This window comes from Tamandua tetradactyla, chromosome 2 (genome assembly GCF_023851605.1).
Source record: "Tamandua tetradactyla isolate mTamTet1 chromosome 2, mTamTet1.pri, whole genome shotgun sequence".
NCBI lineage: Eukaryota > Metazoa > Chordata > Mammalia > Pilosa > Myrmecophagidae > Tamandua > Tamandua tetradactyla.
In genome coordinates this window covers 77,063,413-77,135,501 of record NC_135328.1, presented here as the reverse complement: position 1 = coordinate 77,135,501, position 72,089 = coordinate 77,063,413, and the positions used below count along the sequence as shown (strand labels likewise).

General features: G+C 39.4%; 1 long non-coding RNA gene and 1 pseudogene across 1 annotated transcript; both read right to left on the bottom strand.

Annotated features, from left to right (window-relative positions):
- Window positions 1–24,041: 24,041 nt before the first annotated feature.
- On the bottom strand, window positions 24,042–70,230 carry LOC143673497 (uncharacterized). Its single transcript, XR_013170408.1, has 3 exons — window positions 69,777–70,230; window positions 67,542–67,678; window positions 24,042–24,207 (listed from the first exon to the last, which is right to left on the bottom strand). It is a non-coding gene; the product is annotated as an uncharacterized LOC143673497 (long non-coding RNA).
- LOC143660866 (S-phase kinase-associated protein 1 pseudogene) lies at window positions 35,300–36,020 on the bottom strand (annotated as a pseudogene).
- Window positions 70,231–72,089: the final 1,859 nt, after the last annotated feature.

Below are 72,089 nucleotides of genomic sequence, written 5' to 3'. Positions count from 1 at the left end.
GCTGTTTGGACCACTGTAGCTTTGCAATATGCTTTAAAGATAGGAAGTGTGAATCCTTCATTTCATTATTTTTCAAGACGATTTTGGATATTGAAGTTATTTTGGTCCTTCATCCTCCCAAATAAACTTGATAATTGCATTTTCCATTTCTGCAAAGCAAGCTGCTGGAATTTTTATTGGGATTGCATTGAATCTGCCAATCAATTTGGGTAGAACTGACATCCTAATAATATTTAGTCTTCCAACCCATGAACGTGGCATGTCTTTCCATTCATCGAGGTCCTCTTTGATTTCTCTTAGTAATGTTTTGCAGTTTTCTGTGTACAGATCTTTTACATCCTCAGTTAAATTTATTTCTAGATATTTAATTCTTTTAGTTGCTATTGTAAATGAATTTTTTTTAATTTCCTCCTCAGATTGCTTGTTACTAGTGTATGGAAACACTAATGATACTATGTATTGTTCTTGTATCCTGCCACTTTGCTGAATTCATTTATTAGCTTTAGTAGCTTTGCTGCAGATTTTGATAGGATCGTGTCATCTGCAAACAGTAAAAGTTTTACTTCTTCCTTCCCAATGTGGATGCATTTATTTTCCTTGCTAATTGCTCTAGCTAGGATTTCTAGCACAATGTTGAATAACAGTGGTGACAATGGGTATCCTGGTCTGGTTCCTGCTTGTAGAGGGAAAGCTCTCAGTCTTTCACTACTGAGTATGATGTCAGCTGTGGGTTTTTCATATACGCCCTTTATCATGCCGAGTAAGCTTCCCTCTATTCCAATTTTTTGAAGTTTTTTTTTTTTTTGATAGAATGCTGGATTTTGTCAAATGCCTCTTCTGTGTCAATTGAGATGATCATGTAGTTTTCCCCCCTTCAGTTTGTTAATGTGGTGCATTATGTTAACTGATTTTCTTGTTTCAAATCACCCTGCATACCTGGGATAAAACCTACTTAATCATGGTGCATAATTCTTTTAATGTGCTATTGGATTTGATTCACAAGTATTTTGTTCAGGATTTTTGCCTCTCTATTCGTTAGAGAGATTGGTCTATAATTTGCTTTTCTTGTAGTATCTAATCTGGCTTTGGAATTAGCATGATTTTGGCTTCATAAAATGAGTTAGGCAGTGATCTTTCTTCAATTTTTTAGAAGAGTCTGAGTGGGTTTGGTGTTAATTCTTCTTGGAATGATTGGTGAATATTTGAAGTCATCTGGTTCTGGGCTTTTCTTTGTTGGGAGGTTTTTGATGACTGCTTCAACTCTTGCAATTGGTCTGTTGATGTCTTCTATTTCTTCTGGAGTCAGTTTAGGTTGTTCATGTGTTTCTAGGAATTTGTTCATTACATATAGATTGTCTAATTTGTTGGCATACAGTTGTTCAATGAATCCTCCTATCATCCGTTTTTATTTCTACGGGGTTAGTAGTAATGCCTCACATTCATTTCTGATTTGCCTCTTCTCTCTTTTTCTCTTTGTCAATCCAGCTAAGGGTTTATCAATTTTATTGAACTTCTCCCAAAACCAACTTTTGGTTTGGTTGATTCTCTGTTGTTTTTGTTTTATTAGTTGTTGTCAATTTCATTTACTTCTGCTCTAATCTTTGTTATTTCTTTCTTTCTGGTTAATTTTGGTTTCATTTGTTCTTTTCCTCGTTCCTCCAAGAGTACAGTTAGGTCTTTGATTTTAGCTCTTTCTTCCTTCATGATGTACACATTTAAGGATATAAATGCACTGCCTTTGCTGCATCCCATATGTTTTGATATGCTGCATTCTCGTTTTCATTCCTCTCCAGATATTTACTGACTTCTCTTGCAATTTCTTCTTTGAACCACTGGTTGTTTAAGAGTGTGTTGTTTAACCTCCATATATTTGTGAATTTTCCAGTTCTTCATCTGTTGTTGATTTCCAGCTTAATTTCATTATTGCCAGAGAAAGTGCTTTGTATATGTTCCATCTTTTAAAATTTACTAAGACCTGTTTTGTGACTCAAGTGGTCTATCTTGGAGAATGACCCATGAACAGTTGAGAAGAACATGTATCATGCTGTTTGGGGGTAGGTGGGTGCAATATCCTGTATATGTCTGTTCTAGCTCATTTATCATATTATTCGAGTTCTCTGTTTCCTTACTGATCTTATGTCTAGATTTTCTATGTGTTCACAAGAAGGTGTATTGAAGTCTCCAACTACTATTGTAGTATCTGTTTTTCCCTTTAGTTTTGCCAGTGTTTGTCTCATGAATACTGAGGCACACTGGTCAGGTGCATAAATATTTATGATTATTTCTTCTTGGTGGATTGTCCCTTTTATTACCATATAGTGTCCTTTCTCTCTTATAATAGTTTGCATTTAAAGTCTATTTTGTTCAACATGAGTACAGCTACCTCAGTTTTTTTGGTTACTGTTTATATGGAATATCTTTTTCTAGACTTTTGCTTCAACATATTTATATCCTTGGGACTAAGGTAAGCCACTTGTAGAGAGCACATAGATCATATTTCTTAATTCATTCTTCTAACCTGTGACTTTTAATTGGGAAGTTTAATACATTAACATTCAGTGTTATTACTATAAAGGCAGTAGTTATTTTAACCATTTTATCCCTTGACTTTTACACATCATAGCTTACTTCTATCTCTTTTTTTAACACCTAAGTTAGATTATTGGCTATTTTCATTTCTACACTCATCTCCAAGCCTCTCTTTCCTGTTTCCTTTCAGTCTGCAAAACTCTGTTTAGTATTTCTTATAATGCAGGTCTCTTGTTAACAAACTCAGTTTCCATTTATCTGTGAATATTTTAAACTCTCCTTCATTTTTGAAATACTGCTTTGCTGGATAAAGCATCTTGGCTGACAGTTTTCCTCTTTCAGTACCTTAAATATATCATACCACTGCTTTTCACCCCCATGGATTCTGATGAAAAATCAGCACTTAATCTTACTGCTGTGACAAATTGCTTTTCTCTAACTGCTTTCAGGATTCTCTTTTTATCTTTAGAATATGACCTTCTCATTAGTATGCATCCTGGAGTAGGTCTAGTAGGACTTATTCTGTTGGGAGTATGTCACGCTCATGGACATGTATATTTATGTCTTTCATAAGAGTTGTGAAATGTTTGCCCATTATCTCCTAAAATATTCGGTCTGCTTCCTTTCTCCTCCCTTCTTCTGGGACACCCACGATGAGTATATTTTTGCACTTCATGTTATCATTCAATTCCCTGAAACCTTGCTCAATTTTTTCCATTCTTTTCTCCATTCATTTTTTTCTGTAAAATTTCAAATGTCCTGTTTTCTAGTTCACTGTTTCTTTTTTCTGCCTATTCAAATCCGCTGTTGTATTCCCCTAGTGTATTTTTAGTCTCTTCTATTGTGCCTTTCATTCCCAGAAGTTCTGTTACATTTCTTTTCATGCTTTCAAATTCTTCTTTGTGCTCAACCAGTGTTTTCTTAATATCATTTATCTCTTTAATCATATATTTCCTTCATTTCCTTGAGTTGATTTAGGAGATTTGTTTGAACATCTTTGATTATTGTTCCAAATTCTCTCTTCTGATTTTTTAATTTGTTCCTTTGACAGGACCATATCTTCTTGTTTTTTAGTATAACTTGCAATTTTATTCAGATGTCTAGGCATCTAATTACCCTGATGAATTCTCTCTGAAGGTCAGCGTCTCTCTTGTCTAGGATATTTTTGTTGATTGGATTTGTGTTAGCACTCTTCTTTCACACTTGATTCAATTTATTCTATACCTTTAGAATTAACCATGTTTCGCTGATTAGATTTATTCAACTCTCTACATATGATTTTTGCCCTGGGTGGGCAGTACAATTTTTCAGATTGTTTTGTCTGTGCAGTTGTTTCATTTTGCAGGAGAAATTCCTTCTCTAGGAATCTTGATCTGTTTGTTTTGGTTTGTTTCTATAATTTTTATTTTACCCTCCTTCCACTGTCTCTAGTTATTTTGTCTGAAGAGAAAATTTTCTGCAGGTCACTCCAGGGAGGACTGACCCAAGTCAGTGTTTGCCAGTGAAAACAGGGCCAGGGACCCATGAAGGGGGTGCAGATTAATTTTGAAGGACCTGGGGAGAGGTCAAGAAAGATGCCCAAAGATCTTTTTTGAAGTATAAAAGTTTCTTGCTTTGATTAAATCTAATTATCTATTTTCTTTGGGTGTTTGTGCTTTTGGGGTCATACCCAAGAAACTATCACCTATTCCATGGTTATAGAAACTTCTATTTGTTTTCTTCTAGGAACTTTCTAGTTTTCATTTTTGAATAATAGTTTTGCTGTACATAGGATTCTTAGTTGATAATTCTTTTCTTTATGCTATTTCAATGTCATTTTACTGCCTTGTAACCTCCATTATTTTTGATAAAAACTTATCCATTAAACATATTTTTCCCTTAAATATGATCAGTCATATCCTCTTGCTGCTTTAAAGATTTTCTCATCATCTTTGTCTTTCATTAGTTTGAATATGAATTATCTAGGTGTTAATCTCTTTATGCTTATTCTACTTTAGTTTTATCTTCTTAGACCTACTGACAAATATTTTAAATAAAATGTGGGGACTTTTTGTCCATTATTTCTTTGAATATTTTTGAAATATTTTCTCTCCCTTCTGTCTGAGATTGCCATTACATGTGGTTTTTATGCCTGATGTTGTCCCACAGCCCTCTGAACTCTTATTTTTCTTTAATCACTTTTCATTCTTAGATTGGGTAATTTTTATTGATCTATCTTCAAGTTTACTGATCCTTTCTTACGTATTGCAAATCTGCTCTTGAATCCTATGGTGTATTTTTCACTTCAGTTAATGTACTTCAACCCCAGAATACGCATTTTATATATACTTACATACAATTATATATGTATGTAGACACATACACACACACATCCATACATTTAGTGTTTATCTCTTTCTTGAGCCATTGTCATATTTTCCTTTAGTTCATTTTTGACATGCAGAATCCATTTCTATTGACTGCATTTTGCCCTGAGTATGGATTACACATTCTTGTTTCTTTGTATTTCTCATAATACTTTGTTGAATTTTAGATAATATTTTATAAGAACTCTGAAACTGAACTTCATTCCTCCTAAGGGATGTTGTTGCTTTTGTTTGTTCGTTTATTAAGTTGCTGGGCTAAATCTGTGAAATCTGCGTCCACTGCAGCGTGTGGTCACAGAAATCTCCATTCACTTTTTTACTGTTGTGATCTTTATGTCTTGTTTCAAAGGGGCCATGCCCTTTGTCAGCATAGCTACATGATCCATCAAAGACTGGTCAGAGGTTATGCTTGAACGCTTCAGGCCAGAGGCTTCCACTGTCTGCCAAGGGGTCTCTGGTGGGCTGGGGAATGCATACAAACTTCAGGGCATTTCAGGTCTTCCCTGCCTCTTACATTCCACTAAGCCCTCTTACATCTCCAGCCATAGTCCTGCTAATTAGGACATTCTGGGGAATTCTTAGGAAGAATTCTCAATCTCATTGGGTAGGTTCCAGGACACTGAGTATTATACTTTTTTAGTGGATGAGGCCATTGTCTATTCTCTGTTTCCTGCTTCATATGGTAAGTTGACACATTGTGCTAAGTTCTCTCCTCATTTTCAACTCTTCTATGTACTATCCTTGTCTCTTCAGGCCCTGACAGCAGCTTGGTGATGGATTTTTCATTTAGGTTAACTTCCTGCTAAGACCTTGAGCTTGACCAGAATGCCCCAATCCAGCTTTTACAGACTAATGCATTCGGGAATCATGCCTTAGCACAATAATACAAAGTTAATGAGTTTTTTATTTTGCATTATTCCTTGTTTCATATGACAGCTCCATTGCTCCATTAGAACTTCGAGTGGAAGGGATGATTGGCAGGGCATGATTTTGGAAGATCTCCTGTGAAAATATCCCCTTATGCCATAGCAACCTCATACCATGTCCAACAGGAACCAGAGAGGGATCAAGCTTCTAAGGCTAGGGTAATGTCAGCTACAGAATATTGGGGATTAGCTCCATAAATCCCTCTTGTCCATATTCAAGATTGTTTAAGAGATTTGAACTAGTCTAAGATGTTAATTGGTAGATGGTCAGTTGGGGAAAGGAGGACTGCAGAAGTTTGGAATGAGTCAGGGCATTATAAGATTAAAAACAATCATTAAAACTTAAGTCGTATGTCCCTCTGTGTTTGGAAAAAAAAAAGCCTCAAAAGGCATTATGGCCTTAGCAGGAAAGGCTTGAACTCTGCATTAAGACAGCTCTGGGTTTAAATTCCATTTCTGTTATGCATTCAGTGGATGAATTTAAGTTGCATACTACAACTTTCTTAGGTTGTTCCCTGATTTACAATACTGTAACTTCTTCATTAAGAAGTGTGGATAAGAATGATTTGATCAGTGACTGGAAAAGTATTTGCAAGCCCCCTTCAGGAAATGGTGAGAATGGGGAGAAATTCAACTTCCCCAAGTTGAATTTTTGATATTCTCACAAGCAGTGTGGACAACCAAAGCTGTAGGCTGAGACCCCAGTCTTGGGGTTTGTTCACATGAAACTTAACCCCACAAAGGATAGGTCAAGTCTACTCAAAAATTAGGCCTAAGAGTCACCCCCAAGAGAGCCTCTTTTGTTGCTCAGATATGGCCTCTCTCTCCAGCCAATATGATGAGCAGTCTCACCACTCTCCTCCTCTCTGCGTGGGACATGACTCCCGGGGGTGTGGACTTTCCTGGCAACGTGGGACAAAGATCCTGGAATAAACTGAGACTCAGCATCAAAGGAATGAGAAAAACCCTAGAATGAGCTGAGAATTAACATCAAGGGATTGAGAGAACCTTCTCGACCAAAAGTGGGAAGAGTAAAATGAGACAAAGTGTCAATGGCTGAGAGATTCCAAACAGAGTTGAGAGGTTATCCTGGAGGTTATTCTTATGCATTAAGTAGATATCACCTTGTTGTTTTAAGTTGTAGTGGAGAGGCTGGAGGGAATTGCCTGAAAATGTAGTGCTGTGTTCCAGTAGCCATGTTTCTTGATGATGATTGAACAATGATATAACTTTCACAATGAGACTCTGTGAATGTGAAAACCTTATCTCTGATGCTCCTTTTAGCTACTATATCAACAGAAGAGTAGAACATATGGAATAAAAATAAATAATAGGGAGAACAAATGTTAAAATAAATTCAGTTTGAAATAGCGTAAACGAAAGCGAGGGGTAAGGGGTATGGTACGTATAGTTTTTTTTCTCTATTATCATTTTATTTCTTTTTCTGTTGTCTTGTTATCTCTTTTCCTAAATTGATGCAAATGTACTAAGAAATGATGAATATGCAACTATGTGATGATATTAAGAATTACTGATTGTATATGTAGAATGGAATGATTTCTAAATGTTTTGTTTGTTAATTTTTTTAATAAAAAAAGTTAAAAAAAAAAGAAGTGTGGATAATGAAATATACTTATAGCCCTCAGCACAAAAGAAACCATTAAATGTTAGCTCTTATTATTTTCTCACAGCCTAGTACCCGAATTTCCTTCCTTTGAACTCAACCACAGGTTTACATCCCAATGTTAAAAGCTTTCAAAATTTGCCTTTCAATATATTCAAACTCAATAGGGAACAGAGAGTTGATTTTCTCCCTGATTCCACAAAAATTGTTAGATTCTCTGTTTCAATCTCTGAAAATTTTACTAAACTAGTAAACTAGAAGGTTTACTAGATTTTTTAGGGTTAATCATTACTTTATTTTCAGGCTGAAATTACTGTATTTTATGGCATGAAACTTTGGGTCTTCAAGTAAGTATCCACTTGTCTTGGGAATAACATTAACCCAAGTTACATCGAAAAGAGAGTCTCAGCCTGATAGGAGGTGAGATGGACTTCCAGTTTTTGTAGGCAACTCAGTTCCATTTTAAGGATGATCCAGCACTAAAACTGCAAAATGGCTGGACTGGACTCCATGTACTTGCCCAGGAGTATAAACCCCAAATTTCTACTTCTCAATATCATCACAATTCTAATTTATAGAAATAATATCAAATGCCTGCTTTAAGCATAACTAGTGCAATTATTTCTCTAGATCAACAGTTATTAAACTTTTAGGAGTCATGACCTCTTTCGATTACTCACTGAAAGCTAAAGATTGCAACTCCAGGAAAAAACTCTGCAAACCTATACACACAATATTTTCCATCAGTATAATTTATTATACCATTGATTTCCTTCATATAGATAGGGCATACAGATATTGCCCAGAAAGAATATCTTTCACTTTTCATTTTTCATGTAAATATAATTGGTTACCTGTTGAAATATCAAGTCCAAAAATTCAAATGAAATTAAAAGTAAATTAATTCTAAAGAGATATTTCAGGACAAAGGAGATTGTTGTTGACCTGTATAAGAAGTTAGAAGTTGTAGTATGGTCTTGGATATGAAAATATGCACAACTTTGTGCCAAATATATTTCAATGGCTAAAGTTTTTCAGAAACGCATGTGATATCAGTAGCTCCCTTTGCTAGACAAGGACAGGTTTATTTCTGGACATTCAATTCCTTCAAGATTATTCAAGTTGAATTCATATGGCATCATTTTCTTTGAATCCATGAGATCAACTTTTCAAGGTCTACGTTATCGACTCTATGTTATCAAGGGAAGGATTCCTTTTGAACCTGTGTTTCAAAAATTTAAACAGACGATCTGAGCAGAAGTATTTTTCTGAAATGTTACTGCATCTTCAGGTTTCTGCCTATAATAAATCCCTGAGGCTTTATTCCTATCTCTTCTATTTACAGAAGTACTTCCTCTAACTTTAGAATGTTAGCTTAGTTGTCTATGTTCATTCCTATTCTCCAGAATGATTTAAAAAAATAGGTTGGCCAAAATAGTTTTTGTTTTGTTCACTTGTTTTAACAAACAGCCATAATGGTGACCGTAAAGTCTTAAATGGAAAGATTTTATTTGCCTATGGGCAAAAGTATTCCTGAGAAAACCAAACCACAAATGAATACCTCCTTGTTAAATCATACTGAGCAGGCTTTTGGCTTTTCTCTCTGAAAAGAAGTGAAATACCCCACTGATGCTTCAATCAACACTTTCAAGACTTGTTCTCAAGAAAACCAATGAACTTCTTTTTAGTAGCAATTTCTATTTTGCTTTCATTTTTTCAGGAAAATCATTATAAAACAAGGTGAATGAAAGCCCCAGTTCTGAAGAAATTGAGGACTTACTTTTAAGTAAATAATGATAAAACTTTTTCTCTCAGTGGGTGGAGTTTCTGCCTCAAATGCATGCTGATGAGGACAGCAATGAGTCATGGTGACATACGCAGTCTCTGTTCACCACAGCAGTAAACCAGATGTGTTACCAAGTTCCATCTGTGTCCAGAATATCAAGATTTCCTCATGGGGAAATTTTCTCGGCAAAGAAACTTGTCACCATTTTGAAGACAGTGAAGCCTTTGAAGTTTCAAAACAGGGTGCAGGAAAGAGGAATCATTCCTGCACCCAGTAACTGAGAATGGGTCGTGGGTTGCATTGAGAAATAGAGTAGGTTTATCCCGGGTATGCGTTGAAAGGAAAGGATGAGTAGCCACTAATTTTTCTAAGATGTGCTTAAAAATATAGGAAGATATCTGGGTGTAGATTAGGTCTCATGAATGAGACACTGCTTCTTGTTTCAAGTCACACTCCAGCTTGACCATTTCCAAGGCACATGAATTAACCAAGTATTTTCCAGTTATGTTTAGTGACATTATAAGCGACTTTATCCTTTGTTTCAAAACAAGGTTTTGCATTTGGGAAAATGTCAAGATTTTGTAGAATCCTAAGACTTTTTCTTACAAGGCAAAATTCCACCATCTGACCAATGTACTATATTCAGAATATAAAGCTTTTCTTCAGCATTGTTGGCTCTGACAAATTTCATTATGAAAGTAAAATCAATGGATATGTGAGTGTTACTGAATTTCCCTTTCTTTGATATTCTCCAACTTAAGTCAGGCCTCACAAAGCAGAGAAAGATGTTCATAATCACAAATGGCAAGGCATGATCAAGTGGAAACCAAATGAGACATCATTACAGGCTTTAATACCCTGAGCATTTGCAGTAATATCCCATGCCATCAAACGCTTGTCCATATCGAAACAATATCTCCATTTATAAACTGTAGATAGTTGTGAAACAGAAATAAAATTGAAGTAAAAACTTTGGATGGGAGGGTGGCAATTTAAGAACTCTTGGAGACCATCTGTAAAGATCAAGAACTTTGAGTCGAATTTTCGAAATCCACCGCTGGATTAAGCCAGGTCAGCAGCAAACTGTTCTTAACCCCAGTTCCATAGAACTGTTTCTACTGAATGGTGATCTCCAACTTATACTGAGGCTCAGTATGAGAAACAGCTTCATAACGCTTGTTGCTATGTTAACTCCATGGATATCATAAAAGACATTTTCATCACATTACACAGTGTTCTCCCTCACTGATAGCTATGGAGAAACCATTTATTTTTATCTAATGGACTTTCAAACACAGAGTGAATCATATTTCCCTCCACAGTGACTGCTAGAAGATTCAGAACCATATTTGTGGCCCAGCAAAAATATTGAGTCAATATTTTTGAAATCTTGATGGCTCTAAGTCATTTCAGGCTGCTATTTTAAAGCTGCCAGCTGTTTTCTGATTCATTTTTGAGGAAGATTATTTTCTACATTAGGAAAAACATTTTCATTTATCTTTTGCAAAAGTAAAGCCAAAAATCTTATTTCATAATGGAGAACTTTGAACAATATGAAAAGCTAAGCTTCTCTGAATACTAATGTGAAAATTTTCTTCAGGGTGTTCACATCTGTGCAGATTACTATGCTATTGTCTAGAAGAAGGGCCCTAGACCGAGGGTGAGGGAAAAGTGATTTTCCTCCGTCTTTAGGCCCTGGTGAAGGTTGAGGTTCCTGGACTTCTATAGGGAAATCAGAGTAAACAAATCCTGGAGCCTGCCACTAGTGGCAGGTCTGGGCCAAAGGAGAGGTGCCTGGTAAAGGAGGAAATGTATTTGGGAAATGTATCCTAAAGGTAGTGATCATTGCTCGCCAATTAAAAATATTTCCTTTTTGGTGTGGAAATGTCCTTGTGATGGTTCCCTTACTTTTAGGATTGTCTTTAATATTCTATAAACTGACCTCAGATGTGTAGTCACCCAAGGACAGAGTATGGGAAAAGTAGCAGTAGTCGGGATGAAGCTGGTCACAAGGTGGCTAGGTGAGACCTGCACAAGCCCAACAAGTTTGAGGAGGCAAGTGACCACTAAGATAGAATCGTAGTGCATGGACATTTTCCACAGAACTCTAGAAACAGAACCTGTAGAGAAAAGCTGGACGGACCGTCATCACACGGAATGGGTATTTGGACTCCTGCTTCGGGTATTAAAGGGAACAATAATGCATGAGGGTTACAAGAGGGTATAACTTTGGAGCAGGCACTTAATTTAAATTATCAATCCTGGATCTATTTTTTCATTACTCATACCTGTAAATTTATGTACATATTTAATTTTTCTACCATATGAACCTATGTTGTACTTGGGGACAACATCAGTAGGGGCTGGTGCTGCTGGCTAGAACTCACAGGCAGAAAGGCAGCAGATCTGTTCCTAACCCGTGCAGGGCTTGCCAGGCCCAGAGTACTTCAGAAGAGGGACTCTTTCAGTTTGCTAAAGTTGTTGGATTACAATATATCAGAAATGGATTGGCTTTCACAAAGGGGATTTATTAAGTTACAAGTTATAATTCTAAGGCCATGGAAATGTCCAAATTAAGGTATCCACAAGAGGATACTTTCACTGAAGAGACACCGATTGTGTCTGAGTTCCTCTATCACATGGGAAGGCACACGGCCACTTGTGCTGGTCCTTCTCTCCTGGGTCCGGCTTCAAGATGGCTCTCTCAGGTCCTGTGAGTCCTTCTTGCTTCTGCTGGGGTGTTTTCTTTCTTAGCTTCTCTCAATTCTCTCGGTTCTCTTAAAGGACTCCAGCAAATGGATTAAGACTCACCTTTAATGGGCAGGGTCACTTTTCCATGGAAATAACCTAATCAAAAAGTTCTACCCAACAATAGTTCTGCCCCCACAAGATTGGTTTAGAAGAACATGGCTTTTCTGGGCTACACAACAGTTTCAAACTGGCACAGACACCAACCCTCATTTCTCTCGCTTCTTATGGGGTGAACATGAGAATGGCCTCATCTGTGAGGTACCAAGACTTCTTGCTTGCCAAGCAGTCTGAGTTTCAGAGTCTGCTATTTGCATCAATTGCTGGGGAAACAGTTGCATAGCACATGGAGACCTTGATGCCAGTAGTAAGTTTGAGCCCTTGCTGCTTAAGTTGGGGTTGGATGCAGGTTTTCACCCGAGGGCAGGCATGGGAGTAGGGCCAGTTCAGCCACCTTGCCGTCATGTACCACAGAATGAGCACACAAGAGTTCTGGATAATCCTGTTAGTTACTCCATGATACCTTAGGAAATTATTTCAAATCTCTTCTGGAAGAAAGCCGAATATAATAATTAATTAAAAATAGGATGACAGCATAGTAGTACTGGCAATCTCCCTCCGTTCTGTCAACAAGACAAAAATAAAAGCCCTGAGTCACATTAACAAAGGAATCCTTCAAAATAGTCTTCCCTAGGGGGAGGAGACAGTGGTGTCTCCATCATTCAAAACATGCTTGGATTTCTCTTTGGAAACCACCATCAAAGACAGTTTGCCAAACACTTCCCATATATTCATTATAACTTAATGGCAACTGGACATTCTCTCTCAATCCATTAATCTTTATTCTTCATTCCCTTTTTTCCTTCTCTTTTCCCTGTTAAATGCATTCTCTCTCTCTCCTGTCCTGCCTTATTTTTCTGCACCAGCAACAGTATTATCCCCAGCAAAGCCATGCTGGGGCTGGCACTGGCTTAGAACCAGGAATGCTGAGTAAAGGGTCTGGGAGGTCAGACAGTCTGGGAGTCAAAGTGATTTGCAGCAACCTGGAGAGAAGGTTGATTGGTATAAAGTAATTAGCATATAGTCTGAAAAGGGATATTTTATAGCTTAGTGTTGTACATGTGAATCACTGTACTTTGGAACCATTGTAAGTCAAATTGCTAAGAGATTAGGAAGGCACCTATGTAGAGAGTCATATAACTGCACGGTGATGTCATCATTTTCTAATTGTTTAAAAGAAAATAGCAAGTTATTTTAGGCTAAATAGAGCCTTGTTATAAAAATTTTAAAGTCAAAATTTCCTTAGTTTTGAGTATCTGAATAATTGTGTTTTATTTTTGTATTGGTCTCAGAGGTATTAAAATGTTCTCCCCAAATCCAAAATGCAGCTACCGGAAACCATGCAGTGGAGGGCCAGCAGAGGGCGCATCTGTTGAACTTAGTGCCTTTGAGACAAATCCATTTCCTTTCCTTTTTTTTTTCTACAAGTGCCGAGAGCTCTTTCAAATATGGATTCAGAAAGCAAAATGTAAAAAGTTTATATTCCTATTTGCTTGGGGAACTCAAATATTTTTCAAACAATAGTGAGTGAATTATTTAAATAACAGTAGCAAATAATGTACTTTACAATTATCTTGATCCTTTCCTTTTTGAATATGAAAATGTCCTATCTGAACCATCTTATGTCTGGTTCTTAAAATTTTCACCAATTATCAAAACAATATATCATTTTTTATAAAGGATCAAGCAGTAAAAAAATTTTTCAAAAGCACCCATAAGAAGAGTGTCTGGACTTGAAAAATAACGTTTTGACTTATTTTCTTCCATTATTTTCCTGTGTATTTTCCCATGGCTATTTAAGCTTGTAAGGAAGCACAATGGTTCCGTTACTTCTATTAAAGAGAATCTGTGGCACAAGAGAATGAGAATAGCACAAGATGTTTCCTTCTTAGCTTACATGAAGGGTTTCAGGGCTTCCAAGACCAGCCTTGTATAACTGGTCTCATGGAGACCCAGGGAATTAACTTAGCTTATTAGGCACACAACCCCACATCTTCCATCCTCCAAAGCTGTCATCTCATTGGAATGGGGTACACCACCACATATAGGCCACCCATAAAAGTCCCTTTAGGGACTTTACTTTTTTATATCCACCTTTATCTATGTAACTTTGGCTTAGACTTTGATTCTTGGACCAATATGTCATGGCCAGAGTAGTGGGGCTGATTTTTCTCAGCACATAGTACAGTCTCAACTTATGTGGATTTTAGATTATGAAGTCAACGTAGGAAGTTGGTGACATGCTCTTGGGTGACAGCTAAGGAAAAACAATCAGATTTTTTATTTATTTAGAAGGAAGAGTCAACAGTATTTGCTGATGGAATGGATGTGGAAATGAGAGAAAGACAAGTCAAGGAGTACCTGAAATAGTGGGAGTGCCATTTTTTGAAGGGGGAGACTATAGGAGGAAGAGATTTGGGGTGGGGTGAGGAATAAGAATCCATTTTGAATATAAGTTTAGAATTCACCTTAAATGCCTAACCAATGTACAAATGCTGGATTTTAGGGGAGAAGTAACAGGTAGAGGTATATCTTAGGGGCAGTATAATATAATATGGTATAGGATGGTATAAGCCTGTGCTTAAGATCAGGTGCTCTGCAGCCAGACTGCCTGGGTCAAGTCCTGGCTCCACCATTTACTAGCTGTGACTCTGGGAAAAGTATATAACTTTTTTTTGCTTCAGTTTCTCCTTTGAAGATGGAGCTGGTTCTATTTTTATGTGTATGTAGTTGGTATCTAAAGCCATGATACTCAGTGGGATACTCTGAGTCTAGCTAGAAACAGTTTCAAGTACTGAGATCTAGGATACTCTAATTTTAAGATTGAATGAAGTAGAAAAGAGACCAGAAGAAGAAACTGAGAAGTCATGTAGGATGAGAAACAAGAGAGAATGGTGTCCCCAGAAATCAAGTGAAAATTGTCTTGAAAGAAGTACTAATAAGTGCCTATTCATTTCCTCTGGGTCATTTGTTCTTTTGTTGTTGAGCTGTATAACTTCTTTATGTACACAGGATATCAAGCCTTTATCCGATATGTGGTTTTCAAATATTTTCTCCCATTGAGTTGGCTGCCTCTTCACTTTTAGACAAAGTCCTTTGAGGTACAGAAGTTCTTGATCTTAAGGAGTTCCTATTTGTCTATTTTTTCTTTTGAGTTGCCCTATAACCTGGTGGTCTAGTTTGCTAGCTGCCAGCAATAGCAATTCTTGGTATATACCCAGAAGAGTTGAGGGCAGTGACATGAACAGACATTTGCACGCTGATGTTCACAGTGGCACCATTTACAGTCGCCAAGAGATGGAAACAATCCAGGCGCCCATCAACAGACGAGTGGATAAATAAAATATGGTACATACATATGATGGAATATTATGCAGCATTTAGACAAAATGATGTCGTGAATCATATGACAACATGGGCGAATCTTGAGGGTATAATGCTGAGTGAAATGTCAGACACAGAAGGACATTGTGACTCTAATAAAGCCGCCAGTGTTTTGGAGCTGCTAGAAGGAAAAATCTGAGATGAGGGCATGGTAGCCCATGACAAACTCAGGGATCTGTTCTGTAGCTGCCTATTGAAGTGTGCTTTGAAAATTATTGCTTTTTCTTTCTTTTCTTTGTGTGTGTGTGTGTGTGTGTGTGTGTGTATGTTATACTTTACCAAAAAAAAAAGGTAAAAAAAAAAAAAAACCCAAACTATAGGCAGCTAAATATCAGATAAAATAAATTCCTGAAATAAAAAAAAAGTAGTAGTGAACTCACCATTGAGTTGAGCATAAAGGCATAAAGAGATCTCAGGGGACATTTTGATGGGAACATACAGCACAATAGAAACTCTTATTCAAAGGATAATAGCATAGAATTGTTTCTTTACATACCTTAATTACATTTGTTGTGGTAAGATGCCCCCACCCTGACAGTGCCTTAGAGACTGAAGCAGCAGCAAATTCCCACCTCTCATCTCATGCTCATTTAGGGGCACACGGTTATCCATGGAAGAGGTAGGCAAAATTGGCAGCACCATTTTATAGTTATTTCCCTCCTTTTTCTTTTCTGAGGGCATAGGGTTAAATTTGCACAAGTTAAATGATGTGGCACCCCCATCTTATCAAAGCTAAAGCAACATTAGCATAAACAATCACTCAAGGTGGTTTCCTAAGAGGGAACTTCGGGAGTGGCAAGACTTTCAGTTTCATGGATTCTTCTGAGGTGCTTTTGTCTTGTGCCCTCCTTTCTTCAAACAGTATTTAACCATTAGCATTTCTCTGTCATTAATTTTTTCAGAAACACTTTAATAACTGTTTAATAATTCAACCTATGCCTGTTCCATTATTCATCTAACTACTCTTCTTCTTTTAACGTGATGGTGCTTATCATTTTCATTGGTACGAACCACACCATAATTGTTTGTCATACATTAAAGTTTGCCCTTATTTCTGATAATTTCCTTGGAGGGAAGGAATCTCACTGGGATAAGGTATGAATATTTTAAAGGCTCTTGAAATATGTTGTTAAATAGCTTTCTGGAACTATTATACTGATATTACATGCCAAAAGAGATTGAGTACCCATCTCAACCCAAACCGGCCAGTACTGAACACATATATTTAAATTGTTACTGCTTTCATCATTAGAAAAGCAAAAGATATGTTACTGCTATTTTAATTTTCAGCCCAAAGGTTGACGTCTTCATTTGCTTTTTAGTTAACATCTTCATTTGCAGTTTTTCTTTGGTGACTTTTATGTTCATGTTCTTTTGCCCATTTTGGAAATTTTGCTATCTTGATTATAGGTTATCTTGATATGTGATATCTCTTCCCTGTGACTGGTAGCTTATAAGACTCCCACACCGCTACTTTCTACACCCTGCAACCCTGCTCCCTTAGGCTGCTAAAGAGCAACAGAGAAAACTGTTGGCATGACAAAAGGCACAGGATCACAGTTCGGAGTGTGGGAGAAGAGCGGCATAGCCCACTGTTGACTGTAACTCACTGGGGATAGGGTTTCTCTGCAGTGGCTTTCTGAGGCTCCATAGGACAAAAAAAGGAGAATCAGTTTTCACCTGGTCCTTCATTGTACAACTCTATGAAGATACACGAAAGCTGACCCACAGGTTTAAAAATTGGGTTCAATAATGCAAATAAAAACAAGTAGCAAGCAACACTGAAAAATATCTGAAAAATGCCACCCTTCAAGCTCTCCTTTCCTGAACAAAAAGGCTACCTCCTGGAGACAATGCAGTTACAATTGCTGTTACTCTCTCTTAGTTTCATTCAATATGCAGAAAGATTGATGAAAATAATTGAACTCTAAGAGAAACTTGTTAAACATTTGTAACTCTTAGAACATTAAATTATTAAAAATGTGTTAATATAAAAGAATGGCAGCAATCAATATTTCTTCTACTGGTTTAAGAGCTACTTGAACACTTAATAGGCACATCATGTTTCCGTTAGGCAACTGCCTCTGTTTCCACAAGATACTGGAGTTTGCCAAGCTAAACCACCTTATCTATACCAATCCTGATTCACTGTAAAGGTTCTAAACTTTTAATATCATAAGTAGTATATTCAGACTGGAGTTACATACAAATACAAGTGCTTTCCCACAGTACTGTGCACAAATAAAAGTTTTACAAATTTAATAATTCAAGACTTTTATACATAATTATGTTAGGAAAATTTTAAGTATCATTTAAAATGAAAACTATAGTGTATCATTTTGTAAAGCAAAGACTTTTTTTCTAAGTATAGACACTTAATTTACCTGCAAACCATGTGAACTTGCTTGAGTTGCTTACTATTTTGGGAGCTCAGTTTCCTTATGCGTAACATGATGCACATCTAAGACATTCCCCATTCTAAAACGCTTTCATGAGATGTAACGCACATAGACAGAGACTGCCTTTGTTAAAGCGCTACCCTTTAAGGGTGCTACTTACTCTGGAAAAAGTCATAGAAAGCTGATATTTCCAATTTAGAAATCCATCTGTAGTGGTCTTTTTTACATAGACTTCATGACAACAACATGTATGAGTTTAGAATAACTGAGCCAAAACTATGAAATTTCTTTTCAAGTAAATCAATATTTATAAGCAATATTCCTAAAGAGGTTTGTTTCCTCTATGTACTACAAAATGCCTCTTAATATTTACTGCTGCTTGATGATTATTGGAGGATAGATGGCATCTCATTCTGTGTATCCTGGGGCTATGTGGTGGTCTGAAGCTGTATGTACTGCAGAAAAACATGTTCTTAAGTTCCATCCCTGTGGATGTGAATGCATTGTAAGTAGGACGATGAAGCTACTTCAGTCAAGAAAGTATGGCCCACCTCAATCGGTATGGGTCTTAATTCTATTACTGGAGTCCTTTATAGGGGGAGAGAAATTCAGACAGAGGGAGAGAAAGCCACAGAGGAAACAGCCAGAAGCTGAAATCAATGAAACAAAGAAGAGAAGGGAGAGATCAGGAGACGCTGCCACATGCCATGGGACAAATGAAGAACAAAGGATTGCCAGCAGCCAGCCCCAGAATGCCGATCTTCAGAAAGAGGGCATCGCCTTGACAAAGCCTTGATTTGGACTTTCTTTTAGCCTCAAAACCATAAGCTAACAAATTGCTATTGCTGGAGAAAGAATATGGAACTATTAAACCTTACCATCAGGGAATCCTCTGATACTGTGTCAAACTTTAGGGATACCCAAATCAATAGGCCATTGCCCTCAATCATGAGGCTTACTCTTGTGAAGCTTATGTAATTAGCAGAGAAGCTTGGACCACCTATAGGCATGCCTAAGAGTTACTTCTGGAGGACCTCTGTTGTTGCTCAGATGTGGCCTCAGTCCCTTAAGCCCAACTCTGCAATGAAATCATTGCCCTCCCCTCAAGTGGGACACGACATCCAGGGGTGAAAGTCTCCCTGGCGACATGGGACATGACCCCCAGGGATGAATCCAGACCTGGCACTGTGGGGTCAACAATTTCATCCTGACCAAAAGGGGGAAAAGAAGTGTAATAAAGTGTCAGTGGCAAAGAGAGTTCAAATAGAGTCAAGAGGCTACTCTGGAGGTTGTTCTTATGCAACTTTCAGGTAGACCCTGCTACCTATCATAACCTGCTAACCCCCAACCAGGACCATTCCAGCCAATCCTAAAGCACACCTAGGGCAATATATAAGATTCCACAAGGATTCCAGGCATTAGAATAACTTTCCAGAAACCTACAACCTCCAGATAGGTCCCTGGTTCAGATAAGTCCTGAAATTTAGCACAACCTCTCCAGAACATCAGATCATTCTATCTCCCTACCCCATATTAATGACAGATCCTTCCAATATAAAAATTTTAGGATTGCCATAGTCCAAATAACCCTAAAGAGAGGTATGGAAAGATCAAAGGTGATGTTGGAATTATACATAGAAGATGGAATTTAACAAATGAATATGAAGGCCAAATCATTAAATTGATGTCTCTTTTAGTCTCCAGTATTTTAGAACAGCTAGAAGTAAAAACCTAAAATTGTGAAATTGCAACCCATGTCAAAGTCTGAAATATATTCTACAACTAATTGTGATGCTATGCTTTGAAATTTATAGTTTTGTATATATGTTATTTTTCACAAAAAAAGTCGATTGTGATGATAAAAAATATTTAAGCCCTCTGGCCTCCTATATTCTGGAACAGCTAGAAGAAAAAATATTTTATTGTATGGTAGCCCATGACAAACTCTGGGACCTGTTCTATAACCACTTGTTGAAGAGTGCTATGAAAACTATTGCTTTTTTATTTCTTTGCTTTACATATATATATGTTATACTATAAATTTAAAAAGTTAAAAAAAATTTTTTTTAATTCCTATCGCTTAAACCAACCCATTGCATGGTAATTGCCTGAGCAGTGTAGGAAACTAAAACAGGCTGTATCTGGGTTTTATGTCTGGATTTTGTGTTTTCACTATTCTGAATACTTTTCAATAGCTTGGAAAGGAGACTGCGCACAAGATTGCCCACTCTCCACATTTTAAAATTTGAACGTTAACCATTGTAGAATCTGTATTGACCAAACCTCTTCGTTGGAAGTGGCGAAAGTACAACCCAAATGCTGAAGGGAAAAATACAAGTGTGTGTGCATATAAATGTGTGTAAATTCTGTATATAAATTATTGAATGGGCATAGCTGGAGCTATACATAAGGGATGACTGGAATTCTTTTGTGAATCTTTCAGTTCTCATTTTCTTGCATGTCAACTTTCTTCTTGTTAGTGCTTCCATATAACAAGAGATATAGCCACTATGGGGACATATCCATATAGGTCCTGGGAAGAAAATACTCTCTGAGAAGGCACTGATCGGACCAGCTGGAATTTCATGCACCTTGCCAGGTGCATGGGGCATGTTGAATTGCTTAGTCTGAGCTGAGCACTCACTCCTGCGGCCAGAAGGGGGCCCACTGCCACCAACAGATCTGTAAGAGGAAGGGAGGTTATGCTGTTACTGGAAGGAGGTGGGCCAGGGTCTGGGTAGACCCACACAGTGGAGGTTCATGTGAGTATCATGCTGGTTGCATGTGGGTGATGATGATGATGATAGTGCTTTTGCTTATAAAACATTTTTACATGTGCCATGTCTGTTGGTCTTCACAGAAACTCTATAAAAATCGATTATTCTTATCCCCATTCCACAGATGAGGAAACAAGCTTGGAACCCTGCAGCTAGACTGTGCTGTGTAGTAATTATCCTTCCAAACTTTAAGTGGGGTTTTCACATTGTCACCCTGTAAACAAATGTTTTTATTTTTTATTTCTTATACTTTATATAAAAAAACAAATTTTTCTTCCTATTTCTGAAAAATGTTTATATAAAAGAACAGTCTATCTTTTAAGTTCCTTCCTGAGTAGGTATAAAGACAAAAAAAAAAAAAATCTCCTCATAACCTTACTGTCACACCCTTGCCAAAATTTTCTATTTTTTCTTTCTGTTTCCCTAATTTCCAGTCCTTTCTTGCTCACTGCCCAAATTTAAAGAAGTCAAAAAAAAGCACAGAACAAGTAGTCTGATTTCTTTTCTTTCATTTAGTACCTCAAGCCTCAAGTGCATAATGTATTTACCCTGTGGCACCAGTATTATCTGTGAAATTCTTACTTTTGATTCTGTGGTATTTCATTAAATAAGCCATCTATTTATAGTAGGTTTAAGAGGTTTCCTGGAAAGACTAGAAACGGGAAGGACTTGTATTCAAATTATGTTCCTAACACATCAGGGAAGTAGACCCACTCTGAGCGATCTGGAACAAGAGATTTATTCTGCTGCCTCTGTGTTTGGTGGTGAACTGAAGTTGCTATCAGTCACTACTCACCTGTCAAACTCCCGGATGACTTCCACACCTTACATCAATAATTCATCCGACACCATTAGTTTCTTCCATCTTTTCCTTCATTCCATCTGAGCCACTTACTCTTAGACATTGCATTCACTGATACAAGTTTTGAAACGTCTATTTGAAACATCCTTCTCTCTACCCACTACCCTCTCATCCTCTGCCTCACTTATTCTGGTGTTACACCAAGTTCCCATCCATTGAATTTCTAATCCTTTGAGTTCCTGATTCTTCTTTCTTCACCACTCACTTCCTCTTCTTATTTCCCTTCCATACACAACATAGGATTTATGTACCATCAATATGAGATCTCTACCATACACCCCTTAAGTCCTATATACCTTTCTCCTTCTATCCTAATGGCCTGGAAAAGGTACCAGTTTAAACCCAACTATTTGTTCATTCTATGCCAGTACCCAAAGAAAATGCTGACAAGAGAGTGAGCAACTTAGAAACCACAGTCTTTTTGTAACAATTTCAGAAATGACATCTCCTTATGTCTGCCAAATATTATTAGAAGTGAATAAATAAATCCAGCCCACAGTCAAGGGGAGGAGATTACACATGGGTTTTGAATCTAGGAAGCAAAGATCATTGGAGGCCATCTTAGAAGCTGCCTACCATACCCAGGTTGCCAGTGACCCATAGCTCACCAATGCCAATGGGAAATGTTCTGCCCTGGTTTCACCTGACCTCTCAGAGACATGTGATACAACTGACTACCTCTTCATTAAAACTTTGGGTCTCTAGGTTTCTGTGATGGCATATTGGTCTGGTTTTTCACATTGCTAACTCCTTGATCTCTATCAACCTCAAAATATTATAATCCCTGAAGGTTCTGACCTTGGTGCTCTTACCTAATTCTTTCCTTTGGCAATCTCATCCTATCTCTGGACTTTTCACAGCATCTATATGCTTACAAATTTTTAAATCTATGGCTCTGCTATACCTCTCCCATGAGCTCCAGAACCATATAGCCAACTGCTGACTCCACACTTCCACTTGGATGCCTGGCAGGCACCTCAAAGATCTGAGAAAAGAACTATTGATTCTTCCCAAGCCCATCTCCCCTTATCATGTCTTGCTACAATCCTCTACTGCTGAACTTAAAGAACCTAAGTTAAGAACCCTTGATTCTTCCCTTTCACTCGTATCATGCAACCAGCTCATCAGCAAGTCCTTTTCGCTCCACTTCAAAATATATCCTGAATTCTGTCTCTCTGACCCATCTCTATTTCTGCAGTCTTCATTTAAGCCACCATGTACTCTGATGTGGACTCCTGTAGTAGCATATCTCTGAATCTAGCTATGTGATTACCAGGGACATACTTACAATTAGTTTACAAAGCTCATTTCATTAATTAAAACTAATGGCTCAACTGTCTATTTTCATGCCCAGGAGAGATTTGTGGTTTATATTTACATTTTATGAAGAAATTGAAGCTTGGAGAAAATGGATGACTTGTGACCCAGAGCCACACAGCTGGTAAAGCCAGAGACTGGAGCCCCACCTGGATGGCTGTAAAACTGTGCCCACCATGACATGTCCAGCCAGGGCTGCTCCTTGGTCTAAGAGGCTCTGCTCCTCTCAGGACATGAGGAGAGGGACAAGTATCCAGGCAGACGTGGTGGGGTAGGGGCGGGGTGGAGGAAGAAAACAAGCAGCTTCAATTAGAGAAAATCCTTCCCCTGGTTTTCTCCAAAACATCTCACTAAAGTGAAGTTCCTCATTAATGATGCAACAATCTTCTGATGCTGCCATTTCAGTCCAATATACAAGAAAGTCAGCCATGAATGGTGATTTATCTTCAAGAACCCACTCTTCGGGCTTCTGTGAACTCATATACATACATTTGAGGTATGAACCAAGAGGGGAGTGGGGTGGGGGGTGTCACTTTAAGGGGGAAACTTGAAGGATGTGAGAGTGGTTTTATAGTCATATTTGCTTCCTGGGCAATCAATCTCCAGTCAATTCAGCTGGTCTTCCTCTCTGGCAAGGATTCTCTTTTCCCCTTACAGTCCCTGCATCTCTCTCCCAGGACTGTACCATATCTAGAAGAGGGCACAGATGGAGGCACACAGTCTTTGGGAACATTGAGCCTCTGGACTCCACATATTTCAGAGCACACCTCAGAGAACACTCAGAGCAGTTCAGATCACTACTTCCCCAGTTGGTACAAATATCAGGGAACTGGAGTTTTGACTGGAGACTTGGGCAGAGGAGCAATGCTCAGGCAGAGAGCTGGTGATAGGCAGAGAACATTATTATACTAATGTCCCCTGCTTATACTACTACTATTGGATGCCTGATAGTATTCTAGGTGCATTAAATTTACTTATTCTTTCTTTCTTTTTTTTTTTTTTTTTTTTACATGGGCAGGCACCAGGAATTGAACCTGGGTCCTTGGGCATGGCAGGCAAGCATTCTTACCAGCTGAGCCACCATGGCCCTTTACTTATTCTCTCAATTCACTCCTTCCAACAATTATAAAAATAGATATCATTATCCTCATTTTGTAGATGAGGAAACAGTCTCTGAGACTAAATTTTTATTGCTTTAGTTCTCACTGGCTGTATCAATAAGGATTAGGTTCTACTACAAGTGACAGGACTCCAACAGCGGCTAAAAAAAAAAAGCGAGTTTATTCCCCTCACTGGCCACAGAGAGCTGGTATGGCGGCTTCATAACCATCAGACATCATGCTGCTCAGCCATCTTCCACACAAGGATCCCGTCTGGTGGTCCAAGATGGTTGCTCTAGCAACAGCTTTCATGGCCACATATTTGCCAGCTGGAAGTGAAAAAGGGAAGAAGACTGAATAAAACGTACCTAGAACTTGAGCACTAGATTATGTTTGAAGAAACTTTAGTTGTAAACACTGTGGTAGATTTGTAAATTTAATTCATGTTACAGCTTGGGTTGTGCAGTGTAAATACGAGGTCTCTGTATATAACTAATCTAGCCTTTATTGCAGCATCCAAAAATAAAATTTTATTGGAAATAAAAAAAGGGGAAGGAGAAGAGAAATCCCACTTCTCTGAAGGAGATTTCTTAGAATTTCAAATGCAACTTCTTAGAAACCGTTAACCATAACTTAATTTCAAAGCCTTGCCTAGCAGCGAGGGAGACTAGGAAATGTGGTCTATTATGGGAGGTCGTGTGCCCAACTAAATTCAGGATTTATTTTACTGAGGACGGACAGGAAAATGGGTATTGGAGAAACTGGCAGCCTGCCACCTCAGGGATGAGAACCCAGGCCATGAAGCTCCAGAGACTGTAAGGTTTCCACCGTGTCCCTCTGCCTCCTGAGGCTCTGGCAGCCAAGGCGAGGGTGCAGCAGGGCTCCCAAGGCAGCCTTTGCACGTGTCCTGTGCAAGCCTTTGTGCCTCTGAAACTCAGTCTCTGACACACATGTTACAGGCCAGGTCTTAGTTATTTCTACAGTTTTTTGCTCCCTCAGCATTTTGAATGTTTTTATGCAATCATTCTCTTATGTTGCAATAATTTGTTTTCAGTTTTCCTGAATCAAACACTGGATAACTGGTAATGTTTATTACATAAATAGCTGAACTAATGAACGTTCCGATTTTGCTTATGTATCTCCAGCATGTTATTTGGCATTTTACAGATGTTCAATAAGTACGTTTCTTGGATGGATGGATGGAAAGCCAAAAGGTTTCCTAATTCAACATACATTGTCTTGATTTTGGATTAGCATAGCCTACATTCTCATTGAATCCCTTTTCCTTCAGGGTTTTGAGAAGAAAGAGAAAAGAAAATGAATAAAAGAAAAAGGGGAAGAGGTATACATATACAGGTTCTCTCATCTCCCATTTCCTTCTCTCCTCTTGGTATTGATGACACAGTCATGACATCTTCTATTCCAGTGGACCCCAAAATACTCCCTGCATATTTCCTGAGTATGTCATATTCAAAACTAATGACCAAAGTACTAATGTGTCAGAACCTACATATATTTGGGGAAGTCTGAGCTAATTTTATTCAGTCAAATCTTATGAACTTTCTCATTATGCCATCTTAACTGGAAACATAAGTGGGATGTTAGATTTCAAAGCTCTAAAGATGAAATAAAAATTTTAAAAGACTCCTTTGCAAGGTAATACTGGCAAATTCACAGTTAGTTCAACTCCCCAAAGAAGTAAACATCATCACATTCCTCATGAAAAACTCCCGCAAGAGCCTTGGCATGGTTTGAATATAAACATCCAGCAACCAAATGACTTTATCAAGCTATAATCCCCATGCTCAGCAATTTAGAGGAAATCAGCAGCTTAACCTTTTTTTTTTTTGCTGAGCAACTAGGGGCCAAAAATAAAACACTATTACATCAAACTGCAGACAAACAAAAATCTGAATACATTCACTATCTTCTCAGAGCCTTTCTGTACCTAATGAGCACAGCTGAGCCCAAAGGCTTCAAGATGTTTCTCACCACTAGGCAATGGGGTGGAGATTATCCAATAAATCCTGAAAGCATTCAGATCCTGCCTGATGAAATAGGGAAAAGGTCAGGAGAGGATGCAAGTATTTTCTAATCGATGGAAGGGAGACCTGACACATTCCTCTGACCTTTTCCAAAGCAGGGAAGATGCATTGTCTGCATTAATTAGCATGCTGAAAACTCCGTCTGTATTGCCGAGTGTCTTCCTATGAGTGGTGGGAAATACATTTGTAAATATGATGTACAGCAATCTGTCAGGAATAGCAGCTGTTTTATTTTTTTGTACTTTTGTCTCTGAGTATATATGATCTATGAAACAGTATTTTCTGCTTAGCCAGTTTTTACATTAGTCTAATTGGTAAAAAAAAAAAAAAAAAAGAGGTTAACATTTGTCTAAAAATATGGTGCATAGTGCTTAGGTTTTTAAATGTTAGTTTGCTTAGGATACTGGGCATTGTTAAAAGGAAATACTTTGGGAAGCATCTTCATCATAGATCGTCTTCATCATTTCATCAAGTTAACATTCACTGAACATTCATAGAGCACACTAAAACTATCTTATTTAATCCTCACAGCACTCTTGGAGGGTAGTACAACTGGTATCATCTCCATTTAACAGATAACAAAGGGAATGCTTGAAGGGATTAAATGATTTAGCCCAAGTTGTGAATCCTGATAGAGGCAGGATTTGAACTCAGGTCATTCTAACTCCTGGAGCCAATAGCTTTCATAGCATTGTTAAGAAACCTTTGCTGTTTGTGCTAGTTTGAAACTGTTATGTACCCCAGAAAAGCCAGGTTCTTTTCCTAATCCAATGTTATAGGGCTACACCTATTGTTTAGAGGGGAACCTCTTGATTAGGTTATGACATCTAATTGTGGATATGGCCTTTTGATTAGATTATTTTCATGGAGATGTGATTATGGGTGTGACCTTTTGATTAGGTGGAGATGTGACTACCCATTCAAGGTAGGTCTTGATTAGTTTAGTGGAGTCCCTTAGAAGGGGAAGCATTTTGGAATAAGCTCAGATGCAGACATTTTGAGATGCTTGGAGTGCCAGCAGAGAGAGCCAACATAGATACAGATACCAATACAGGTTTGGAGATGCAGAGCCCAGCAGATGTCCCCATGAAACACTAAGCAAGCCACAACCCAGAGTTTTGCCTTGGGGAAGCTAGGTGAAGGCCCATAGATGCTTCAGAAGCTGAAAGCAATGGAACTGAGAACAAGAACCATCAGATGCCAGCCACATACCTTAACCATGCGACAGACATCAGCTTTTCTTCAGAGTTAAGGTATCTTTATCTGGATGCCTTAGTTTCAACATTTTTCAGGCCTTAAAACTATAAACTTGTAACTTAATAAATCCTCTTTGTAAAAGCAAACCCATTTCTGGCATTTTATATTTGGGTAGCTTTAACAAACCCAAACGCCCTTCTTAACTGGATGCTACTGAAAGAGTTACTTGGCTTTTTTCTACCACAATTTCTTTGTCATCAAAGAGGAACAAAGTAATTTCACGTAATTGTGGTGGTGTATATTAAATTATATAATGGATATAATTTTTGTAAAATTCCTTATTACACATACCATGACATTATTTTTGTTTTGAATCAGGGAATTCAAGGATTGGGGAAATCTATCACCCATCTTTCTCATTTGATAAGAGTAGGAGGTACTCTAAATAAGTATTTCTTGCCAACAGAGCTCACGTCATGGTGTTAGATTGATGGAAGACTCTCAGCTGAGCCTTCTTCCTAGTAGTTGATGAAGACACTAAGGCTCAGAGAGCCAAGTCATCCTTGGGATCTTAGACTGTGAGGAACATACCCTGCTAGAACTGTTTTCAAGGCAATGGATGAGCCTCTCCATATGACTTCAATGAACACTTACCTGTCTGCTTTCATTTTATTGCTTGAATGTGCCATCACATAAACAGTGACCCCACATTAGTTACTAATCAGGTATATATTAGTTTCAAAATATTTTTCATATTTCTAAATGTGAAAAATGTAATTTTTATTTTTTCAAAACTTGAAATCTGTAGCCTATAAGAATTTGTTCTGCTCTTTGAGGTATATGGAAAGTATAGCACAGAATATTTTTAAAAATCAATTTCAGATGTAAATACAGAGCAATCACAATTGTGTCTAGACATTTTATTTAAAGCACTATTTCATAAAGGTGCTCACTTTCACCTTGAAAGTCCTTAAAAAGAAATAGTCAAACAAAGATTCTGTTAAGATTGGCAAGAAACATATCTTCTTTGATTTCCAGATATCGGTCATACATAGAAAGGTTCTGAATTGAGTCTACTATGCTTATAGCATTTTAAAACATTCTTATTTCTCAGCAGCCCCATGTGATAAGTATTATGATCCCCACTTAAAAATGAGATAACCAAGGCTCAGAAATGTTAAGTAACTTACAGAATGTCACACAGTTACAAGGGCCAAGTTGAGATTAGAACTCAAGTCTTTATGATATGAAAGCCCATTTTTTTCTATTATTTTAGGACGCTTTGATCTAAATTGTGAACTTCAACTTTAATCTTTACAAATTTTATTTCTCATCCAGTTTTCAATTTCCACACATTTTAGAAATAACATAGTCTAGGAAACAGACCTTACATGATTGAGGGGAATTGAGACTCAGGGAAGGCTTGGGGGAGAGAAAGACAGAGAGGTCAGAGAATAATCTCTAGCCACTTCACCTGAAGCACTGGTGAAAGAGGTCAGAGCTTGGGGGAGAATGTAAGGAACATGACACATCCAGCTGCCAAAGTGAGATGGCAAAGGAGAAAACTGTGGTGAGGTCTGCTGAAGACACCACCTCGTGGAAGAGGTGCCTCTGCAGGTTTGTGGCTGCACAAAACTTGTATATCACATGTACAAGCCAGGACATACATCTCACCCTGGGAGAAAGTCCAAATCCAGCAGTGGGACAAACAAGGATCTTCATAGTAGCTCCACTCTTGATCTTGATAGCCTCATCCCTACCACAGCTTTATCACATTTTTCCTTCAGCAGTGCAAGCTGTACTTATGTTGTAAGATTTCTTGTGAGAATCCAGTGAGAGAAAGAATGAGGCAGGGCCTAGTACAAAGCCTGGCACTAAATAGATGGCAATTATCACTCTAGATCTAAGCTGTAAAGATCGAACTGACTTCAGCAGGTTGAAACAAAAAGTACATTTACGTGTTATTTGGTAGCTTAGAGAATTTCCTGGTTGGCCATATCAGCTTGAGGAGTATAAGGACAGAAATAATATCCAAACTACGTCATGGGTTTGTCCAAGCATCAAGCCTGTTGCAACTGCCACTATGCACTCACATCACAACAGGCAACAGGAAACTTGTCCCCTGGGAAACTTGGCTCAGACTGACTCCCTGCAGGCTGCCTCCGAGAAAATCAGTTGGTCTCCTGCAAAACTTGATGAAACTGGTGAAAGCTAGTGCTTAAAGCAATAAATTCTGGTCAATCTTGAGGCTTGAACCTCTGTATTCTGATCATAGTAGGAGAAGGGCTGGTACCTCCTCAGCTGTGACTGATGACTGGGAAGCTGGGTTCAAGCCAGTAGCTCGTGACACCATACAACTGCAAACCTTGGCTCCCAACTCCTCATCAAAATGGGATGCCATGGTGTTCCCCCAAACCATGAAAGCTGGGGGTAGGCCTGGAACCAAGCTTCTATTATGTCATGGTTCTATGGTACCCTGACCCCTGATGACCCATAGGAAGAGCCAGAGCTTCACTAATCCTGTAACTAATAAGCTACATGGGTCCCTCTCCAGGAATCTGCTATGTGGTCCTGTTAGATCTCTGTGCCGTACTCTGTTCTAGAAAGGAAAGGATAGTAGGGGCCTGCATGCCTGCTATTGCTTCTTTCTCTGTGAGGGCTCTTCGGTGAACCTGGGGCTGGTGTGTGTGTTGAGTGACATTTCCCCTTTTTGCACAATGGCAAGTGTCTGGCTTCTACCTTCAGGAAGCAGAACTTCTAATGTGGAAAATTACCCCAAAATGGGAAGGATGTTCAAGGATGCTTGGTGGGTGCTTTGTCAACACTTGACAAATCTACTACATCCAATAAAGGTGAATTCATAATTCATTTCCCTTCCTTCTTCCGCAGTGGTCTAACCTTGACGGACTCCATTACCTTAAGAAAGTGGATTTTGGCATTGAGGAGGCCTAGGCAGGTTTGAGCTCCAGTTCTGCTACTACTAACCACGTGATCTTTGGAAATTTGCATTATCACTTAAAAATCTCAGTTTCTCATTTGTGAAATAGACGCACTAGTAGCACTTAAATAAAAGGGTAATTGTGATGATTAAATAAAAAAATGCAAAAAAAGCCCTGCCACGATGTCAAGCATATAAAATACCTAAAAAACACAAGCAAAACTTATAGGAAGACTTCAAATAAAATAGAGTTCTATCCTGTTCTTGGTTCCTTAAGGCTCTATCTGATGACAGTTCTCTTCCTAACACTCACCCTAAAACCTAGACCTAGCAGCATTTCTGGAAAATCTATGCTTCATCACAAGAAGGGTGAGGAGAGAAAGGACTGAAAAAAAAAATGTGTGGCTCATGGTAGTTCACTCCTATAGATCACAGCAAGAGAACAAGCTTTCTCAATTTGAAACTCCATAAGTACAGAGCAGTACGGTTCAGGGAAGAAATAGGCCTTGGAGTCAGAATTCAGCATCTGAATTCTAGCACTCTTTTTCACCAGGAACTTTTGGCTCTATACTTCACCTGTTTGAGCTCCATTCATTTATTCATTCAGCCACTCAGTCAACAAACACTTAATGGTCATCTACTGTGGATTAGCGTGAATGATACAGAGAACTCTGTAAGGGAGCTAGACATGGTTGCATAAATTCAGAATTCACTGATAATGTACAATAATCATGGTGTTTACAAGACACAGTGATGGCACAGTACAAAAAAAGCTCAGTTCTTCCTGAGTAGAGGAGAGAATGCAGGGAATGTTGTATGCAGTAGGCAACTTGCAGTTGGGTTTTAAAGACAAAGTAGGAACTTTCAAGGCAGAAAAGTGGAGAAAGGACATTCCAGAGAAGGAGTGAAGTCTTACATTTTACAACAGATTCACCTTGACCTTACATTAACCAGAAGGCCTAGATGATCAAGAATCAGAGTTTCTAACGGGCAAATCCCTTAAGAACAAAAGCATCATCACACCACTGTCATCATCATCATCATCATCAGCCAAAGCACCAACATAGCTACTTTAAGCTGCAGTTCACAGGGCCTGGTCTAGGGAGAATGGGGACCTTTTAAATCCAGTGACGTTCACCCTGGAGGAGGGTACTGAGTCACTTGCCTAAGTCTCTGGAATTGTCACACTCCTACTGTCAGTGTCAAAATATCAATGAACATTACACTTCCTGGGTCTCCAGAAGGGGCAAGACTTCTAGGGTGGAAAGGAAGGAGGAGTGCATGGTAAGGTGTTAACTATATTACAATTAAGCCAGAAGGGAAGGTGAAACGAAAATAGGTGACATGAACTAACAACACAAGTTATAGTGTTGGTGTGATACTAGATACAGTATTTCTCATATAGTAAAGCATAGTTTTATTTCCTCCCTAAATCATGTTCCTCTGTAGCCTTCCAATGTCATGGCTGAGCAGCGAGGTTCGTTGTTCCATGCTGCCTAAGAAAAAGGGTCACTGAGTATCAAAAATATAGCAACTCTTGGAAATCAGGCTTTTTTGTAAAGGAGTTTCTAAAATTCTTTAACTCCCATTCAACAGGTTTTGTAGGCTCAGTTATGCTCCAGGAGGCATAACTCTAGACATGACAGAAAGGAAACGGAGAGTCCTGCCCTTCTGGTGCAGGGGGTTGCAGCAAGAACAGAGGCAGAGGTAGAGCCTGGGGTCAGGGGCACTTCACGATTCTGTTTTCTCTTTCTTGAGGCTGCACACTGAATTGCAGGTGATGGGAGGGTATAGAAATACCCAGATAGATATGAGAAAATTATGGTGGTTACAGGTGAATGGCTTCCTGCACTGAGTTGAGAACGTTGCAGCCTGCTACCTCAAAATGTCGAATGGGACAAGTCACACCTCCATGACAGCCAGTCTAGAAGCTGAACAAACCAAACCTGTTGTAGCAGAGAACTGCAAGTGTCCAGAGTCTTGCTACTTAAAGTGTGTCCAAGGACCAGCTACACCAGCATCACCTGAGACCTTGTTAGAAATGCAAAATCTCTAACAGAGATCCCTCCTGTGCTTATAGCCCCTTTGAGATTCTCCATTTCCTACAGGGTAAAGCCTGAGTCGGTCACCGCCTACGTCTCTTGCCTTACCTCTTGTAATCCTTGACTCTCCCTTTCTTCTTGCAGGTCTCAAAAACAGCATGCTCTGTATGTGCTTAATCTCAGAATTGCTTGGAATACCCTTTCTTGGCTCTTCTTCCCTATGGACACCTAGCTATACATACCTGCAGAAATTCCTAGCTTCATTCTTTAAGGTTCAGCTTCTTGTTACTTCCTCTACAAAGCCTTCCCCAAATAGTCCCTCTTCCTGGAGGAAAGAATGAGTGTCCTTCCTCTGTGCTTCCACAGTGGGCTGTGTGTTTATCCATCACTATGATTTTACATTATTTTTAAACTGTCTGTTCTTTCTCATCAGGCCGTGAGCTCCTTTAGAAAAGTGCTTGGTGCAGGGCAGATCTTCAATAAATGTTTATGGAACAAGGCACCAGAGCCAAGATATTCAGTGTCTTGAGCCTGTCAGGACTAATGACATGAAAGCCAGACCTAACTGTGGTTCTACCTCCAAGTGCCCTCGAAGAGCCACCTTCTCCTCTGGGGCATGGAATGTTAGTCTTCCACTCATGCTCCATTAAGAATATCCTGTTGTAGGAAATCTACTTCACCCACGACTGTAAGAGAAATGCCCACAACGCACGATCCTTACCGCTTGTCTAGATCTACACCAGCACATTGGCTTCTCTTTCCCCTTTAGACCAAAATCAGACCTGTAAGGGTGAACTCTGGTATTAAGCAAAAATATAAATTTGAGAATGAGACCATTATGTAGCTAGGTGTAGTATCTGTGTAACACACTATTGAGCCTTTCAGTGTCTGAGACCTAAGGTTTTACTTGTCCAGTTCACTTGACTAATTGTATGTCAGCATGGGTTTACACCATAAGCATCCTTTCGATGCCACCACATAGCCTCACTAGACCACAGAATGAGGATTCTTGACTGGGGGGGTGTCACGGAAGCATTCAAATTGCCAGAGTGGGGGCGGAGGCCTGCAAGCAGGGGTCAGGCAAACTCTCTGCAGAGGCAATGTTCCTCTTACATAAGCACAGATACAGCTATTAGAGCAGGAAGGGACCCTAGGGGTCATCTAGGCCAACTTCTACTTTAGAGATGCAGATACTGAGACTATTAGATATGTAAGTCCGTGTTCAAGGGTGTGAGTCCAAGGACTGTGCTGAACTGCATTTGAATCTCCCAGAGAAATGGATACAAATATAAATTCCCTGTTCTCATCATATCATCAGGGATTTGATTCTGGTTGGGTCGGAATCATTGGTTTCATTGATTTGCCCAGTTATCCTGTCACAGTTAAACATTTAACTGCTCTCTACACCATAATATGCAGCCTCCCTCCATTTATTTAATAATAAATACTTCCCCTCTCTTCCACTGAATGCATGTAGACTCTCACTCTTTCATACAAGTTTCAGGCTATTTCTCCCAGGTTTGTGCTGCTAAATCATCTTTGTTTTCATACAGGTGGTTTATAAATGTTCATAAAGGCAAGACTACAAAAAAAAGCCTTTTGCTTCCATTAAGAGCCCTCCAATGTGGACATCATTCCATTAACACACATCCCTTTGGGAGTTTTCATTTGTTTAATTAATAATCCTCCCATTTGAACTACATCCGGCTCTCATTTCTCTATGTCGTCCCAAAATGATGTCATGAAATATATTATCAAGTTCCTGGCTGACATCTACAGATACTTTATGTAATTTTTCCCCTAAATTGCAGGCTTGTGAAACTATCAACAAGTGTTTTTACAAAATTACAATGAAATGGATCACTATTTCTTAATATTCTCTCCTTCCTTAAAATTTATGACAAATCCCTGTTTTTCCATCTCTCTCTGACAATTCCTTCTGATTCACTGGCTGTTTCTCAGTTTCCTATAACCACAGTTTCCATCATTTCTTTTTTTTTTTTTTTTTTACTTTGCATGTTGTATGGCAGGGGTCACATTTCATTCTTTTTCCATATGAGTTTCTCCTTATTGCAGTACCATTTGTCGAATTTTTGCTTTGTTTGGCTTTTCATTTGTTTGTTTGTTTTTGGGAAGTACATGGCCAGTAATCAAAGCTGGGTCTCCAGCACGGCAGGCAGGAATTCTACCACTGAACCACCTTCACACTCCCTGTAAACTTACTTTTTATTTAAAGTATCTTACATTTGTGATGGATGCTTTATAGGATTTGCCGCACATGTTTTTTTTTCTCTATTTTCTTTTTTTTTTTTTTCACATGGGCAGGAACCGGGAATCCAACCTGGGTCCTCTGGCATGCCAGGCAAGCATTCTTACCCGCTGAGCCACTGTGGCCCGCCCTTTGCTGCACATTTTAATGTCAAAGGTTAAATAATTTTTTACAGGTATGTAGTATGAATAGTTTTCCCCACATGGGACTAATGATTATAAAAAGATGCCATACCACGTGGGTTATGTACATTTTCAATTGAAAAACTACAAACAACCTAGTAACATTTCTCCCCCTAAAACACAAACTGATTAGTAACTGAATTTCTAGGCAACATATTCAAAGCTGAGAGGACTGAAAGTACAAACACAAGTCCTCAGGACCAATTAAGGGAATAGTCTTTACAAACTAATCAACAGTAGTGGTACTCCTTGACTTTCGGGAACTGGAAGTCATCCTAATAATCCCACTCAGAATATAACCTTAAATAACCGTTTTCCAGTTTTCAACCCATGAATAAAGATACTATTTTATTAATTCTATTTCAGAAAACTTTTCCCAAGTTGCTTTTATTTACAATGCCAACTCTTAAAAGGTCACTAAACTGAAGTTAACTGAACAGTAAATTAGGAAGAAATTGCTTTATATAAGGAGGAAAGCCCAAAATGTCACTGTCTATATATAGAGCACCCACATTTCAGTTTTTAGTTAAAGCAAGGAAAAAAGAAACTTTTGATCATATTAGAAGAAACTCAGCCATAGGTTTGGAATCTGTACTCAAACTACCCATGCGATGACAATATTATGCTAATACAAGCGACTTGCTGCTGCATCTGTCTGATCTCTGTCTAATATTAACTATTATAAACATAGTAGTGCAACTAGTATTTCGAACAATTCTTATGGTGTTGCAGTGTCAGGCACAATGCTTCACTTCTCTTCACACCACTGGTTCTCTTTGGGTGCCTGGGTTTCCTTCTCTTCAGTAAAGTCGTTTTGATATTGCAGGTCTTATGAGTCTTTTCAAGAGTTTTCCCCTTGATCATATTGGCAACAATCTCACATTTAACATCAAGAAAGCACTTGATGTCTAACTAGTTTGTAGTCAGAATAAGTTCATAAAGTGTTTCCTGGTCAACTTTCAAGAATTCTTAGCCCTAAACAGGGATATTATCTGTTTGCTTTTCTTTGTTCTCATCATTCTCAGGAGGAAAAGGGTCATCTTTGTGGTGGGTGAATGACCTTTTTTTTAACATTGCTGCATTAACATTTGGTTGAGGAACTGGGTCTCCATCTCCTTCATCACCCATTCCCACATCTTCTAGCATGGTCTTTATATCACAGATTGTTTGGCAACTTCCACACCAACTTCAAATCTCTCTCCATCAGAACTCCACAAGTTAACTGAAGGCATGGTGTTTGGTCTCAAGGAGATGGTGGGCTAGAAGCTGACGAGAGCTGGGTGGTGTCAGAATAATAAGGAAAAGGCGGACAACAAGCCCACTTACTCTCCATCACTTTTAAATACTCCCATAATTTTACTCTCCCCAGGCTGTCTCATCTAACCCTAATTTCAACCACTATATATTTGCTAATGACACCAAGATCTATACTTTGGACAGATGATATCTGTCCAAATGGAGGTCTCATGTTCCCAGTTACCCCTCTTGATGTTTGGCCAAAGCCTTATATCAAAGATGCTGGTTATATTTTCTCCGTCAAGGCTTCCTTCTTAGAGAATGTGCCTGTCAAATAGAAAACTTTATGATCTCATCCCCCCAGGCCATAGCTGATTTGACCATGTGGCCACCTGATCCACGCTTGGTCAACTGGAGTCCCTCGCCTGGGAATGCCCTGCAGTGGGCACTGCAACGGTAAGTGATATCAATGCCTGATGATGAAGGGAAAGTAAGCACTGAAGGTTAGGATATAGGAAGAGTATGGGGAACAGGGAAGACGTGCATAGAGTGCAAAGCACAGTACAGTATGATTTCAGGGAGACAGTGATGGAGATGGTGGCTGTCTGAGAATCTTTCAGGGATGACAAAACTTATTTCTACTCCCTTCCCTGTATTTCATGAGATTTAAACATTCATTTCTCAAATATTGTTTGAAAACCTACTTTATGTCAGGAAATCTGCTAGGTACAAGAGATATTTTGTTAAATAAGAAAACTATCCTCACAAATCTTACAATTGAGTTCCCTCTTACAGTAAATTGCTTTTAATTTGTATATATTTGAGTTTATATTTCTTGCAATGCAATGATACTTTATATGTACATACCTTAATTCATAACATATCCCACACCAAATGTACCTTCCTCACTATGCCTGTTCCTCCTCCTGAAAGTCTGAAGGACTTCCTTTAGCATTTCTTGTAAGGCAGGTCTACTAGTAGTGAATACCCTTAGCTTTTATTTATCTGGGAGTATCTTAACTTTTCTATCATTCTTGAATAACAGTTCTTTTTCAGATTTAGAAATCTTCATGGACAGTTTTTTCCCTTTCAGCTCTTTAAATATGCTATCCCACTGCCTTCTGGCCTCCACAGTTTCCAATGAGAAACAGGCTATGAATATTTTGTGGTCCTTGTAGGTGATGATTCACTTCTCTCTCAATGCTTTGAATATTCTCTCTTTTTTTTTTTAATTTTTTTATTAATCAAAAAAAAGAAAAGAAATTAACACAACATTTAGAAATCATTCCATTCTACAAATGCACTCAGTAATTCTTAGTATCATCACATAGATGTATGATCATCATTTCTTAGTACATTTGCATCGATTTAGGAAAAGAACTAGCAAAACAGCAGAAAAAGATATAGAATGTTAATATAGAGAAGAGAATTAAAATAATAATACTAATAAAATATATATATATAAAAAGGAAAAAGAAAAAAAACAAAAACAAAAGATACAAACACACAAACAAACAAACAAAAAACCATATTTCAGGTGCAGCTTCATTCAGTGTTCCAACCTAGTTACATTACACTTAGGTATTATTGTGCTGTCCATTTTTGAGTTTTTGTATCTAGTCCTGCTGCACAGTCTGTATCCCTTCAGCTCCAATTACCCATTATCTTACCCTGTTTCTAACTCCTGCTGGTCTCTGTTACCAATGATATATTCCAAGCTGATTCTCGAATGTCGGTTCACATCAGTGGGACCTTACAGTATTTGTCCTTTAGTTTTGGGCTAGACTCACTCAGCATAATGTTCTCTAGGTCCATCCATGTTATTACATGCTTCATAAGTTTAGTCTGTCTTAAAGCTGCATAATATTCCATCGTAGGTATACGCCACAGTTTGTTTAGCCACTCGTCTGTTGATGGACATTTTGGCTGTTTCCATCTCTTTGCAATTGTAGATAATGCTGCTATAAACACTGGTGTGCAAATGTCCGTCTGTGTCTTTGCCCTTAAGTCCTTTGAGTAGATACCTAGCAGTGGTATTGCTGGGTCGTAATCCATTCTGCCATTCTATGTCTTTTGATTGGGAAATTCAGTCCATTAACTTTTAGCATTATTACTGTTTGGATAATATTTTCCTCTACCATTTTGGCTTTTGCATTATATATATCATATCTGATTTTCCTTCTTTCTACACTTTACTCCATACCTCTCTCTTCTGTCTTTTCGTATCTGACTCTAGTGCTCCCTTTAGTATTTCTTGCAAAGCTGGTCTCTTGGTCACAAATTCTCTCAGTGACTTTTTGTCTATAAATGTTTTAATTTCTCCTTCATTTTTGAAGGACAACTTTGCTGGATATAGGAGTCTTGGTTGGCAGTTTTTCTCTTTTAGTAATTTAAATATATCATCCCACTGTCTTCTAGCTTCCATGGTTTCTGCTGAGAAATCTACACATAGTCTTATTGGGTTTCCCTTGTATGTGACAGATTGTTTTTCTCTTGCTGCTTTCAAGATCCTCTCTTTCTCTTTGACCTCTGACATTCTAACTAGTAAGTGTCTTGGAGATGCCTATTTGGGTCTATTCTCTTTGGGGTGCGCTGCACTTCTTGGATCTGCAAATTTAGGTCTTTCATAAGAGTTGGGAAATTTTCAGTGATAATTTCTTCCATTAGTTTTTCTCCTTCTTTTCCCTTCTCTTCTCCTTCTGGGACACCCACAACACGTATATTTGTGCGCTTCATATTGTCATTCAGTTCCCTGATCCCCTGCTCAAGTTTTTCCATTCTTTTCCCTATAGTTTCTGTTTCTTTTTGGAATTCAGATGTTCCATCCTCCAGTTCACTAATTGTAGCTTCTGTCTCTTTAGATCTACCATTGTAGGTATCCATTGTTTTTTCCATTTTTTCTTCTTTGTCCTTCACTCCCATAAGTTCTGTGATTTGTTTTTTCAGATTTTCTATTTCTTCTTTTTGTTCAGCCCATGTCTTCTTCATGTCCTCCCTCAATTTATTGATTTGGTTTTTGAAGAGTTTTTCCATTTCTGTTCGTATATTCAGCATTAGTTGTCTCAGCTCCTGTATCTCATTTGAACTATTGGTTTGTTCCTTTGACTGGGCCATATCTTCAATTTTCCGAGCGTCATCCATTATTTTCTGCTGGTGTCTGGGCATTTGATCAGATTTCCCTGGGTGTGGGACCCAGCTGGTTGAAAGCTTTTTCTGTGAAATCTCTGGGCTCTGTTTTTCTTTTCCTGCCCAGTAGGTGGCGCTCGTGGCGCTCGTCTGTCTGCACCGCAGTCGGCCCTGGAAACCGCGCGTGGAGGCGGGGGTCGCTGGCCGCCGCGGCTTGGGAGAGTGCCGGTCCTAATTGCCCAGCTGGCCCGAAACGCCCAGCGTGACGGGAGGGCCCCGCTATCCAACGTTCCCAGTCAGACCGGGGAGCCACGTGCGTGGATGGGACCCCAGTCGCCAGCCGCCCCGGCCGGGAAAACGCGCGCCCCTCGGGTATCTCACCGCAGCAGATTCTCCCTGCCCGTTCAGCTGTTCCAGAATGGGGTACGCTGTCTTTTTGGTCTCTGTCGTGACTCCGGGAGCTGTTTCATATTGTTTCTGTTTCTTTAGTTGCTTTTCTGGAGGAGAAACTAAGACCCGCGCGTCTTACTAAGCCGCCATTTTCTCCCAAACCCTGAATATTCTCTCTTTTGACAATCTGTCTATAATGTGTCTCAGTGTAGATCTCTTTGAGGCTCTCCTTTTGGGAATTCTTTGGGATTCTTAGAATGTATAAGATTCATGGTTTTCATCAAACTTGGAAAGTTTTCAGCCATTATTTTTTCAAGTATTTTTTATGGCCCTTCACTCCTTTCCTCCTGGGACTCCCATAATGCATATGTTAGTCCACTTATAAGTGTCCACAGTTCCTTTTTATCTAAAATTTGAGAGTAGGTTGCAGATATGATACTCCTCTAATACTTAACACTTTCAGGTACATTACCTGAGAACAAGGACATTCAGTATGTAACTACCTTATGTAGCACTATCAAAATGCAGAAATTTTATATTAATATAAAACACAGTCCATATTTGAATTTTTTTCAGTTGTCCCAATAGTCCTTTTTTTCTGGGTTGGAAAATGCTTTTACACTTTAGTAATATACACAGCACCTAAAATTTCCACTTTCAACCACATTCAGGCATATAATTCAGTGGTGTTGATTATATTCACAATGTTCTGTTAGCATCACCATCTTCCATTACCAAAAGTTTTTATCACTCCCTGTTCTAGTTTGCTAGCTGCCGGAATGCAACACACCAGAGACGGATTGGCTTTTAATAAAAGGGGATTTATTTTGTTGGTTCTTCAGAGGAAAGGCAGCTAACTTTCCACCGAGGTTCTGTCTTACGTGGAAGGTACAAGATGGTCTCTGCTGGTCTTCTCTCCAGGCCAATGGGTTCCAACAACTTTCCCCAGGATGACTTCTTTCTGCATCTCCAAAGGTCTGGGCTGAGCTGCAAGTGCTGAGATGAGGAATGCCGAGCTGCTTAGCTGTGCTACGTTGCGCTCTCTCATTTAAGCACCAGCCAATTAAGTCAGACGCCACTCATTGCAGCAGACACGCCTCCTAGCCGACTGCAGATGTAATTAGCAACAGATGAGGTTCACGTACCATTGGCTTATGTCCACAGCAACAGAACTAGGTATGCTCACCTGGCCAAGCTGACAACTGAATCTAACTAACACACTCCCAAACCCAATTCTGCACCAAATAAACTTTAACTTCCCATACCCTCCCCTCCCCAGGCCCTGGTAAACTACATTCTAGTTTCTGACTCTATGAATTTGCATATTCTAATTTTTCCATATCAGTATTTTTCCTTTTAGCTCTGACTTATTTCATTCACCATGATGTTTTTGAGGTACATCCACACTGTTACATATATCAGGACTTCGTGCCTTTACACAGTTGCATAACATTTCATTGTAGATACACACCACACATGGCTTATCCATCCATTGGTCAATGGACACTTAGGTTGCCTACATGTTTTGGCAATTGTGAAAAATACCACTATGAACATCCCCGTGCAAATGTCTGCTCACATCCCTGCTTTCAATTCTTTTGAGATTACACCTAGAATTGGGGTTGCCAGGTCATAGATAATTTTATACTTAACTTTCTGAGGAACCACCAAACTGTTGTCCACACTAGCTGCACCATTTTGCATTCTTACCAACAATGAATGAGTGTTTCTGTTTCTCTTATTCTCTCCAATACTTTTTTTCTAACACTTTTATCATTTTTTTAATATAGCCATTTTAGTGAGTGTGAAATGGTATCTCACTGTGGTTGTTTTTGTTTGCTTGTTTGATTTGACTCCTTATGTTTCGATGTGTATTTCCCTAATGTCTAATGATGTTGAGCATCTTTCCATGTGCATTTTGACCATTTTTATATCTTCTTTAGAGAAATATATATTCAAGTTTTTAGCCTAGTTTTAAAAAGCATTTCTTTTTTGTTTATTTGTAAGATTTTTTTAAATTTTGGATATTACTCTTATCAGATGTGTTTTCCAAATATTTTCTCCCATTCTTTAGATTGTCTTTTTATTTTCATGATGAAGTCCTTTAATGGCAAAAAAAGTGTTTAATTTTGATAAGATCCCATTTATTTATTTTTTCGTTTGTGGCTTGTGCTTTGGGTATAAAGTCTAAGAAACCATTGCCTAATAAAAGGTCCTGAAGGTGCTTCCCTATATTCCTTCTAGGAGTTTTAGAGCCCTGGTTCTGATATTTAGGCCTTGACCCATGTTTAGTTAATGTTTATGTATGGGGTGAGACGCAGGTCTCCCTTCATTCCTTTACATATGAATACCCAGTTTTCCCAGCACCAATTTAATGGACTTGGCAGTCTTGTCAAAAATCAGTTGGCCATAGATGTGAGGGTCTATTTCTGAACTTTCAGTTTGATTCTATTGGTCCATATATCTGTACTTGTTCCAGTACCATTCTGTTTAGAACATTACAGTTTTGTAATAAGTTTTAAAAACAGAAAGTGTGAGTCTTCAAACTTCATTCTTTTTTTCAAGATAGCTTTAGTTATTTGGGGACCCTTATCCTTCCATATAAATTTGTAGATTGGCTTTTCCATTATGCAAAGAAGGCTGCTGGAATTTTGATTGGGATTGCATTGAATCTACAAATTGCTTTTGGTATAATCAAGGTCTTGATATTTAATCTTCCAATTCATGAGAATGGACTATCCTTCCTTTATTTAGGTCTTCTTTTTCTTTTAGCAATACCTTGTAATTTTCCATGTATTATCTTTTATATCCTTGGTTAAACCTATTCATAAATGTTTTATTGTTTAGTTGCTATTGTAAATGGAATATTTTTCTTAATTTCCTCCTCAGATTGTTCATTACTAGTGTATAGAAATCTACTGATTTTTGCACATTGCTCTTGTACCCAGCTACTTTGCTGAATTCGTTAATTAGTTAAATAACTTTGCTGTAGATGTTTCATGGCTTTCTGTAGATAGGATGATGTCATCTATAAAGCGTGAGGGTTTTACTTCTTTCTACCCAATCTGGATGCCTTTATTTATTTTTCTTGCCTAATTGTTCTGGCTAGGGCTTTGAGAGTACAATGCTGAATAGCAGTGGTGACACCGACATTATCATCTTGTTCCAGATCTTAGAGAGAAAGTTCTCAATCTTTCACTATAGAGTATGTTGTTAGTGGTGGGTTTTTCATATATGCCCTTTATTATGTTGATGAAGTTTCCTCCTATTTCTGGTTTTCTAAGAGTTTTTATCAAGAATTGGTGCTGGAGTTTGTCAAATGCCTTTTCTGGGTCAACTGAGATGACTGGTCTTTTTTCCCCTTTGTTCTGGTAATGTGGTATATTACATTTATTGATTTTCATATGTTGAACCACAGGGATCAATCCCACTTGATTATGGTATATAATTCTTTTAATGTGTTCTTAAGTTCAGTTTGCTAGCATTTTATTGATGATTTCTGCATGCCTATTCATAAGAGATATTGGTAATTTTCTTTTCTTATGGTAATATTTATCTGGCTTTGGTATTTGGGTGATGTTGGCCCCATACAATGAATTATTATTTATGTTCTTACTTTTTAGATCAGAACCTAAAAATAACTTGGGGTCTTTAATATGGTCATGCTACATTTGACAAATTTCCTTATATTTTCTTTTTTTGAAGTCGTATCTAAATCCTAATTTATGTTAAAAAACAGCTTACCAAATTCATTAATGTAGTTGTAGTAGCTTGGATACATGATCACCTTTAATATTCAGAATTGTTTAAAATCACTTAGAATTTTGGTTTCCCTTACAGATTGATTTTTTTTTTTTTGATCAATCCAGTGTGGTACAAAGAAAGAGCTAGTTTTAAAATAATTCTCACAGTTCCCAATTATTCATTTAGCACTTATTATTTTTCAAGCTGGGACCCCTGGATATCGACCCTGAAACAAGAATTCTATTGCAAGCACTTTATTTGGGAGGAGATTCCAGGAAGCCCTGCAATGGCAGTGGTGAAGAGACACAGGGAAGGGAGGGAAGCCAGTACAGGATACATTAAAGGTCAGATTCCCCTTGGGGCAAATGGGCTCACTCCTGCTGGAAATAAGTGAGAGATGGGAGAAAACACATCTCAAAGATGGTATTGATTGACTAATTCCTGTTGGTCACTGGTGGAGAGCTACTGGGGTAGGGGTGGGGGGAAGTGGGGTGTTAAGCCCAGCACTCCTCACCTGCCTACGTGGGTTGTGTTTCAGTGACCAGAGTGTCCTCAGGCAGTCACCACCATCAGCCTACACAGGAATGGTACGTTCTGAGGGGATGTGGATGGAGAGAACACTAAGCGTCTGCAACTCCTCGAGCTGGATTTGAGAGGCAGAAGACTGTAGGGGAAAACCACAGACTCTGGGACTACACTAGGTTTGAACCAGCTCTGCTCCACTCATCTGTGGCTGTGGGCCACTTTTAACCTCTGTGTGCCTCAGTTTCCTCACCTGTAAAAAGGAGATAATATCAAACCTTACAGGGTTGCTGTAAGGGGTTAAATGGATTGAATAGTGTTGACACACAGCATGTGCTATTTATTCACATTTATTATTTGGGAATTCCAAAGTAAATTATCAACCTGCTCCAACAGTGCACCAGTGGTAAACAATTACAATTTACCTGTGCTTTCTTCACATTTTAATTTAATGACTAGGGGGCACCTTTTCAGAGCTTTAATACCCTTCACTAAGAATTTAGAACTTATCCTGCCATGGGTAATACTGAGTAATCTCACATCAATTTGAAAAATAAAGTCCATTTTCCATTTATGTGTATAAATGTGTATTTAATCATTTTCCTGGAAAGCACTGAAGTTCTTCCATGGAAGTTATTTTGAGAAAGGTGATTTGACTCTTACTTTTTTCCTGGAGATAACACCGTGCTTAAACATATGTCTCCCCAGGGAACAGTACGCACAAAGCTTCTTCCCACTCACACCCCCCTTTAGCCAGCACCTTTGTCACTATGCAAGTAAGAAGCCCCGAGTCTGACTGGTAATCGGGTTTCAGAAAGCGCTTCTATTATTTATACGGAATCTGAATTTAACAAGATAGGAGCAAATCACTTTTCAAAGCGGTCAAGGTGGGGGGAGAGGGGAAGGTTACGAAGCCTTAAGACATAAGACACAAATTAAAAGTAGAATCATGTCCCACAGACGCTATGAGTAGGGTTTTAAGCTCTTTAAAGGCACCTTGTCTGTCTGCTTCTACTCACACACATTTGCACGTATGTCCTTCTCCACGCAGCAGAAGAAAATAAAGTTGGATGATTTGGGCCATCTCCATTCTTTCATGAGCAACCAGCTGATCTAAAAGACTAGACGAAGAATTTCAAAAGTGGGAATTTATTGTTTCACTCACAAATTTTTTTTTTTCAAAGGGAAGTTAACACCATATTTATTAGTCTCCAAAGTAGATCTCTACCTGATCAAACTTTATACCAAAAAAAGCCAGAAGAACATTTTTGCAACACATGGAATTACAGGTCAGTTACATAAAATAAAATTCAGGTGGAAATGTGAAATATGGTGCAGCAAATTTTTTTTTTAAATACAAAAGCAATGACAAAATCAACAGTAAAAAAGGGTCATGAACAAAAAAGAAATCAGCTCTTTTTTTTTTTTTTAGAAATCATACCATTCTACATATGCAATCAGTAATTCTTAACATCATCACATAGATGCATGCATGATCATCGTTTCTTAGTACATTTGCATCGGTTTAGAAGAACTAGCAACACAACCGAAAAAGATATAGAATGTTAATATAGAGAAAAAAAATAAAAGTAATAATAGTAAGAACAAAACAAAACAAAACAAAAACCTATAGCTCGGATGCAGTTTCATTCAGTGTTTTAACATGATTACTTTACAATTAGGTATTATTGTGCTGTCCATTTTTGAGTTTTTGTATCTAGTCCTGTTGCACAGTCTGTATCCCTTCCGCTCCAATTACCCATTATCTTACCCTGTTTCTAACACCTGCTGGACTCTGTTACCAATGACATATTTCAAGTTTATTCTCGAATGTCTGTTCACATCAGTGGGACCATACAGTATTTATTTGTCCTTTAGTTTTTGGCTGGACTCACTCAGCATAATATTCTCTAGGTCCATCCATGTTATTACATGCCTCATAAGTTTATCTTGTCTTAAAGCTGCATAATATTCCATCGTACGTATATACCACAGTTTATTTAGCCATTCTTCTGTTGATGGACATTTTGGCTGTTTCCATCTCTTTGCAATTGTAAATAACGCTGCTATAAACATTGGTGTGCAAATGTCCGTTTGTGTCTTTGCCCTTAAGTCCTTTGAGTAGATACCTAGCAATGGTATTGCTGGGTCGTATGGCAATTCTATATTCAGCTTTTTGAGGAACCGCCAAACTGCCTTCCACAGTGGTTGCACCCTTTGACATTCCCACCAACAGTGGATAAGTGTGCCTCTTTCTCCGCATCCTCTCCAGCACTTGTCATTTTCTGTTTTGTTGATAATGGCCATTCTGGTGGGTGTGAGATGATATCTCATTGTGGTTTTGATTTGCATTTCTCTAATGGCCAGGGACATTGAGCATTTCTTCATGTGCCTCTTGGCCATCCGTATTTCCTCTTCTGGTAGGTGTCTGTTCAAATCTTTTTCCCATTTTGTAATTGGGTTGGCTGTCTTTTTGTTGTTGAGTTGAACAATCTCTTTATATATTCTGGATACTAGACTTTATCTGATATGTCATTTCCAAATATGATCTCCCATTGTGTAGGCTGTCTTTCTACTTTCTTGATGAAGTTCTTTGATGCACAAAAGTGTTTAATTTTGAGGAGCTCCCATTTATTTATTTCTTTCTTCAGTGCTCTTGCTTTAGGTTTAAGGTCCATAAAACCACCTCCAGTTGTAAGATTCATAAGATATCTCCCTACATTTTCCTCTAACTGTTTTATGGTCTTAGACCTAATGTTTAGATCTTTGATCCATTTTGAGTTAACTTTTGTATAAGGTGTGAGATGCGGGTCTTCTTTCATTCTTTTACATATGGATATCCAGTTCTCTAGGCACCATTTATTGAAGAGACTGTTCTGTCCCAGGTGAGTTGGCTTGACTGCCTTATCAAAGATCAAATGTCCATAGATGAGAGGGTCTATATCTGAGCACTCTATTCGATTCCATTGGTCGATATATCTATCTTTATGCCAATACCATGCTGTTTTGACCACTGTGGCTTCATAATATGCCTCAAAGTCCGGCATCGCGAGACCTCCAGCTTCGTTTTTTTTCCTCAAGATGTTTTTAGCAATTCGGGGCACCCTGCCCTTCCAGATAAATTTGCTTATTGGTTTTTCTAATTCTGAAAAATAAGTTGTTGGGATTTTGATCGGTATTGCATTGAATCTGTAGATCAGTTTAGGTAGGATTGACATCTTAATTATATTTAGTCTTCCAATCCATGAACACGGTATGCCCTTCCATCTATTTAGGTCTTCTGTGATTTCTTTTAGCAGTTTTTTGTAGTTTTCTTTATATAGGTTTTTTGTCTCTTTAGTTAAATTTATTCCTAGGTATTTTATTCTTTTAGTTGCAATTGTAAATGGGATTCGTTTCTTGATTTCCCCCTCAGCTTGTTCATTACTAGTGTATAGAAATGCTACAGATTTTTGAATGTTGATCTTGTAACCTGCTACTTTGCTGTACTCATTTATTAGCTCTAGTAGTTTTGTTGTGGATTTTTCCGGATTTTCGACGTATAGTATCATATCGTCTGCAAACAGTGATAGTTTTACTTCTTCCTTTCCAATTTTGATGCCTTGTATTTCTTTTTCTTGTCTAATTGCTCTGGCTAGAACCTCCAACACAATGTTGAATAATAGTGGTGATAGTGGACATCCTTGTCTTGTTCCTGATCTTAGGGGGAAAGTTTTCAATTTTTCCCCATTGAGGATGATATTAGCTGTGGGTTTTTCATATATTCCCTCTATCATTTTAAGGAAGTTCCCTTGTATTCCTATCTTTTGAAGTGTTTTCAACAGGAAAGGATGTTGAATCTTGTCAAATGCCTTCTCTGCATCAATTGAGATGATCATGTGATTTTTCTGCTTTGATTTGTTGATGTGGTGTATTACATTAATTGATTTTCTTATGTTGAACCATCCTTGCATACCTGGGATGAATCCTACTTGGTCATGATGTATAATTCTTTTAATGTGTTGTTGGATACGATTTGCTAGAATTTTATTGAGGATTTTTGCATCTACATTCATTAAAGAGATTGGTCTGTAGTTTTCTTTTTTTGTAATATCTTTGCCTGGTTTTGGTATGAGGGTGATGTTGGCTTCATAGAATGAGTTAGGTAGTTTTCCCTCCGCTTCAATTTTTTTGAAGAGTTTGAGGAGAGTTGGCACTAATTCTTTCTGGAATGTTTGATAGAATTCAGATGTGAAGCCGTCTGGTCCTGGACTTTTCTTTTTAGGAAGCTTTTGAATGACTAATTCAATTTCTTTACTTGCGATTGGTTTGTTGAGGTCATCTATGTCTTCTTGAGTCAAAGTTGGTTGTTCATGTCTTCCAGGAACCCGTACATTTCCTCTAAATTGTTGTATTTATTAGCGTAAAGTTGTTCATAGTATCCTGTTATTACCTCCTTTATTTCTGTGAGGTCAGTAGTTATGTCTCCTCTTCCATTTCTGATCTTATTTATTTGCATCCTCTCTCTTCTTCTTTTTGACAATCTTGCTAAGGGCCCATCAATCTTATTGATTTTCTCATAGAACCAACTTCTGGCCTTATTGATTTTCTCTATTGTTTTCATGTTTTCAATTTCATTTATTTCTGCTCTAATCTTTGTTATTTCTTTCCTTTTGCTTGTTTTGGGATTAGTTTGCTGTTCTTTCTCCAGTTCTTCCAAGTGGACAGTTAATTCCTGCATTTTTGTCTTTTCTTCTTTTCTGATATAGGCATTTAGGGCAATAAATTTCCCTCTTAGCACTGCCTTTGCTGCGTCCCATAAGTTTTGATATGTTGTATTTTCATTTTCATTCGCCTCGAGGTATTTGCTAATTTCTCTAGCAATTTCTTCTTTGACCCACTCGTTGTTTAGGAGTGTGTTGTTGAGCCTCCATGTATTTGTGAATTTTCTGGCACTCCGCCTATTATTGATTTCCAACTTCATTCCTTTATGATCCGAGAAAGTGTTGTGCATGATTTCAATCTTTTTAAACTTGTTAAGACTTGCTTTGTGACCCAGCATATGGTCTATCTTTGAGAATGATCCATGAGCACTTGAGAAAAAGGTGTATCCTGCTGTTGTGGGATGTAATGTCCTATAAATGTCTGTTAAGTCTAGTTCATTTATAGTAATATTCAGATTCTCTATTTCTTTATTGATCCTCTGTCTAGATGTTCTGTCCATTGATGAGAGTGGTGAATTGAAGTCTCCAACTATTATGGTATATGAGTCTATTTCCCTTTTCAGTGTTTGCAGTGTATTCCTCACGTATTTTGGGGCATTCTGATTCGGTGCGTAAATATTTATGATTGTTATGTCTTCTTGTTTAATTGTTCCTTTTATTAGTAGATAGTGTCCTTCTTTGTCTCTTTTAACTGTTTTACATTTGAAGTCTAATTTGTTGGATATTAGTATAGCCACTCCTGCTCTTTTCTGGTTGTTATTTGCATGAAATATCTTTTCCCAACCTTTCACTTTCAACCTATGTTTATCTTTGGGTCTAAGATGTGTTTCCTGTAGACAGCATATAGAAGGATCCTGTTTTTTAATCCATTCTGCCAGTCTATGCCTTTTGATTGGGGAATTCAGTCCATTAACATTTAGAGTTATTACTGTTTGGATAATATTTTCCTCTACCATTTTGGCTTTTGCATTATATATATCATATCTGACTTTCCTTCTTTCTACACTCTTCTCCATACCTCTCTCTTCTGTCTTTTCGTATCTGACTCTAGTGCTCCCTTTAGTATTTCTTGCAGAGCTGGTCTCTTGGTCACAACTTCTCTCAGTGACTTTTTGTCTGAGAATGTTTTAATTTCTCCCTCATTTTTGAAGGATAATTTTGCTGGATATAGGAGTCTTGGTTGGCAGTTTTTCTCTTTTAGTAATTTAAATATATCATCCCACTGTCTTCTAGCTTCCATGGTTTCTGCTGAGAAATCTATACATAGTCTTATTGGGTTTCCCTTGTATGTAATGGATTGTTTTTCTCTTGCTGCTTTCAAGATCCTCTCTTTCTCTTTGACCTCTGACATTCTAACTAGTAAGTGTCTTGGAGAATGCCTATTTGGGTCTAATCTCTTTGGGGTGCACTGCACTTCTTGGATCTGTAATTTTAGGTCTTTCATAAGAGTTGGGAAATTTTCAGTGATAATTTCTTCCATTAGTTTTTCTCCTCCTTTTCCCTTCTCTTCTCCTTCTGGGACACCCACAACACGTATATTTGTGCAGTTCATATTGTCCTTGAGTTCCCTGATACCCTGTTCAAATTTTTCCATTCTTTTCCCGATAGTTTCTGTTTCTTTTTGGAATTCAGATGTTCCATCCTCCAAATCACTAATTCTATCTTCTGTCTCTTTAAATCTATCATTGTAGGTATCCATTGTTTTTTCCATCTTTTGTACTTTATCCTTCACTTTCATAAGTTCTGTGATTTGTTTTTTCAGTTTTTCTATTTCTTCTTTATGTTCAGCCCATGTCTTCTTCATGTCCTCCCTCAATTTATCGATTTCATTTTTGAAGAGGTTTTCCATTTCTGTTCGTATATTCAGCATTAGTTGTCTCAGCTCTTGTATCTCATTTGAACTATTGGTTTGTTCCTTTGACTGGGCCATATTCTCAATCTTCTGAGCGTGGACTGTTATCTTCTGCTGCTGGCGTCTGGGCATTTAGTCAGATTTCCCTGGGTGTTGGACCCAACAAGGTTGAAAGATTTTTCTGTGAAATCTCTGGGTTCTGTTTTTCTTATACTGCCCAGTAGGTGGCGCTCGTGGCACACGTTTGTCTCCCGTGTTTGGAAGCGATCCCCCCCGGTCACCGATCTCCATGGCCTGGGGATTTCTGATCCAATTCTCTCCGTTGGTTCGGGGGGCCGCGCGTGGTGGGGGCGTCAGCCGCCGCGGCTTGAGGGGACCCTGTGGCTGGTCACCGGCCGCAGCAGGCCCAGGGAATTCCCCACCGGACCAGGAAGCCGCCCGCGGGGGAGGGTCACCGCGGCTTGGGTAGCCCTCTGATCCGAGACTCGTAGCCGGACCAGGAAGCCGCCCGCAAAAGAGGGGCGCCGGCTGCCTCGGCTTGGGAAACTTGCCTCTCCGAGACTCTCAGCTGGCCCGGGAAGGAGGGAGGGAGGAGCTCCGGCCGCCACAGCTGCCGCAGCTCGGGAAATCACGCGCCGCTTGGGGATCTCACCGCAGCCGAGTCTCGCAGTCAGACTAGCCAGTCCAGACTGGGGTACACTGTGTGTCCATTCCCTGTCGTGGCCCCGGGAGCTGTTCTGCACTGTTTCAGTTCACCTAGTAGTTGCTCTTGGCACGGGAGCAGCAGCAGCTTTGAGAAGCAGCAGCGCGGCGGCAAGAGTGCCCGCGGTCGGCCGGCTCTCGGAGTCTCTCACGCCGGGAAGAGCTCACTCACAAATTTTATAAGCCTTCTCCCTAAGGATGAAATAGCTTCAGGAAGTTGTATTTTTTTTCCTGCTAGTTTGTCCCTAGGTATTTGTGTTCATTATTTTCAAGAGAGCCAAGAGATCTCTTAACAAATGCAGGACCCACGTCTGATGTTTAAAAAAAATAAGCAGCCATTTACTATTCTTCTCTGGTTTGGAGAAATTCAATAAAATCTTTTTATGTACCCTATTTATTTTCCAGACATTTAAAATTTTCAGGCAGGCTCGGCATGCTCAATAATTCAAGTATAGCTTAACATGGTTAGGTTCTATTTTCCATGGATTCTCCTCAGAGACTGAGGGTTTTAAAGAATGACAGCTGTGAAAAAACCCAGGCCTCCCTCCAGCTGCGCACACGGAGGGCTAGCTCTACCAAAATATAACCTCTGCCCACCCCACAGGACGCATCAGACCGCAACCTAACAGTTCTGAATCAGGGCACCACACAGCTGACTATAGGGCAATGGGGCCCTCTAGACTCGAGGTCTGGAAGTACCGAATGGGAAAAAATCCCTTCTGGGATTCATTCCTAGAGACTCCTTGAACTCTAGCTATTAAGAAGGCATAAAATAAGTTTGTACGCGTAGGGTCTCCTTCAGCAGGCCATCAGAGACAACTCAACTGCACACAGGGCCACATGATGAGTTTCCTTCATAAAATACTAAATTTTAATACATGAAATATTTAAATATGTGAAATATTTAAATGTATGAATATTTAAATTATCATTTAAATATTTCAAATATTAAAACCTCTATTTTACAACTGCATTGGTATGAAGACAAATATATTACTATTATATAGTAAAACTTTTTCTTTGACCTAAACCTTCATTTTTTTCTTCTGATTTTAAAAGAAATGAAAACGTTTTTGATCCTAAAAGTATTATCGGGCCTGGGCACTGTGCCTAGTAGATAAGTTGGCACTCCTTGCATACACAAGGGAAGTTTCTAAGGTTTATATCCTCTGTGGCTTCTGGAACATCGTCTTGGATAAGCCTCCATCATGGATCCACTCAGCTGTATCCATCACAGTGGGGCAGGGGCTTTGTGCTTCCAAGATGCCTTCCCAGAAGCAGAGGAGGTGCCCTTCGCCCGTTAACCTCCTGTCAGTGATGCAGGAGCACATAAAAGGAGGGTGGCAGAGACAAGTGGCTGACCATCTTTGCTTATTTCAGGAGTCATGCCATAGTAGATTCTAAAAGCCCTATCTGGGACTGAAATTTTAGAAGATGATTTGCAAACACCTGTAATATATGATCTAATCAGCCACCATAGAAATCACTGTTTCAGAAAGGCATTCTTCCACAGCTGCTCCTATCTAAAAGCCAAGAGGACGCACATGTCATTTGGTTCAAGATAAACACCTTTCACTGCCTGTGGAAGTCACTTTCCCAAGGTCGGGTCTTATTCTGAACAAACAGAATAAGAAAAGAAGAATGACTCTCTGAGGGTAAAACACCAGACAAAGCAACCAAAGCCAACTGCGAACCTCTGTAGCATCTTTCTGCTCTACGATCTCCACTAGAGCCCACCATCTGCCCCTAACTGCAATCCTTGAGCTCATTTGGCTCTTAAAGCAAAGAATTGAACCTCTGAGTACAACACAGACAGAACCAAACCAGCTTCTCAGGCTGTGCCATGCTCAATGCCTTCTGAGGTTATGCTTCAACCTCAATTACCATGGGGTCTTTTGGCCCCATAGCAAGCCAATGCATCAAACTGGAAAATTCTGTAGCACCCTTAGACCCTCCGTGTATGGTACCAAGGTAAAGCACAACTAGCCTCACACAAAGGAACATATGTCATCCCCCAGAATGACCAGTGTCCCACAGACATGCACAGGTCTATTATGGAACAGAGGTCTCTGAATGGACAAGCCTGGTCTGTACCTTTATTTGTCAGTCAAAAATATATTTTTTGTAACCCAGAAAAGAGCACAAAGGAGGCTGCAGAAAGCAGGCTACCACTTAGATCTGTTAACTTTTGTTCTTCTGTATAAAGGCACACAGAAATGACATTTTTGGAGGCTATCTTTACTTGATCTTTTCTGTATACTGGCTTATAATCTGACACAGGTGAGAATTCTTGCTATGGGCAGATAGCAAAGCGTGTGTTAAGCATAATCATGTGCAATACAAATATATACATAATCTATACTTTAAAGCATAGCACTTTACATATGCATGTGTTTATTATTAACATCTTAGTTCTCACTGATGAAGTCATATTATAAAATACATTTTTAATAAATGTATTTTATAACATTACTCTATCAATGAACACTAGCACAGAGATTTAATAAAGTACCTCAAATATTTTGCATCTGAATGGGGGAAATCTTCAAAGACAACAAATGGCCAGACCCTAAATTATGTGTTTCTCAAAGGAAAGCGAATTATTACAGGAGGATAACACTTGGGGGTCTGCCACTAGGAAGTGGATTCTGGCCAATAAATGTATGTGACGTCTCATTTCTCTATTCAAAACCGGATAGTGTCAGAAAATAAGTAACAAATGGTCTTTAATAATACAGAACCAGATTTTTCTGACGGTGAGGTTAATTATTTGCTACACATGTGAATATTTTTTAAAGCAACTGCTAGAGGCTGGGGATTTTCCGACCCCCACCCCAGAAAGGGCAGGTTGAGCAAGACACAAATCTGTTCTTTAACGGCAACGTCTTTCAAATCAAAACAAACAAGCCCTCCACGGGAAAGGGTCTACTTTCCTGATGGTTGTTTTGGCTCGTTACCCTTTGTGTTGTCGAGTAGGTCCTCTCTTTAGACCAGGAGGTAGCCACCTCCCCGGGCTGCAGAGATCACCACCGTTTGTCTGTGATGTAGTTACAAATCGCAGCCACAAGGTGGCAGGAGAAGACTGGGTTGGGGACCTTGGCGGCTGCTCCCTTTGCCTTACGGAGGGAGGAACACTTCGTTTCTCTCTTTTTTTTCTTCCTGCCCCTTTGTCTGTCTTCCCCATTTTGTGTGTCCCTTCTTCGCCTTTCAGCACCTCCCCTCAAGGAAAGCCTGCCAGGCCGCGTTTGCGGCTGCCGTGTCTGGGATCACACAAGGCTTCTGCGACCCCTGTTCCTCTCCCCACGCCAGCCTCAAGCATCCGCTCCTGGATCCTTGGCACAGTTCTTTTCAAATGTCATCCAACCCGTGGCCAGGTGTTCATATCTCATAATGGGCCTCTGCTCCGCGTAACTTGGGGGCTGTGCTGTTTACCAAAGTGGGGGAGGGGAGCAGAGTCAGACCATGTAAATCTGAACATTATAATCCCGTGATATTGAGAGTAAGGAGAGAAGATTCTGTGAGGGGTTACAGAATTTACCTGGCCTTCTCTGTAAGGACAGCTCTAGGCTGCACCTTTATCTATCAGTCAAAATGCATTTAAAAGGACCAGAGAAGAAAGCAGAGGAGGCTGGAGAAAGCAGACTGATGTGAGAGCGCATTTTTAAAAGGATTTTTAAAGAGCACCGGAGCTTTGTTTTATAAATGACTTAATCTGAGAAACCAAACCTAATGCAAACTCTTCAGCCGGGAGAGAGGCTGGGGGAAGCTGTGTGCAGGACCTCTGCCACCCCCCAGTGGAGAGCGATGGGAAACGGTGCCCAGCGTCCCAGGCGGCAGGCAGTGGGCCTCTTCTCACGGCAATTAGAGGCCTGTGTTTCCCTTAGAGGCAGAGGGGTAACTCCCATCAGTGCTCATGGGATTTGTGCTCACAAAGAGAGGAGGAGATTCCATGATGAATGCTCAATCCGGGGCTTCCACACACAAGAAAAAGAAGGATAGAGCTCTCCCGATTCTAGTGGACATGCAGAGCCCGGGAGAGGTGTCTGGGCAGGAAGGGCTCACAGGTGGCCTGCATCAGCACCTCCTCCTCCAGCTTCCACGCCAGCGAAGGGTCCCCCACGCAGGCCACCCAGCCCCCGCCTCAAACCTGGAGAAGACAAGCTCCCTGTGCCTCAGGAGATACCCTGCAGTCTGAATGGCGAAGCACAGCCAGCTCTGCCTACCTTCCAGCTAAGCCTAGTTTTTCCTTCTGCACAGCTGGGATAATAACAGTACCTCCTTCAGGTCTGAAGGTCAAGTAGAACAGTGCAAGCGAAGTGTTTAGCACAGTTATCTGGCCGGTATAAAGTGCACATGAGTAATAACAACACTAGTTAATAACATTTTAATTACTCCTACTTCAGCAGCTCATTTGTATCAGGCAGAATCCTAGTTCTAAGGAAACATACCTCAGTGCCACAATGGAAACATTTCCTAATGAAAATTCAGGCAGGTGTGAAACGAAAATCCCTACCTCCGCCTACGTGGAGTCATTTAGACCCGGGCGGGCCAGGTTTCTTATCTCGCCCCTTCTTTTCCTTGATGGCAGCTCTAGGATTTACGACTAAGGGAAAAGCCAACCAATGTCCGTTGTTTCAGCTGACCTTCCCTGTGCTCACAGGTTGAGGTGAAATCCAATGGGGAATGAACCGAAACTCAAGAATATCTTCTGAAAGTCCAAGGTACCGAGCTCAGTAGGAATAAAACCAAACCAAATATAGTCCACTCTCTGGTACTGGGGGCTCCTGGAGTGCAGAGAGAGCCTGCCCCTTCTGAGCCCCGTGCCGGAGAGCTTGGCTGCACCTGGCAGCCTGCGGTGGGCCAATATTTCTCGCCGGCAGGTCCCCTGCTGGTCCCAGAGCTGGCCCAGTGCCTGCTCCCTCAGAAGCCAGCAGGCTTTTGTCTTGGGGTTCAGTGCCAAGCCCCTCCTGAGAGGGTTGGCAGACATCAAGAGGCTGGTCACACCAGGAAAGTGAGGCTCTGTGGGAAGACTCTCAAGAGGGATGGCCCGGCTTTTCCTGCCACATCCCACCGCCAGAGAAGCAGGTTCTTGCTCTTTCCAAATGGTTGATCCCTGCTGAACTGAAAAGCAGTAGCACCCTGAGAGTTTGAGTTAGGGTGTGGAGATGCCTCCTCTTAAAAAAACTGTTAGTGTCACTTGAAAAGCTGGCAGGATTTCTGGGAGATTCTGAAAGTGATGTCCTTATAACAAAGTTAGATCCTAAAAAGAGATCCTAAAAGGAGAGGTTTCTTGTCAGGGTAGGGGGTTAAAAATATGCATGGACTTTGCAGCCAGAAAGACCTGGGTTCAAGTCCTGGCGAGTACTCTTTACAGTGTGTGGGCTGGAGGATAATTGGACCCCTCCCAGGGTCTCTCTGCTCCTTTTTTCTCTCTGTTCCATTTTCTCTCTGTCTGTCCATCCTTCATACCTATCTATCCTAAAGCACTTCATTCTTCATGTACCAATTGGAGCAAAAGACTACAGTGAGAACTGGAGTTTATGATAATCACAATAATCAAAATTAATTGAGGGCTTACTATGTGTGATGAATGTCATTTAATCCACAGAACACTTCTATAAGGTAGGCCTTGTTGTGATTCACATTTTGCCAGTGAGGAACTAGGGGCTCAGGGAAATTGCCAATGACTTATTATGATCTTTTGAAAATATAATTCTGGTTATGTTTCTTTTTGGTTTTAAATCCTACTATGGATGCCCATTATCTTCAGGATAAAATAGAATTCTTTTTACTTGTTCTTTTTTTGCATGGGCAGGCATCAGGAATCGAACCCGGGTCTCCTGCATGGCAGGTGACAACTCTGCCTGCTGAGCCACCGTGGCTCACCCAATAAAATTCTTTTTAACATAGCATGCCCAGCCCTTCATAATCTGGTCTCTATATTGACCAGTCTCATCGCTGTCACTTCCTGACTCGCAGCAGCTCTCTAACCACTTGAGGGGCTGGCCTTTCTCAAGGGGGCCTTGGTGTCCTCACACCTTTGAGGATCTGCAGACACTCTTCCCTCCGCTCCTTCTCGGTGTGGCTGACTCCAACTATCCTTGGACACCCCTTCTCTGAGAGCAGTCCCTAAGCCCCCCAAAGCAGGGATAAATGCCCCTGCTGGGTGATCTCATAGCTCTCTGGATTTGCTTCTATAAATGGTGATGAATGTCTCTGTATTTCCTCTTTGCATCTTCAAGACTTAGCATAGAAGGTGATCAATAAATGTTTGCTGAATAAATATTAAATTTTTTAAAAAGTATAGAAATGATACGAAGCAGATTCAGGTTCTGGTTAAAGAGCTTTCTAACAGACAGAGCTGACTGTGGGTGACAACTCCAAGTTTTAAAGAAATGAGGTCATCTAATAATCTTGTGATCTACAAACTCAGCTGCAGTAGCAGTGCTTATATTCATTGAGAACTTATTATGTGCCAGTTGTGTACTAAGCACTTTACATGTATTATCTTTATTCTTAGAACAACCAAGTGACGTATATGGCATTAATGTCCTCACATTTCAGATAAGAAAGCTGAGGCACAGAGAGCTTCAGCTACTTGTACAAAGTTACAGTACAACTAGCATTAGAGTTATCCAGTTTGACTTCAGAGCCCTAATACTTCAACATTAGCAGTGAAGTACTAATAGGCATTGGAAGAAAGTATCATGGTCAGGTAATACTGGGAAATACTGCGCTTAGTAATACCATTCTTAACCTGATATTTACTTATCAGAGATTCTGAAGGTCCTGAAATGAAAACCTGCTCACTCTCCAGCTCAGCATTTCCCCGGCTCACTGTCCATAGCACCTTTCTTTTGGGAACACCTGTAAACAGTTCTCAGGCCAGTGGCCTAACTACAAACATAGCTGAAGAAATGCCTTACAGGTAAGGTCGCCCTTTAGTATCCCCAGCCTCTCTCCAGATTATTTTACCACATCAGTTCCATTTTGATTATCCTAAAATGACACCTTCATCACATCACCTTCCTTCTTAAAAGCAGTCAACAGGTACCAATACCACAACTCGCATAAAGGTAACTACAAATTCCTTAGCCTGACACTAAAGACAACTCTTTCTGCTGCCCTGACCCTGGACTCTCCCCTGCGTTTCTGCAGCTGGGAGATGAGGCTGCCACTGCCCTGAGCAAGCCATTCACATTCTTCATTTTGAAGATTTATGACAGATTCTGCTAAATTGATCTTTAGGTAAGATAAAGGGGGTGATTTTTATAAAATTTAAATATCATACTCTTTGCCCCACAGTGTTCTCAGAAACCACCTGGCCCAGGTGTTGTCAATCTTTTTTAGACCATAAACTAAGGAAGCAATGGGTCCTCTTGAGGGGGAGAGGGTTGTGTACATATAAATATATTCACAAAATGTGATTATAATTCCAGAGGGTTCACAGATCCTCTGAAGACCCTCATGGATCCCACATTAAGAAACCCTGATAAACCCCAGCCTTCTTATTTGCAGCTTAGGAAAGACAGTCCCAGAGACTCACGTTACTTACATTCAGTTAGCTGGAGAGTGGCCAACCCAAGAGTTTACCCATATTTTCTAACTCCTTAAGGCTGTGTCTGTTTTGGGGGTTTTAAACCAAGGATGGTTTATTGCAAATAATAGATCAACCTGGAATGTTTCTCCCTTTCACTTTGATATAGGATTGGGTTTGGCAGAATTCATCCCGTTCATGTGTCACTAGCACTGACCGACAGTGATCGATACCATTCAGGAAAAGATACGAAACAATAAGGACAGCCACGGAGTGTTAAACAAGAGGGTAAGAGACAAAACGTCATCAAACAAACAGTAAAAAACACTCCAGTTGAGAAAGCATGACACACCCACCATGGGAGGCTGTCAGAACACACCCCCAGCAGGGTGAGACAATCAACAAGACGCTCAGGGTCAGGGCCATCTCCAATGCGCAGTCTCGATCCGTCGGACATTCAAATCGAGAAGGATAATTATCAAAGTAAAAACTCACAGGAAGACTGGTATAATCGAGACTTGTTTCATTCAACAATTGAAATTTTAAAATGGATTTTTCAACAATAGCCATAAACATGATAACACATATAATACACTAGGGAAAAATAACAACTCTACCACACAAAAATCTCTTTAGAGTGCTAAGGGTAATAATTTCTTCTCAATCTTTTTCTTGTTCTAATTAAAGGTCACAAACATCATACTGACATCAATAATACTGGAAATAATGAGTATTTATTGATTCTTACAAATTTCAAACCAAAAGGAGATGTAGAAAATGGAAAATCTAAACTGACTGACAATCCATTCCAAATTTTAGAATTACATCATAGCCAAAATGTTACATGCCACCTACAAACTAGGGTGACCGATAACTCAAGTCTGCCCAGGACTGTTCTATTTTTAGCACATTTTCAGAAACCCTTCAGTCGGAGACCAACCAGATTGGTCAGTCATGTACCTCACCACCAGAATAATTATGTCCTCTGTAATCTATCTTTCTTTCTATCTGTCTGTCTGTCTATCTACCTACCTACAATATCTAACAATAACAATAGACTCATTGAATAAAGAAATAAGTTAGCTATTTCGCATTTCAAAACAAGCTGGTTATTTTTCAGTTTTGAGATTCAGCTATTATGCAGAAAGAGAATCCGTTTTAATAGTTAAAAAAAATTGTCTGTTACATATCAACCCTGATGTCCAGCAGCTGAAATTTCTCATGTATTCACATACCACAATATTCATGGCTGCATGAAACATAAGAGTATAGGAACCAATAAATATTAGGCATAACTTCGTTCTATAAATTTATGTAACAATCGCACTGACTGACAGTGATCAATATCATTCACGAAAATTTATTAAACAATAAGGACAACCACAAAGTGTTACACAAGAGGGTAGGAAAAACAACAATTCCTTTTTATCACAAAAAAATCTCTTAAGAATATCCAGAGTATTAATTTCTGCTCAACCTCTTTCTTGTTCTCATTAAAGCTCACAAACATCATACTGACATAAATAATACTAGAAATAATGAGTATTTATCGATTCTTACATAGTTCTTTTCAAACCAAAAGGAGAGTTTAAAAGATATTACTGAACCATTAGAGAAAAGGGAAACCATTTCAGCAGTCAAAGCTATCAGAAAACCATTTTTGTTCTGAATTAGTGAATGTTTCTTTCTCTTAGATAAGAGAACATCATGGAGAGACGAGAGCTTGGGAAAGAGCATTGGAATTCCTAGAATACATATTTTATCTGCCACTAATTCACTGCCGAATAACTTTGGACAGATTAAGTAGCATGATTTTATCCCACATGATCTCTCCCATTGTTGTAGTAAAACTTAGCTTGCAGTTTTAATGATTTTTATGGGTCTGTAATGAAGGGACTGCAGATAAAAAAGAATGTGGGGAAATATCTATTAAAACGACACCTTGCATTTCTTTGTGATTTATCGTAAAATGTGTGTTATGATTATTCCCATTTTATTATATGGGTGACCAAGATCATGAAAATTTATCCAGGTTCACCTAGCTCATATTCAGAGAAAGAGGGGCTAATACTTCTGATGTTTAGTCTGATGTTCTCCTTAGTTCTCAGCTCTCTCTACTTGTGGTTTAGACTTTTTGAATCTGACTGGGGATCTGATGGCAGCAAAGAACCCTTTGCCTAGAAAAATAAACATGTATTTGGTCCTTTCCCAACATATGTTCTGGGACAAAAGTACGGATGGAAGCCCATGTACCACTTGCCACAAGGTTTTTCCTCACCCCACCTAGTCCTATGTCTGCTTATAAAATGTTCTCAAGATTCTCTTATCATCACTCGGATCTTTACAAGTTCTTCAAGGGAACCTAAAGCTGGAAGGCCAGGCTTGAACTTAGAATTCTTTGACTACTTGGCATTTCTCATGGTAAGATGGTGGATGGAATGGAACTGGTCTTCAATCCTCAGCCATTAACGTTCACTCCATGGCCTGTCCCTCTTTATCTTCCCAGGCCTGACTCCATCCCACCCTGGAGGTCCTCCTGGGCACCTGTGTTAGCATCCTATTGTGAAGACTGGACCTCTGTTTACACCTCTACAGCAGCCATCCTTTGACCACCAATAACATGAACTGCCCTCAGGAGTATGGACCTCAGGAAAAGGCTTGAGCTTCTATCTTAGTTCATCAGTGCTGCTATGAAAAATACCATAAACTGGTTGGTATAAATATCTCACCGTTTTGCAGGCCAGAGGTCCAACATTAAGGTATCAGCAGGCCATGCTTCCTCCTGGAGTTTGTAGCCTTCTGGGAATGGCTTGCAAGCCATCCCCAGCATTCCTTACTTGTAGATACTTCTTTGTCTCTGTCACATTGTAATCTTTCTCTTTTTCTCTGTCTTCTCCTAACTTCTGCTCATTCGTTTCAATTTCAGTTGTTATAAGGGCTTTGGCTGTATTAGATTAAGGCCCACCTTCATTAAGTTTGGCCACACCTTAAGTAGTAACATCTTCAAAGGTCCTATTTACAAACGGGTTCACATCCACACCTGACTCACCTTACCTAACAACATATTCAAAGATACTGCAGATAAATGGGTTCACACCCACAGAACCTGGGATTAAGACTTGAACATGTCTTTTGTGAGGGACATGACTTAATCCCCATCCCAGGCTTTTCAGACAGTGAATTCCAGGGTGCTAGGAGCAGAACTGTGGTCCAAAAAGGGAGGTGGTCTCCTGTGGCAGACAAGTTCCCTTGGCTTTTTGGATCCCATGTCCTGTTGAGACGGGCAGAGTCAAAACAGGGCGCTCTAATGCACCTCTCCGGCCTAAGGTAAGGCAATACCACATGTGCGCATATTTCAACAACTCAATATACAACTGCTGAGGATTCACAAGCTTCCTGTAGCTCTTCCAAAGATCCCAGGATAGAAACCTCTGATATCAATACTTAAAAATAACAGTAAATTCCATATGTATTCCATATGTATAGTAGAGTATAAAATACTTACACAGCCAAAAAACTCATAACCTCATTTGATTTCTAATTCTACTTCATTATTCGTTCAATTCATTCAACCACCTGCCAAAGACTGTGCCAGGGACTGGTCTAACAACCAGGGACACAGTGGTGTGTAAAAACAAAACTTTTTACAAGGTTAGACAGAGAGTAACCACATGACCCAGAAATTCCACCAAAAGGTATATATATCCATGAGAAATGAAAACACTTGCCCACTCAAAATCTTGTACACGAATGTTCATAGTGGCATTACTCATAGTAACCAAAAGTAGAAACAACCCAAATGTCCCTCAAATGATAAATGGAAATATCCATATTCAGCGGTATATCCATACAAAGGAATATTATTCAGTCATCAAAAGGAATGAAGTACTGGTACGCATGCTCCAACATGGATGAACCTGGAGGACACCATGCGAGGAGACAGCAGCCAGACACAGAAGGCCACATGTTACAAGATTCCATTCATACGAAATGTCTAGAGTGGCAAACTGATAGAGACAGACAGTAGATTACTGGTTGTCACACGCTCAGGGGCCGGGGAACCGGGGAGTGCGGAGTGACTGCCAATGGCCTTCTTTCTGGGCTGATAAAAATATTCAGGAATAAGACAGTGGTGACGTTTACACAACCTTGTGAACATACCTCTAAAAAACACTGAGTCATACACTTTAAAAGGGTACATATTATGGTACTTGAGTTTCATCTCAACTAATAAAAGGCGAAAACCAAACCACGTAGGTGCTGTTCTTGCCTTCATGGCGTCTACTCTCTGGTTTTCCGCGGACCCGCGCACTGCCACGGCAGGGTCGGGCTGGCTGGACCCCAACGCTGGACCATCATTTTCTCTGTCCCCAGCCTGACAGGCCCGCGAAGGGTCGGGCTGGGAAGGAGCAGACCGGCTTCATTTCCCGGCGCCGGTGTCTCCCCACCGGCCCCCCGCAGCCCGGCGCGAGCCTGGCCCGCATGCGCACCCCCGCGCGCACCCCCGCGCACGTGCACCGGCCTCGCGGCGCGCGGCCCCTCGCTGGGCTCCTTAGCGTCCCGGGCTGCCTGCCGCGCGGCGTGCTGCGGCCCAGGCCAGACAAGCAGCCGGCGCATCCTGCCTCATTTAAGTGGTAATTTCCTTTGGGGGATTCACTCAAGTGCAGCTCTGGGAAAATCGTGGCGAAGAGCTTTCAGAGAGGAAATGTTTCCCTGGGCTTCCACAGAGCGTTTTAGAGACAGGGGACTCTCCCGTTGGCGCGGTGAGGGCTTCCGAAGAGCGGTGAGGTACCTGAGGGGGCCGAGGACCGACGGGCGCGCGCGTCCTGTTCCGGCTGCCGTCTCTAGGGAGCCGAGAAGGAGGAGGTGACGGGAGAGATTTAAGTGTGGCGGCTCGGGATGAAGGAGGGTGGCAGGGATCTCGAAGACACAAGATCTGCTGCCCCTGGAATTAGTTTTTTTCTGGTGGTAAAGAAGAAGTATGTTCCTTGCTGTGGGGGCCCTATGAGCTAGTGGAGTGTGTTTCCCTTGTATGGTTTTCCTTTTAGCCAGGAGGGTGGGCTACGGACGGGCTGGGATGGAAGATATTTCCCAGTCTTGAGTCCAAGATCATCTGCGTTTGCATTATTTGGGTTGCTTGTAAAAATGGACTCCCCCCTTCCCCCGCCCTCCACCCTGACCTACTGTATTGGAATTTGGGGGGCGGGGGGCGGTGGTTCTAGTACAGGAACCTGCATTTTTAACAACTTGTTGGATGTTGATTAAGCAAGATAAGATTTAAGAGCCTTTCTTGGGCGCCAAGTCCTTGGTGCTGAAGATTGCAATTCTGGGTAGACCAAGGACCCTCAAGAGGGTCAGAAGGAACTAAATTAAAAAAAAAGAAAACAACACCTAAGAGCAGCAGGGTTGAGAATGAGAGAGACAATCTCATTCTATTGAAAGAATGAGGGAACAGAGGGCGGGAGCGCAAAACAAAGCTATCTGACCCTCTCCCCCACTGTCATCGCTCAGCTTACTCACCTACTGCTGGAAGAGAAAAAGTGCACACTCAGACTAGGGATGGGGGTAATTCTTATCTGAGTAGCAGCCCTTGTACTCGCCCTGACAGCCTGGCTGACTGCCCCTTCAGTGGGCTGGCTGGCTCCCTGGCCAGCTCTGAGTCTCGCCTACTTCCATTGTTACCTGCCTGACCAGAGCTACTTGTGTGTCCCAGTTTGAGGAGCCCATGGAGAAGGGGGTCATCAAGGTTAACCAGGGTGGGGTATTCAGGGAGAGAAACCTGTAAACCCTGCCCCACTGACTGAGGTCAACACAATCCATGACCCTGAGTCCTGGAAGCAAGTTCCAGGTGGGAGGTTAAGGGGACTAAGAAGAGAAGTATTTAAGAAGTGGCTTATAAATTTAGGAAAGATGACTTTTGAAACCTAAGGCTTCAAGTAACCAACAGAAAGTCTTGAAAGAAATTCACTTGGGCATCAGTGTAGATGTTTGAGCTCATTATGTAAACATCAGTGTAAGCTCACATGTGGTGTTTACCATAAATGAGGCTGACACCATAATAAAACTTAGGGCTTATCATGAAGTCCTAGGCCTGAATTTAGCCTGCATTATCATCTCTCATATTTTCTAGGGCTTCTTAACTTTTTGGTTTTGTATTCATTATCGAGGCCTTATTGTTTTTGTATATATATTGTTAGTTATCTTCACTTTTTAAAATTAGGCAACTCACAGTAGTACCAGTGATTAAAAAGCTGGAGGTAGGGGCTGCTGATTAAAAGGTTTACTTATTATTTAAAGTTACCAAGCTAACAATTGTAGAAGAACTAAAAATGATAATCTAAATATAAAACACTGGGAGGAGGAGGAGGTGGTTTAGAATGAATGAGCTAAATCCTCCCCTTTCGTATTAAGGTGTCTAGAGATATTATCTCAAGTTGATAAATCGAGAAATAGAGGTTAAGCCTCTTATCTAGATTTATAGAGCCCACTGCTAACAGAACCCAAAGCAAACAGTTAAAAGAGGTTGCATCTGGGGAGTGGTACTGGGGTGGAGGCAGAGAGCAGAGAGGCAAGAGGCTGCTGCTTTTCACCTTAAGCTCTTCTGTCCTAGTTGATTTGTTCCCATGCACATGGATTACTTTAGGGGGGTGGGGGTGGAATGGTAGGGGAACAAGAAACAAACAAAATGTTAGGAGAAAGAAAAGGGTAACATGGAGGGGAACAAAAAGTTGAGTCAAGACTTAGGTTTAAAAACACCCACCACATCGCATCAGGTTTGTGGCAGCTGGTCTACACGTTTAGCTCCGAGCTGTGCGAGAGTCACTGGAAAGAGAACCCTGGCCAGTCCACTCATGAAGCCCACAAAAGGAAAACGAACTAATTCTTTGGGTGAATTTTGGTTGCTCTTTGAAATTAGAAAGTCAAAATGAAATTTCTTCTTGAGGTCTTCCAAATGAAGACATGGAGAAGTGACCTCCTCAACATCTTTGAAATGTTTCAAATGATGGTTTTTGTGTTTGTTTGTTGTTACAGTGATTCTCAACCTGGGTTACTGATGTCACACCCAAGTGCAGGTCAGATAAATAATTCGATGGGAGCCAGCTCTCTGCTTCATCTTCGGATAGATTTTAGAATATTTGGGAAAGCATGTAGTTTTATAATAACAACCATTTTTTTTTAATTTTTAAAAATTAAAATTGAATTGCTTCCAACTGAGCTATTGATAATTATTTGGTGATAATAAGCTTGAAATTATGCTTTCTAATAAGTGCCTGGATTACAGAGAGATCCATGTACCCTAATTGCCAATCAACTGAGAGTTGTTTTGTGTTTGATATTGTGTCTCTCAAAGTACTGTTATAAACACAACCATATGTGTGTATGCATTTCCTATGCCTCTGCCCAGACACTGAAGCCATGTTCAAATGCTTTCTTCAGGATGTATGTGGCAGGACAAATTTATAGGTGAAATGGTTGTATTTCTGGTACTTCAGCAATTAAGTAATACTGCACAGAAACTCTAACCTTTCCACTAAAAGTTGTGCTTTGTTTTATAAAACAATATGCTTAGTAAAATGAGCATATGTGAAAATAAAACATAGCTGTCGATAGCATTAACATTATTAACCATTCAAGGAGTTTTTTTCTATGTGTAAATGTGGATTAAAATATTGTACATATCCTTTTATAGACTGTTTCTCTTAATACATTGTACCTTTCCATATTATTAACATTCTTGCTGAAAATATTTTTTTAAATCTGCAATACACATCATTTATAGTATTTATTTGTTTGTTTATTTATTTACTTTTTGCATGGGCAGGCACCAGGAATCGAACCCGGGTCTCCAGCATGGCAGGCAAGAACTCTGCCCGCTGAGACACCGTGGCCCGCCCCATTTGTTATGTTTAAATATCAAATTCCTTACTTTTATACATTTATTTTTTTGAAACATGGCATAAAACTTAAAATCTAAATTTGAATTGTAGGTTATTTAATGCTGTTTCCCAGATAATTCTATTCTAAACAGGACAGACCTATTTTAAGGTCCCACTTAAATTTTGTGGACCTAGTTTTAAGAATATTCTTAAACATCCAGTTCCTTGACACTTCCTCCTAATTTTGGAAGAGAAAGTTCATGATAATAAATAGAGGTATGGCTTAATAAACGGGCTCAAATTAAACAATTGATTACCTTGAAATAGTTTCACTTTACTTCATTCTTTTAATGCTATTGGTTAGGCAAGATGCTAAAACTCACCTGTATCTACAGTTCTATGGTTCTCTTCCCTTTATTTTAACACTTATATGACCAGGAAATAAGACCTCCTCTGGTTTGTACTCCTTCTAGTGCAGTGGTTCTTAAATTGCTCCATAGATCTTTGGTGTTTTGTAAACTAGACTGAGATGTTTTTTCACTAAAGTTCAATCATATTGGTCTTTTCCAAATTTCCAGGAAAAAATTACCACATAGAATTCCTTTCCTTTAAAGTTTTTCCCTCTACAAATTTTGCCTAAAACTTTGACATCTGCTACAGCTTGTCTCCTTGAGATTGCTTACAGAAAACAAATTTATGAACATACAGTGAGCAAATGGTAATGGGAAATGGAAAAAAGGAGCCTACTGTGTCTAGTTCCATTAACTTTTTTTTTTCATAGTATGATTGCTTATGGGCAATCATGTAGAGAATTAGGTAGATAGTACATGTCTTCTGCCAGTAAACTTGAGTCTGGATTCTAGTTTATATAATGGAATGAAGTGTATCAAGTTGTCATGATGTTCTGCCAAGAGTATGGTAGTGTCTAGGTATTCTGCCCCCATACATATCTGAGAACCAAAGCTGTAAGATAGAACACTAGCTGCCCAGCCCCTTAGTGAATTATGTCTATGCCAAAAACCATGACGTCTGCCAAAGTCCTTTTCCAGAAAATCCTGGCACACTCAGATAAAATCCTCCAACTCATGTTGAGTGTTTTGCAGTAGCACGTGCCCCAACACAGTTTTCCTCAACCCCAGGCTGCAACAACACTCCAACTGATTCAGCACTTCCCTGTGCCAGCTCCTCACTTCTCTGGGCAACCCTGGGAGGTGCTCATATTCTCATTGTACTCGTGGGGAAGTGAAGGTTTCCAGGATAAGAAACTTGTCCAAGGCTGCAAAACTGTGAGTGCCACTTACTCTTTGTATTGTTTCCCTTTAGGTTTTTTCTCAGGGCTTTTCCCAGCTCCTGTTTAAGTGTAGTGATGAGAGACTTCTGATGGTATACTTTTCAGGGCAGCTGAGTTTCCTTGAGTACAGGATTTCGGAAATAATACCTGAAAGGGGAATGAAAGAGACTTTCGTTACGTTAGCCTTTGTGTATAAGCCTTGCTACATGGTATTTTGCATCTTCATTTTGCATAGAATTAATAGTGAGGGAGTACTTTTGAGGATAGTCAGTTGAGCTTTCGAGGCCTTGCAATGTTTTTCAAATTGGCCTCACCATGGGCTCCATTTCTAATAGCTATTTGCTGTATGACCTGGGATAAGTTATATCTTCTCATTGGGCCTCAGTTGCAAATTTGGGAGCTTGTATGCCATGAGTTCTCATGTCTCTCCCTGCTCCAACCTTTTATGACACTATACCCTCTACCTCCACCCCAAAGGGCAGGTGGGATTTGTGAATCCTACCATGTTCTTTACCAGTGTCTCCATGGATTTACTTTATCAGTGAATCTGTAGATGCAGCTCCGAGGCATTGCCAGGGGCGGTAGATCATCAAACCCACACTCAAGATGAGAGGTTACAGAAGGTGATTTTATTTGGGACAGGCCTTCTGGCCTACAATGCCTGCTCCCAAGGGTGTCCGTTCAGTGCATAGTTCAAAGTGCTTCCTAATGCACATGCTGATCCCAGTGTGGCTTTTTGTAAAGCCAAACACCACTAACAAAAAAAAAAAAAATGGGAAAGCCTCTCTCATTTTTTATTGTGTCCCTGGCCTTTCCAAGAGTCATTTCCTTTCTTTTCATGGAGATAAAGAGACATATATTTTCTGGGCAGAAGATGCTGTGTTCTGGTCAATAACGCAGGCCACAGAGGTCAATGGCTTTAAGCCAAGCCTGGCTGAAAGCCGCCATAAATTTTGAAAGGTGGGGGAGGAAGAGTTAGAGACTGATGTGCACTGGCTGTAAGGAGGAAAGACATTGGGCATAAATGGCCCTCTAAAAAAGAACAGGGCATCAGTCCCATAAAAACCTACAACAGTCTATACAGGGTCCCTGGAATGGGGAGAATTTTGCCCACCCAAGTTTTACTATGCAGTAGAGACAAATAAAAAAAGATCTGAAAATAAATCTCTAAGGCCAACCAGTCCCTTAAGACTGAAACTTGAAGCCTTCTCTGATTTTCCGATTCACCAACATCTTTAGTGTTGATGAGCTGACTCCAAGCTTGATGGCAGAACCCTATAAAGCATCCATTTTGTCTGGTCTTAACTTATTTCACTGTCTTTTAAGGCCTTACTTAGGAATCACTTTACTGTAGAAACATCATATATTCAGGCTTTCTAAATCCCCCACCTCCCCCACGAAATAACTCCTCTAGAAAACCATGAAGTTTATTTACCAGATTTTTAGAGGATTAGGGGTGTGTGTGTGTGTGTGTGTGTGTGTGTGTGTGTGTGTGTGTGTGTGTGTAAAGGAGGGATGACATTCCTTATGTTTGGGATAAAATGCCCATCAATAACATTTTAAAATAATTCCATATTTACTAGAAATCCATTATGAATAATTTCATCAATAAAAATTATCAAAATATATTGTTAATAACAAAACATTGGATGGATACACCTGCTGTAAAGGTCTCCTCAATTACATAAAACACATGATAAACACAAGAAAATGCTAAGCAAGGAATCATTATTAGGAAGTTTTATCTGCTAAGGATATTTTTTCTAGCTATATGTATGTATATACATTTCTACATGCATATGTATATGTATATGCATGTAGATATGTATTCAATACAGGTTTCCCTCAAAAGCTAAAATATGAAAAGGTAGGGATTTTAAACAAAGATTAATTGCTTAAAAAATCTTAATCTATGTTTTATTTACTTTTCTAATTCTTTACTTTTGCTAGCATTTTGCAATATATTTCCTGTCATGCTGAATAGTTTTTAAGGCCTTATACATCTATTATCTCATTTTATTAACCCTCCTGAGAAACTGAGATTCAACAGAAGTAAATATACTATTGATAATTTTCAGCAGTAGAGCTAGGCAAAAATAATAGCAAATCCAGATACCGTACTCCCATGTGGCTGAGCACATTACAAGTGTTAATTCATGTGACTCTCCCAACCTGTCTTGAAGATGCAGGTATTATTATCAACAGATAAGGAAGCTAAGCTGAAGAGAGAAGTTAAGTAACTTACCCAAAGGCACAAGTTCGGTCAGCAGCAGACTTGAGATTTATATCCAGGTGATCTGGCTCCAATGTGGCTCTCCAACACTTCCGTGCCTCCAGGTGTTCTGATTCTGGTCAATCCTCCTTCAACTCGACCACATTTCTCCTCAAGGATGGATTTGAAAGGCAACTGCATGTCATACCAGACTCTAGGCTATTGGCATGTTTATAGCAACTGCAAAAGACCATGAGAATTTCTTAAGGGAAAGAAAATGACTACTTAACATGGTTAAACAGCAAATTGCATTTTAAATTTAACCTATCTAATACAATTGTCTTCTCAGTTGAGTATTTAGAAGTGTAGAGATATTTATAACCAGATTTCCCAAAGTGTCCTGAGGCCACCATTAATGTCCATGTGGCACTGTGCCCAGGAAGATGTCATCTGCCTCACAAAACTTCCCACTTGCTGCTGAGAATAATTTAGGCATATGAGAAGGTGAAGCCCATTGTGCTGTCATAACCTGGGTAGTTAATACCCCAGCTTTTTATGGTGTAGACTGAAGGCACCAATGAACAGACATTTGAAGCTGTAAATAAAATTCATTATCTTGTTCACTGCTCAAATCCAAAGAATGGCCCCAAATGAGATTTTTTGAGAGGTATCTAGAAATCGGTGTTGGGAGTAAATTAGATCTAGAAATAGGGCTCAGAAGCTGAAGAAATTGTTGGTCACCTCAATTTTTTGAGGGTCCTGGAATAGTAAAATAGAAAGAAATGCTTAAATGGGGTATCAACAATTGTGAGTCTTAAATGATGACATTTGTCAGAGATGTTTTTAAAATATACCCCTAAACTCAATGCACTGCAAATGTGCTACTTAGAAAATAATTACAGAATATTTAAAAATATTAATTTATAATATTCCATTGGTGGTATGTCCCATTAATAGGATACTCATTTAAAGTTGTATGATGAATGCCTTCTTTCACTGCATTAAGAAGAACAATTAAACCTTGGCTTTCATGTACTCTCCCCTAATTACTTTCTACCCTGGAAGAATTTTATTTCAGTCTACTCTTCTAGCTATCTTTCATAAACTGCTCCCTAGAGGAAAGTTGGAAGAGGAAGAACTATTTATTTTCATTATCTCTCTCATGTCCCTTTTCATTAGTTCTCCCTCTCTCTGTCTCTGTTTTTTTTTTTTTACTACCGTTCAAACCTTTTTTATTATTATTATTGTTTTAGAGTATCTAGAGTCCCTTTGAGCTCTGCAACTGCCCCAAACATACTATTAGTGCTAGCAGGAATCATTCTGAAGAAACCTTGAAAATGCATTTGTGCTTCTCTAAAATTGATAGGTAGCAGAACACTTTGCAGATGATTCTCTGTTCATGTTTTTTTTTTGGCTGACCTAAGACCCAGAATGATGTTATTTCCAAATTTTCTCTGTTTGTTTGCATCTTAAGTAAGAAAGATGCCATCATTTTAAAAGCTAGTCATGTTCACTGACAGTTGCCAAGAATATGTTGATGCTCTACTCAGCTGCAGATATGGAATTAGAAATTGGAACGACCAAAATTATTTTTTTTAAAAGAACCTTCCCTCAGAGAGTATAATTCTAATGCCATGTTTTCTTTTGAATTTGAACATTAGACAATGTAAAGGCTAAAGGGTGAAGAAATTGAGGGGAAGGAGTGAATTTGAGCTACCCAAACAATTACGACTTCAAAATAATTGTCTAATACAGGTCTGAAAGAACTTCTAGGTTATAATGTCCTATTCTCATCAGCAAGAATATATTTCAAGATGGAAATACAATTTTTTACTTGTTTGCATCATCCCATATGGTATAGTGCCTTATCTGGAACTTCAATGTCTCTTTGTTTCTAGTGGACCCTGAGGCATAACGTTTACTAAGTATAATGCACATTTAGGCGCCAAGAGGCTGGAGGAGACATGTAAATATCTCATTTATATTTATTCTTATTTCTCTTTTCATAGGTGTATTTGTGTGTATGTGTGTATAAACAGAACTTTTACATATATATATATATTTGCATGTGTATATATATGTATACGTATAATGTATACATGTATGTGTATATATATTTGATAATTGCAGGAAGAAAAGACCACTCGGAATTATTGGACTTAAAGAGGCATTTAATCAGATTTCCATTTGGAGAAAAAGGTTGTCCCATTTCTGTTTGATCCACTCCAAAAGATCTCCTCAATATTCTCTCTAGGGATGAACTGGTCTTTTTTAATATTTTCCTTTGGCGAATACAAAACGCTCCTAATCTGTCAGATTACACACATTTAGCTCAGGTCTGAAAGA